General features: G+C 37.8%; 3 protein-coding genes across 3 annotated transcripts in view; 2 read left to right on the top strand and 1 right to left on the bottom strand.

The window, feature by feature from the left end:
• The first annotated feature begins 297 nt into the window (after positions 1-297).
• Positions 298-26861, top strand: LOC140234073 (annexin A13-like). Its single transcript, XM_072314154.1, has 13 exons — positions 298-393; positions 8703-8747; positions 13158-13233; positions 15138-15232; positions 16696-16809; positions 17521-17577; positions 18054-18087; positions 20644-20723; positions 22358-22429; positions 23550-23651; positions 24969-25044; positions 25802-25914; positions 26667-26861. Exons 1-13 carry the CDS (start codon positions 373-375, stop codon positions 26802-26804), a joined length of 1023 nt encoding a protein of 340 aa, XP_072170255.1. The 5' UTR covers positions 298-372; the 3' UTR covers positions 26805-26861.
• Positions 26862-32289: 5428 nt separating this feature from the next.
• LOC140234438 (uncharacterized) lies at positions 32290-57118 on the top strand. The gene is made up of 26 exons (XM_072314484.1): positions 32290-32361; positions 34081-34123; positions 36163-36258; positions 36575-36745; positions 37768-37938; positions 38392-38553; positions 39739-39906; positions 40376-40546; positions 40969-41132; positions 42084-42140; positions 42706-42813; positions 43440-43709; positions 44256-44444; positions 45200-45332; positions 46090-46140; positions 46567-46859; positions 47355-47982; positions 48626-48762; positions 50157-50325; positions 50912-51022; positions 51556-51719; positions 52628-52735; positions 53375-53486; positions 54185-54281; positions 56262-56344; positions 56913-57118. Exons 1-26 carry the CDS (start codon positions 32290-32292, stop codon positions 57011-57013), a joined length of 4029 nt encoding a protein of 1342 aa, XP_072170585.1. The 3' UTR covers positions 57014-57118.
• Positions 57119-60442: 3324 nt separating this feature from the next.
• The window catches only part of LOC140233689 (monocarboxylate transporter 7-like), a 10986-nt gene continuing 10480 nt past the window's right edge, over positions 60443-60948 (bottom strand). The window contains exon 6 of the mRNA XM_072313789.1: positions 60443-60948. This exon is cut by the window's right edge and continues 1954 nt beyond it. The gene's annotated coding sequence lies outside the window, so the exon portion shown is untranslated.

Raw genomic sequence — 60948 nt, 5'->3', positions numbered from 1 at the left:
TTCTGTATATAGTTCCAGATGGAAAATATGACTTCCTATATCTCTACCCTCCCCCCCCCCCACACAAAGGCTCTTTATACCACCATGCTATTTGAAGTAGTTCCAAAGTTCATCATCTTCAGACGATGACGTCATCGAAGGACCTCTACCACAAGGTGGATATAGCCGCCCGCCATTCGATGAGCACGATCTTAGCGGGTTAATCATAAACGAAACTCCGTGATAAGTTTCTGCAGGGCGTGGAACTCGCGAAGGGACTCTCCTCTACTCGGCCTATTTGCCTCCTGAACTCCCCCTCGGCAAGTCGCTCGGATCACTCCGTCCAGTACCGTCGTTCTCCCGCTCCGAAAGAAAGCTAAAAATCAATCCAAAATGGCCGAAGAAGTCGCTGAGGTAAGCGTAAAGTAATATCTGTTTTCGCATTCTTGCATGTAAAACATAAGGAGTGATATCATACATTGTGTCCTTATAATTGTCGTGTGATCGAGAACGAGTTATTTAGTTTAAACGGAAGTGATTAACTGTTTGTACCACTGGATTCCCATCGATGTGGAATACTTACAGGCTACACTAAAAGTGAAAAACAAACAAAAACAAGAATTCGCTTCTCGATATAACACATGGTATCCTAAAAAAAAAGAGAGAAAATCTCACAAAAGGCAACAGACGTGGTAACATCGTGTGTGTCGCATTTGTACCATAGTGTTGCCGTTGCACCTGTTATGTATGTGAGGATGAAAACGTGAAACTGAGTTTCGTTTCATCTTTCCTGTGTGTTGAAGACGATCATTTCGTCTTTTACTTCCAGGAGATAAAGGTAGCAATCATGACCACAGTCATTAAAAAAGTTTTGTCCTCCATACCACAGTGAAGTCGACGCTATCTAGAACGACCACTATAGCTCATCTCAGATCTAGATCTCCCATCATACATTGCAACAACCTGGCTTCTTTCTTTCACATTCTTCACTTCGATAGCGGGAGATAGGGGACACAAACTTGTTACGTCAGGTCCATTTGCTTAATTGATTATTATTTTGTGTGGTTGATTCTGGTACATTAAATCTGGCTATCGCTTAACTTCGAACTGGCAACCAAGTCTCAACTCTCCCGCGGTCAAATTCACAGATACATTTTTCCGAAAATTTGCTCGTAAAATAGAATTGTAACTTTCCAATCAGAGAGAAGTAACCTCACATGGTTTATATGGGGTATTGTCCACTGCGTGTTTGCCAAAGTAAAAAGCATAACAGTTGTTTAACGTCCGAGGACACCCTTTGGAACACTATAACTAGTAGATATTTTATTTTAGTCCTCGGTTGTTTGGCATGTAAAGACAGTCACTAAAACAGCAGCAGAAGATACAGTTGGCTTTGTCGCTACTTGCATGAGGCGCCAGTATCGGGAACATATTATTCGACCCTCGAAGATGAGGTCATGCATGGTTTTACATTGCATATTATCGTATTAACTTTAGAAACCAATGCAGCCCCCCCCCCCCATTACTGCTCCTATTACTTGCTGTCTTTGGATCCACCCTCCTCCACATACTTAAAGAGTAAATCCACCCCAAAAATGAATAAACTTCAAAAGAGAGACCCCCCCCCAAAAAAAAAAAATCCCCTACAGAACGATAAAAAATGAAAAAAAAAAATCGACTCAGAAATATTAAAAGGAATATGACTTTTTCAAATTTCAAATTTCTTCGGAAAACATTTCTTGACCAATCCTTATGAATATTAAAATGAGCAAGTTGACGATGTTATGCGTTCTCTCACAATTTCCTATTCATTTCATATGCAGAAAGGAGAAAAATTTTATATTTCAGCTATATAAACAAATGAATATAAAACTTGCCTCAGGACAACCCAAAGTATAAAAGAATCGTGACATATCTTCGTTTTGAGAACATACTTTTACTCTTATTAGCTAGAAATAACATTTTTCCGAATTTCATAATAGCATACATGAAAAATTATGAGGGTATGACATCCTCAAGGAATTCAAAGTTAATTTGATGAAAATCAGTTTTGAAATGACCGAGATATCCATGAAGAAAGTAAAACAAAGTGATCGTAATAAAAGTTGGGCCTCAACTTTTATTAGAATCGCTTTGTGTAGGGTATCTCAACCATTTCAAAACCAATTTTCATCAAATAAACTTTGAGTTTCTCTTAGAACTGTATGTTGTTGTTTTTTGTATTTCATAAGAGGTTTCTCATTATCTAAAAAAAAATATTACCAAAAGAAGTTGGAACCCTGATCGAAACCCCATCTCAACCAAAACTGTACCATCCCTTTAGCCACAACGCCAGTTTTACTAAAGCTTCACTATTGTGTAGTATTTCCTCATTCACTGAACTGCATATGTGTATGCGGGAGAGATGGTTCTTAAAAGGGGGAATCCAGTCCAAATATACGTTAGTCTGATAAGAAAGAGTAATGTATAACGAGTTCAACGGTATACTTTTGATCGAAATCGGATGAAAAATAGGGAAGTTACGACATTTTGAAGTTTCGCTATTTTAAGGGAAAACAGTTCTTGAACAGTCAATATGAATGTGCAAATGGCAAAGTGAGCATGTCATTCCCTCATAACTTACCATTCATTACAATTTAGTTTGTACATAAATCTTATGCCCGATTATGCCCGAGGCTCAAATCCTCGCAAATGTCTAACTGATCACTATTCTGAAGTTATTCAACCAGAAAAAAACACAACAACATCATGTTACAGACTTCAATGACAGAAACATTAATTTTTCGTCATTTTTTTTTTTTTTTGTACGCGATCAATGGAATATCGTGAGGGTATGACATGGTAAGCTCGCTCATTTACATATTGATATCCTCTGTACAAGAACTGTTTTGCAGAAATAAGCAAAACTTCAAATTGTCATAACTTCCTTATTCTTCATTCGATTTCAGTCAATTTTTTACCATTGAATTTATACTTTTTTTTTTTTATCAGACTAACTTATATTTGGACTGAATGTCCTCTTTAAGTATATATATACAAAAAGGACACTAACAAAATTCATTTTATTTCCTGAAGGGGGTGGTCTGGCTGGGGCGGTATGATTTTGTGCAAAGCGTTTACAAGACCAACAATACATGCGTGGGAGTTGAATTGCTATCCAGGTATGAGGAGATCGTGCCAAATTTTATCACTCAGTCACTGAACATTTTGTGGCCGGACGTCTGTCAACTTATAGGGAAAACATTTTGATGTCTTTCAATAATTTATTCGTGATTTATTAATCACCTCAATGACATAATGTTTTCTCACTCACGGTCCAGCATCTACAATAATGACGCAAATATCCTTCCCATAGTCCTTCTTGCTCTGTTCCTTATGTCAATTAATCATTTAGTATCACTTTCTCTTCAAGATATATAGCTCTTTTGTGGTAGCACCCAACCCATATATCATCAAAAAGTTTGCCTGCAAGGACGCATTGGCTGATGACAAAATAATTCTAAAGTGATCTAATGCCCTGTATTCTTTCCAGAAGCTAAATTAGTGTGAGAAAAAAACACTTCTGGCTGCATTAGTTTCTATTCCATTTATATCCATCACCTCATCAGGTAAGAATAATCTATAGTGGACATAAAAACTTTGAGCGAAAAGAGAATTCATAATCGATTCTGATTGGTCAATGAAGGCAAAACGAGATCACGTGAGGGGGAGGGGGGCGGAGTTCAGTTACAGTCAGTGCAGAGATTTGAATATAGTTTTAATCTATGTATTTCTGTGACATTTCATCTGTCGGTTGAGGTTGCGCTGACGTGAGGGCGAACACTCACAATCTCGTGAAAATCACACGGAAACGGGGAAGCATGACTTTCCGAATAAGCGTCTGTCGACAGCCGAGATTGGAAATATCCTTGATTTTCTGCACCAGTGTGAGTTAAAGTGAAAATGCGACCTTACGTTAAAGCTCCCTTTAATGAATGATAATCAAGGAAAAGGACAAAAAAGAAAAACAAACAAGCAAAAACGTTTCTTCAATGTCGGGTATGAAATAAGAAAGCAATTGAATGATATTTTCACATGTTTTCATACTACAGTGACACTTGATTTCTTACTTAAGTAGTGATGATTTAGACGAGATTGCAATGTCAATTATCCCTTACCCACTAGTTTGCGATAAGAAAGTTTTATGTGCAGGGCAGTTGCCGACTTTAGATTTATAACGTCATCTCCGAATTGGAATATCCATGTTTAATTGTGACAGTGTAAAATCTTCTTAATCCTGCTTTCAAGTTTGCTGAAAATTCTAGTCTTCCGCTTGCTTGATTTTGCTGTTTTAACCATTACGTGGATCTTGAAGTAGCGATACACTTTTGACATTTCAGAATTTCTTAACTGCTATGAGTGCAGGATCAGATGATGACGTCATTTAGAGCATGCTCATTACAGCTAGTAACCGGTAACGGAGAGTAAGATCTTGTTATCAGGGTGTATCGCCATTAGATCACAGGTATTAACAATTAATACTACACCACACCATCAGTTCCCCATGTGGACTACCAAACATCTGCGCTCAAAAGAGATATGGAATACACTAAACTTGTGTGAGTGTGCCGTTCACTTTTAACCAGGAGCAGCTGCATGTATGTTTGGATTGATATAAACAGTTTATGACTATATATTAAAGCATTAGTTAACATTTTGATTTGTTTCTGATTTCTGCCTATATATATATATATATATATATATATATATATATATATATATATATATATATATATATATATATATATATATATAAATATATATATATATATATACATATATGTATATATATACATATATATATATATATATATATATATATATACATAATATATAAAGATGTAAATTGACGTGACAGATACGCGCACATCGTGTGGATTTCATTCCAATAAAACATAAAAACTGATAAACATGTGTCATCGTCTCATCTTTTTCTAAGAAGTGGTAAGGACTGATTTCTCAATGACAATTGAGATCCCATAAACTTTTCATTTCATGTGAAGTTTGCTGAAACTTCTTCCATTCAGATCCCTTTATTCGATTGCACTTCTTGTATAAACGCCTCTATAAAAAGTAGTTTAGAGAATGGCGAGTGCTCCCGTTGAGTTTACCATTAATGATCAACTGAAACTTTCGTTGTCTCTCAGGATTCCAATTAATTATTCGCCAGACGTAGAAAATGTCAACCGGGTCTGTGCTCCAAATTTAGTACCACTCGGTCACTGACGATCCTTTCTCAGTGGATATAAGAAGGGAAATGATTTTAAGGATCAAGCAACTCATTGTTTGCCTTCCGCGTTGCCATGAAAACGGTGTCAAGACGGGGCTGGGGGGGGGGGGTATTAAGTCGAGAATGATGCTTGTGGAAAAGTAAAAGTCCTTAAAGACGCTATCAGAAACAAGATAGTACTTTGGGTGGATTTCATACTACGCTCATATCGGAACGATAACAAACACATTTCTAGCAGACAACATTTTCCCGTCTGACAGTTATTGCCACGTCGCACCCAGTAACAGTTTAAACAATCGCTCACTAATTAGCGCTACAAATTGCACGTTCTCAAATAGCGCCGTCCTTGGTATTAACGTATGTTTTCGGAATGCACAAATACTAGCAGATAAGGCCCGTCTTTCCCGTACAGTTACTCATTGTCTTAATTGAGCATGACATCATAAACCTCCCTTACTTGTTATCTGCAAAAGAGTATTTGGTGCGACACGCCTGTTTTTGAAGACAGAAATTTCCCGCGCTTATTGAAAAAGGCTTGTCGTGGGCATATACATGTTTCTTCTTTAGAGCAAATTCCCCTCGGTTTGCAAACATTCAAGCTTTTCATTTCAAGTACAGTCTCGTCTGTAAGGTGATAGAGCTTATCCTTCTTTGCCGCTATTTCTCTTCCCATTCTGTTATCTTCCTCCCCCTTCACTTCTTTTAAGGTCTTGTTTCTCTTGTAAATGCACTTTTTATAGGTAAATAGAGGATGCAAAGTTTATGACTCACAACTTTTAGCGGTCGTCAAAAAAATAGAAACAAGATAGGCCGATAAACGCTCTGTATTCAACTGGAGATTATCACATAGTATATGCGAAGAATTCTTTTATTCGAGTCGTTGTAGCTCAGTGGATTATGACAAGGGGTTCTCAATGTTGAGACCTCCGGTTCATGTCCCCGTAGTTGTCAGTTTAAGTGCTCTTGACCAACACAAGGGGCATTTTATGCTTATGCGTAATCTTTCGGAGGGGACTTTAAATAATACCATGCTGTCGGTTTAGACGCTCAAGACGCAGGTCTAGACGCTCAAGACGCAGGTCTAGAAACTCAGTTGCCTTCTTCCTTGTGTTTCCGCGAATGGGATGCAAACTGAAACTGTATTTATTTTCGCAGCAGTGCAATTAAATTCCTTTTTTCCTTTTTCATGGCAAGGAATGTGGTTCCGATGAATGACGTGAGATCAGAGATACTACCCTGCTCTCAATTCTTTTCAACTTTAGTTTATAGAGTCGGAAAGAGTTATGTCATCTAAACAACTTTAGCAGTCCATTATATTCCCTGATATCCATTTATATTATACCACCGTCTATACCTTGACTATTGGAACTACCAACACAAAGAATGTAAAAAGAACAGCACACATGAATACAAAAAAGAAGCAATACAAATCTTACACGGCATTCCAAATTCTTAAGCGAGCTTCATTATACATACACTATAATCTGTAAATCTTAAACACAGGTATGTACGGGGACCACCGAAGGAGGTAAAGCACGCTAATGAAAGAAGTAACTACCACCTTGATGCCGTTATTGTGATAACCCCCGGGTTAATGAGTAACCACACAGCACACAAATGATTAACCCTCGGTAATGAGGTTGTGATAAGACACACACGATCGGAACTATAGGGATGACGTGACAATTAAGATGCTGTGGTTATCCGCATGACTCGTGCGTGAGAGTCGCGGGTTCGAATCCCATCAACATACGTCTCTACGGCAAAACATCTACTCTATAATATGAGGTGACTTTAATGATAGTTTGAAACAAGTCAAACAGAACGATAAAAGCTTCATTGGAGTCACCTTTAAAATGATGATGATGGATAATTGATATTTGTCACAATGGCATAGGACACTAGGGGAGATTAGTTTAAAAAAATGGAACCTGCTTATATACGATACACAAGCGACCCTTATACTGCTTCTTCTGTTACCGATACTACACCTAAGTTTGATCTATTATGCATTGCAATACATTTATTCATCACACTAGTAATGGCTATTCTTCGATTATTACCACAGCAGATATGATGATTCTAATTTAATGATAAATAAATGCTATAGAATAGCAATCGTTATGATAATAATAGTAAGAATAATAATTACAATAATACATTATAGTTATTATCGTTTTGTAGTGTTATCTATAGTTGAAGTAGTAGCAGGAGAAAATGATTCTTTTGTTGTAATTAAGATAACAATGGTCATCATATTACCATTATCATTTTTATCAACATGATTATCATTATCCTATTATATTATCATTATTATCGTTATCATTATGGTGAGCATGGTAAGTATACCAACTTGGTAACTTGATTATGAAATTTATGAAAACTTCCCAGACATGATTCTTTTGTAATTAATTGTATTGTCTCAGTGATGACGTACGTAGACATAGAACAGAGTATCAGAGGATATACAGTGTACGCTCTTGTTATATATTTTGTACCGGTTCTTACTCGACGGTTCTGGAATAGACTGTTCTGAATTATTTCTTTATTTATTTTGTCTTAAAATATTTGCACTGCATAGAATCGCGTGCATGCATACGCTTCAATTTCCCGTCACTTGAAGGTTTAGAGCACTCAGTTTTATATAGACTGGTTTAGACAATAATCATCCTTTACTGTTTCGAACAAAATATAAATGTCTAAAAAAGGATCGCTGTAGATGAGTGTTTTAAGATATTTATCTAACTGTTCCATTCTCATACAATGACATAACAAGAGTCTCTTTTCTACTCTACCAACGACATGCATGATATCTTTAGTCTTGTGTATTGTATTTATGTCTAGGGTATTTCAAATCACAGACAATTAATCATTGCATGATATTTAAAGTATATATTATCATTATCAGGAATAATTTGGTATCTATCATAACAAACTATTTTGGCTTTCTACGCACATGCCTTTTTGAACTTCGCACACAGAATAATGATATTGAGCTTGCGTTCTTTATGTACCTGTGCTATCTGTTTTCCCATGCATTTTTTTTTTCATTTTCTCATCTTGTTTTCATCGATGTTTTCATTGGTTTACATCTACATGCATACTTTTGTATATAACCTGTTCATATTCACATATATGTTTATATCTGTATATTGAATCGGAATGAAGACTGAATCGAATGGAATTACTCATCTATAAATTGTAGTAATATTGACTCGAAGGTTGAGTGCATACTTTGCCTTTGATTCAAATGTATTTTCATATTTATATATTGAAGAAAATAGAGATTGAATTGAATTGAACTACTCACTTATAGATTCACAGTAGTAATATTGACTCGAAAGTTGAGTGTATACTGCACCTTTATACATAATGTGTTTGACACAGAAAATGTCAATCAAGAAAAGCGAATCTAATGGTATAATGTCGTGTGTTTTGTCTTCTATACCTTCAGTACGTCATCAAGTACCGTCTTGCCCGTGAGGGAATGGAGCTACTGGTGAGTATCTAACATAGTGGCAAATACAATATTGCATAATAAAGTTTATTGTATACCCTTATGATCCTTATAACTATTATACATTCTTACAAAATGATACAACAATAGTTGTGTAATGTATGATTTGTATTATTTTGAAGAGTTTTTATCGCAAAACGAACTCCATTCTTGTTAAGCTGAGAGATTTGTGATTAAAGCTGCTAAAACACAGAGAAAAAAATACAGAATGTTTTTAATCGTAACTTCTGGAATATTCCTTGTTATGTCACAAGTGAGGTGTTACTAGGTTCAATTTTGCTCTATTTGATGATGGACTTACAATTCTCAGTCTTAAACATGTTAAAACTGGGTCTTAGGTCATTTTGCAATAAAACTCTTCATTTTGTTTAAATTATTGAGGGAATGATGGAAATAAATATTAATTAGACTGAACTGAACTGAATTACATGATGGATTCCACTTTATGAGAAGCAGGAGGGAAGACAGGGCAAAGACGGGGGGGGGGGGGGAGAAGAGAGGAGAATGGGGAGAAGAAAAGACAAGGATAGAAGAATCAGGTGCTGTTCGTTATTCCGAAGTTTCGTTATTCCAAAGGTTCGTTAATCCGAAACACACAAATTCCCTATATAACTAGAGGTTCGTTTATCCGAAAATGAAAAAGGGTTCGTTAATCCGAACAGTTGTGGCGTTATTCCGAAGGTTCGTTATTCCGAAGGTTCGTTGATCCGAAAATGAAATAGGGTCCGCAACCATTGGTAACGAACCTTCGGAATAACGAGCTTTGTTTCATTTTCGGAGCTGTTTTAAACAAAACTTCGGAATAACGAACCTTATCTCATTTTCGGATTAATGAACCTTCGGAATAACGAATCTTAGGAATAACAAACCTTCAGAATAACGAACCTTCGTACTAAAGAACCTTCGGAATAACGAACCTTTGGAATAACGAACTGTAACCAGAAGAATCAGAGGAGAGTGGATCGAGAAGGAAGGAAAAGAGAAGAAAGAAGAACGGAGAAAGAAGAAGATGAGAGGAGGGGAGTAGGGAAGAGGACCAATGAGAGACGGAGAAAAGATGAGGAAAAAAAAAACAGGAAAGAAGCGAAACAGACAGACAGACAAAAAACAAAATAGTTGAAAAGAAATACACTCTAAAAATGAAATGGGAAATCAACATTTTCACGTACTCCTCCAACCTATTGTTGAATATTTAAGTTAACACAAAAGGGGTAGATTTTAACGTACTCCTCCAACCTATTGCTGAATGTTTAAGTTAACACAAAAGGGGTACATTTAACACTCAAAATGCTGAATTGCCGTTTCAGAAATGATAAATCCAACATTTTGAGTGTTAACTCTAACATTTACACAAAGGTTGGAGGAGTAACAGCACTTTAAACACTGATATACCATTTTAGTATTAAGAGTGAATATAGACAGATAGGCAGACAGACAGATTGACTGAAAGAATGAGAGCAAAGATGAGAGAAGTAGACAGCTACTATACTTCATAGTGCGGGTACGTTCACATCTGTAGAGTAATAAATCAATGTCTCCTTGTCCACCAGTCCAGATCAGATGCTTCGCCAAGCTATATGAAAAAAAAAAAAAATAACGGAAAGCAAATACAGTTGTACTCTCATAATAAGGATCCAGTCGATGGAGCTATGTACACAGAGCGATATACGCATTTATGAATCATTTGCAATATAGAAAACCAAGGTCCCGTTGCATAAAACTTTTTTAGCAACCTTAAAAAATTCAGGTTGGGATTTGCCCAACCTGAATTTTTTAAGGTTGCTAATCTAAGAATGTAAAATCCGTTGCATAAAAACTCTGGTTGGGAGCTTCCAACCGGAATTTTGTGATTCCAACCGGAAAAAAGTCCGGTTGGAGTTTTATGCAACGGGCCCCAAGAAAAAAAAAAAGTATGAAACGAATTTATGTCTGATGATGAGACGGACTGTTATACAGAGTTCTCAATTTAGAATCGCGATCCGAGTAAAGTTCGATTCTGCCTATAGAGTTTGAGCAAGGAGGTGAAAATAAAGCTTCGTGATTCGAGACTGTCACACGCTCAATTTGAGCGGAAACGTTCCACCCTGTCAATCATTTCTGGTTCAACTTGACCAACCAGGGCTATTATAGTCACCAACATCTATCGCTGACCTACTTGGGGATATTTTGGGGTTCGTGCTGAGAGATGAATATTGGGAAAATTGACTTTCTGATTCACGTTGCCCAGACAATGGTTTAATTCGTAACCAAGTTAAAAAGGGAGGAAGGGGGGGGGGGGGGAGGTATAATTGGGGAAGAGAGTGAGGGAAGGGAAGAGGTTTGAAGGAGTGGTATTAATGTTATTGCGTGGGGTTGCATTGTTTTAGCTACATTGAAACAGTCCCTTGCAATTCTTGGAGAATCTACCGACCGGGGGAACAAAGCGATTATCGAAAGACAGTGGACAAACAAACAAACAAAGAACCTAAGTATAATAACCAATAATAAAAGGATCGGATTTAGCAAAAATTCATATCGGCAATAAAATGAACTATTTTGGTACCATCCACAAAGAAAGTGTTGGAAAAGTACAATGGGCTCTTTAGAAGCCGTTTTATCTTTGAGGCACCTCTTCCCTATAAAGGTTATACCTTTTGACTCGAAGCCTGAGTTATTATGACTGATCTATTTTTATCTTTTATCCACGACTAAATTGATTTTCTCAAGACTAAGCTGGCTTATATTAACGAACGATGAAAAAAGTACTACAAATGCACGTATCGAAAATTGTGTCTAACATTATGCTTTGTGCGCATCGATAATAATTATTATCTTGACGAATGTTTGACACATGCTACTAATCATTAACCATAAAGTCTCAGCAATTATCGTCTTTAGAGGCGAAGTTGAAGTAGCAGAACGTGAACGTCTGGTTTTGTTAAAGTCGCGAACGGTTTTTATGTTAGCAATCAACATTACATACAGGTTCATTTCAGAATTGAATACAACTTTGCCGAACTCAACATCCCTATACATAATTATACCGGTGTTTCATCCATGTGAGAGTCCTTTAGCGTATATAGGCAATATGGCAGATTTTGTTTCAAGTTTGCTCTTCCACAAGAACAAAATGGAGTAAAGATTTGTGCCACATGATGGCGACTGAATGTTTCCAATACCGGGGCCATTTGTCGCTGATCCCCCTTTTACAAGAGGGGAACATTATCTTTATGCCTCCTCAGACGCCCACCTGGTATTCTGTATCTGAAGTGGCTACGGTATAATCGGTAATATCAAGATTATTTACACGGACAAAGATGAGGTTATTGACATAATGTATCTTCAGATATCAGCTGAAGTTGGCCATTGACACATTAACGAGGAAGTGATCTAAAATAACTTTTATGTAGTACCCATGCACTCAGAAGTAACTATCTAAAATTTGAAGAAGACCTTTCGTGAAATTCTCTCTAAAAATATTTGCCACATCAATGTGCAGACAAAAAAAAAAAAGGAAAAAATTCTCCAAGAGAGGTTACTGTGATACAACCTTCTGGAATAAGGGAATTACGATAATCCTTACCCGAAGTAGTCAGTTTGTTGATCTGAGGACACCGGCCGTCGCCGCCTATAGCAAAGCAACGCTGTCATTAATTTTGACATCCTCCCTGTAACCAATGCCATACAAGAAAAGAAAAAAATGTTTCCAGTCACGTCTGACAACATTTTGATCTGGTCGATTAGGCACGAATATCTCAAACATCATGCCCGGTAATACTGCAAAACAAAAACTTTATGATACGTACAAATAATGGCATATCACGAACTTTATAATACTGTGACAAAAATTTTTGCCTCCCCCCCCCCTAAAATTGAAAATTGCAGCCCTAATTTTTCCAAGACCCGTAATGTTTCTACGTTCTGATATTAAGCAGTGCAAGAGCACATCTGTCGACTTCTTTAACATGTTGGCTTCTGTACAGAGTTTACGGGAATGTCATCATAAACGAGTAAGCAAATGAATCTCCCTAGCCTCCCCCACTCTCTTCCAGTGCTGGAGAATAGACCATGATTAAGAATTATTATCAATAATTCTTAATTAATGAACTGTGATGTATTTGCAACTTTCACTGGTCTCCATCTTGACTTAATAAATCAAATAGGAAATAATAGTCACGATCAGTTGTCTACAACTACCGCCACAGGTCCTACATCACTACTGTTACTGATGTTACTATTTAATGAACTATAACTATTTACCGCGACAGCCATTTTTGCCACCCCTACTACGCAGTTTCTTAGAGCCTTTCAAGACAACAGTGAAAGCAACACCAATACGATGTTCTACCATCAATACTGACACTCGTTATATGATAATGATATTAATAACTATAATCGCGTTTCGTCTCCCAGGGCACGATTCTTGCACTGGACGACTTTGACCCTGAGGCCGATGCTGTTGCCCTGCAGGACGCCATCTCTGGCATAGGTGAGACAGGATTTTGTCTGGGCCTCGTGCAAAGTAACTGGTCCGACACAATTTTATAATACATATTTTTATTTTATTTCCCATTTACAGAGATGCATGTTAAATTTTGAATAAAAGGCAATAACACAACAGCAAACAAACAAACAAACAAACAAAAACTATGACAAAAAAAGGTGCACAAATTTAGAACGAGTGAGTCACTCGGACTACATGTAATTGCTATTATTGTTATCATTCTTCCCCTGAAAATGAATGATTATGTTGTTACATTGGTGCACATTGGTGTTAATGACATCTATCATCTATTGCTAAAAGAAGATTTGTATAAGGCTGAAAATCCATACAACATATAATTGGTTTTATTTGCAAGGACTTCACAAATCCTTGTTCTTTGTTTGTCACAATAATTATGATCATGCTGGAACCAAGCCAGTATTTGCCGTTGTCAAGCGCAGGTTTTGTGGGTTTTTTTTTTTCCTCTGTATACTACTAACAGATAATGAACTGCAGATCCCCAATCTTGAATGATAATGATTTTCATGCTTTATGCACCAACTTCCCTGTGTCACGTTGCGGAATATTGACACTTATAATTTTCATACTCCTAATTATTTCTGGCCCATGACTTTCCATATGCTCATGGCTATTTAACCAAGCATCAATGAAAACTGCAAACCATTATTATCTTCTTTTCTTTTTTTTTAAGAGGGAGGGGGTATTTGAATATAATGTATACTCCATGCTTCCACTATTCCACGTCATACCCCAAGTGCATTCACTGGCGAACTGCCAACAATTCCATGCCATATATTCACAAATGTCTGATAATGTGAGATACATTTGTAACAATGTTAGCAGACTCTCAGTTTTATTTATAATTCCCAAGATCAAATCTGAGACAAAAAAAAAAAAGTCAGACACTCCTATGTTGAATGTAATATACCAACACATGCATGTCGTTAATGAATCATGGAAACTGATAACATGGGGATATAATTAACCGATCAAACACGTGGTGGTTAATGAAGTTAGAATTTAGCTCAATGTCTAGGGACTTAAAGTGCATTCGTGTCTCCCCCCATTAAAGGTATTGTTTATCATTTGGAGCTGCAGTAATTAAAAAAAAAATTCGAGTCATCACATTTGATGCACATAGTTATTGTGTAGGCCAGTTGTATGGCAAAATACCCTTGGCTACCATATAAAAATTTCGCAATAAAAACCTAAAACATAAGAACATATCAATATTTTTCTCACTGAACCACAGCTGTATAGGCGGTTTATTCTACAAACAAGGTTGTATCATAACCATTGTTGTTATTTTTTTAATATTTAACAATACTTAACATTGATTATATTGATTATCGTTTTTACACTGGTTGTTGCTGTCCCTAATTCACATTTTAGAATTATTTTGAAGTACTAACGCTAGGTTTCTGTTTCCTCTGCAAATGGTAAATAATGCCTTTAAAGGTTTGTATAGTTTTGGTTGAGAACCTAATTTCAGATTTCTAACATTTTTTTTTTATGATAATGAGAAACCTGAAATGAAATGTGAAAGAGCATATAATTCCAAGAGGAATTCAACGTTTATGTGATGAGAATTGGTTTTGAAATGGCTGAGATATCCAAAGCAGGGCAATCTTAACAAAAGGTGGGACCCACCTTTCATTACGATCTCTTTGTTTTGTTTTGTTTGTGTGTGTGTGTGTGTGTGTGTGTGTGGGAAATCTCAGCCATTCCAAACCCGATTTTCATCAAATAAACTTTGAATTCCTCTTAAAATGCTATGCTTTGTACCATTTCACATGTCGTTTCTTGGTATTTAGCAAAAAGTTAAAAGGCCCAAATGAATCCCCATCTCCACCAATACTATGATTATACCATCCCTTTAATCTATACAGGAACCGACGAGGACAAAATCATTGAGATTTTGGCCAACCGCACAAATGAACAGAGGCAGCAAATCAAATTCAAATACCTGGCATCTTTTGGCAGGGTAAGTATCATCCTTATCTCCCTTCTTATATAAAACATTAGTCTACTGTTGTAACAATACTTCCTCTTCCTGCTTGGATTACGGAATTGCCTTTTTTTTTTACATTACTCGTATCTTCTCTTTATTTTTAACATGATGGTGAAATTCGGTTGCTACTCTAATAGACATTGGTATAAACAACTACAAGGATTAGAGAAGAGAAAAAAGAAAAGCTTTCGTCAAATGTATTTTTTTTTCTTAAAAAGGGAGAATAAAACCCAGCCCATTTTGTTCATCCCCATATGACTAGCAAATTTTAGCAACCAGTATCAACCTGAAATGTAGCATCCACGCAAAAGTGAATGAGCTTTCATGAACCAAGCCTTTTAAACAAGCTTGATTTCATAGCATAATTATTTACGTTTCAAAAACGCAATGGTGAGAATTAACTGAAGATTGACTTATTTACATAACAATAAAAGTGAACAGGAAATTTGGTGTTTTTTAGGAAAAAAAATATGGATGGTAACCACAATAAAGACGGCATATTCAATGGCTCAAATAGAATAGTACCAATATGATATACGAGGAAAATGGAAAGAATGAGAATGAATGAATGAATGAATGAATGAATGGATGAATGAATGAATGAATGAATGAATGAATGAATGAATGAATGAATAATGAGGGAGTCGGTGCAATATAGTGCTAACCCACACTTTTGTAAAAATTGAGTTACATGTTTTTTCATAATCCTTATCCCTCACTCTAACCTCCGTAAAAATATCATATTTGAATTCGACCAATAGGATGGTAAAAAATGCATGCATTCATGTTTTTCTAATGTACAATGTATGGACTTTCCAAACATTCAAACAGCAATTATCTCAAAATGACTATTGTGTGGGTTAGCAGGGGGCGGATCCAGGAACTCTGTAAAGGGGGGGGGGGGGCGTGACCAATATTTTTGGTGCCACTTCCGGGTTTCATTTCATTTTTTTCTTTTTATTTCTTTTGCTTTTAACAAAAATTAAAGGGGGGGGGGCGTGCGCCGGTTGCGCCCCCTCTGGATCCGCCACTGGTTAGCACTATATTTCACCGACCCCCTCGATTGTTAAAACTCAACATGTCATAATTCTGCAATATAAAACTTGACTAGGATAGTCCATTTATCAATGAATGGCATACATATCGAACACTTGTTCATCAACGAACCTGTATGATTGGCCATTTTACTCCGCTGTGTGTTTGATACGTTATTACAACGATGATAAAAAAATCAAACAAAAGCAATGTCGGGCAAGTGGTTGGCGAGCTTCCTGAATTCCTTATGGACCACTTTTGCCGTACACATTTGGAGTAAGCATAATATTATGACACTGTTCTCGAAGTTCTCGTTCCAAGCTCAAAGTTTGTTGAATGACGAGTTCTGTGATATATGTAGGTCATGAATCCCGTTCGTTATTCCCCTTGTTTGATCGTAGAAACTGCAGGAGGAACTCCGCGACGAGGTCAGGGGAAGTCTGGAGAAGACCGTCGATGCCATGCTCGACCCGCCCGCCGTCTACGACGCCAGGACGCTGCGAGAAGCCATGAAGGTTTGTCAGGGGGCTTTCTTGGGGATAGGAGGACGGGAATGGGTGGTTGGAAAGGGGGGGGGGGGGGAGGGGGGACGGGACCGGTGGAGAAATAACAGCGAATACATGAAAAGAGAACAAACACTCGTTTTGAAGATGACGCTGTGAGGAAAAAATGGGAAAAATGATAATATTGATGATGTTTGCTAATGTCGATGAGATCAATTTTTTTTCGGTTTTCACTTCGATTTTGTTGTCGTTGGCAGTAATAATCGAGGCCATGAGTGCTACGTTTAAGTCTTCAATAAGCAGATTTAATAATGTAAGTACCGATAATGAAGACCAGCTAAAAATAGATATGTAAGTATAGCGAAATAATGTAGGGGTTCAAGTTTCTCCATGATTTCATTACAAATAATTGTACCGTGAAATAACTATTATTATGCCTGGCCTGTCTAATTCATCTCCCTCTTTCTGCTAGAGTATGATTCCGAAATATTACCTTAGGGGGGACAAAATAAATAAATCAATGCTTTTAACCCGTTACCTGCGAGATTCTGTAATTCCTATCAGTCTGTTATTGCACGGTATACCCGGTTCCCGTACGCAACGGGTTAATACACGCCTAAATATCTCCCGAATCCATGTCACTGCCGCAAACATATGGCATGAATTCATAATATTTCACTGAATATATGTAAATTATGTTCACATCCATCTCTTATTCCACAGGGTTTGGGAACAGATGAGAACACCATCATAGAGATCATGTGCACGAGATTAAACGCGGTAAGTATTCAGATAAAACCAAAATATTGTCAATAGTTTTTAATCTTTATCCATAATAGAATACGGTACACGCCGTATAGATACTGATGAATTTCTGCCCACTGATAACTCTCTGATTATCCACTAATTTCTAAACTTTTTCTCTTTTGCCTTTCCTTCCGTCCATATTGTATTTGTTTGCTTTTTCTTATAGAATTTACACACGGCAGCCGATTTTAGGGGATTTTTGCTCTTTTGTTTCTGTTGCTGTATATCCTTCTGCCTGTCAGTCTTTATGTCTCTCTGTCCGTTTGTCTGTCCCTCCCCCTCTCTATCTTGACTTACTCTGTAGATTTTCCCTACTCTTTTAGCCCGCGCTCATCGCTGTACTCTTGTATTTCAAATATAGCCTAGCTTCAATTCGTTTCCATGTAAAGTCAGATTGTCATTGTTGCATACTTCGAGTTCAATCTCCCTTCTCTGTTTTCTCCCATTAGGAAATCGAGGCGATCAAGATGGCATACAGCGCAAGTAAGTTATCAATTCATCACTCATAATTATGGGAAGAAGCTACCTCTAACAAAATATTAGTACCAAGTCTGATTTCTCAGATATCTTGCTTTAACCTGTTCCATATTGAATACCCATAGAATTAATACGCAGGTCACAGGTTCCCGCACGGAATGGCTTAAGTAGGAAACTTTTTGAGACCCACATTATTTTTATACTTCTTTTCGCAGACAAAAAATGAAGATCTGAGCCAAATTTAGTTTGACATGGGAAATTGTAGCTTATGCATGGACTCATCCTGTGTGTAAATGATAAATCCTAATTTCCCCCGGAAGTGCCTGAAATGAATGAGTTAAATCTTATATGAATGTAAGAATGAAGGACTTGGGTCATTCTTACATTCATATTATAGCGCCCTCTCTCGTCCTCTCATCTCTATAGCAGAATATCATGTATATGATTCAAAGAACGACCCAAGTCCATCACTCAAAATGGCCTCTTCACAATTAATGTAAATGTTAATTGTCATATATGTTCTGATTTGTATATACCATGTTGCCTTCCCCTCACAGTTAAATAGAATATCATTGGACAAATAAAAAAGATGTGAAGTTTTTTTTTAAGTTTACTCGAAATGGTCTTCCATGGACTTGGGTCGATCTTATATTCAGATACTCAAATCAATAAATCGCTATATTCCTCCTGGTGGAATTCATTGGTTTATGTATATCTTCGGAAATCTAGAATTTCTGTCGTTGTGAAGCATGTAAGTCGGGTGTTTGAGTTGTCACGGTGGTAGAAGGCTTCACGGTGCACCACGTATTCTTTCTGGAGTATGTGAGTGGCCCTGAAAAGGGCCTACCCAATCCCGACGTTTCGGCAAGCATGTTCTCTCCGTTCTCAAGGGAAGAGCGAGTGAGATGAAAATCCGGCTTAGATACCCTCAGGAAGGATCAAAGGGACTTTGGCTTCCTGGAGGGAAAGTCTTTGATTGGCTGAATGGGTCACAGTAGGTAGGCAGGTCAAGGTTGAGTGCACACAGTCACTTCCGGCGTGTGGGGTTGTCACGGTTGGCTGCACACATTGTGGTGGTTGTCTATACTGTAAGTATCAATATTAGTGCCACTATCGTGTGGGGGGGATAATGGGTGTTAATTAGCCTGCTTGTCAAGTAGAGTTAGCCAGATATTGCTCAGGTGGAGGCCATTATCCTGTGGGACAGTGTTATGCACCTCGATTTCCAGAGCTTCTCTGACTCGTCGTTGATACCAGTTGGGGACTTGCGTGATGAGTCTGCTTACATCCCATAGGATCCTGTGTTCACAGGTGTGGGCATGGTGGATTATAGCAGACTTGTCCCGTTCGTCCCGTCGGCCATGGCCCTGATGTTCCTTTAGCCGGGTGGAAAAGGATTGGCCTGTCTCTCCGATGTAGACCATACCGCATTCACAAGGAATGCGGTAGACTCCAGGAAGGTTCTTGGAGTGTCGTTTGTCCTTGTGTGTGTGTGAGGAGAGATTGAAGTTTAGTTAAAGAACTGTGACGAACTTCAATGTCGGCTTCTCTCAGAATCCTCTGGATCTTGTGAGAGGCTGCTCCCATGTAATTTACTATGGGAGGATCACTCTCGACTTCGGTTGAGTTCCACTATCATTCCGCACAGGTGGGAGCTGTGTGGAAATCTTGTGTGGGAGGTAGCTGTTGCGTTTCAACACCTGCTTGATGTGCTTCAGTTCCCCGGGTAGGTGGTCTTGGTCGCTGACCTCGTAGGCTCGCTTAACCAAGGTCTTGTTGATGGATCTCAAGACGGATGGACGGTGATATAATGAACGGTAGTTCAGATATCGGTCCGTGTGAGTAGCTAGGTTAAAGGTAAACTTGGTGGGAAAGGGATCCCTGTGCCGTCCGCGTGATCTTGGTGTCCAGAAAGGGGATAGCCCCTTGGTTCTCCATTTCCATGGTGAACTTGATGGATGGGTGTTGAGAGTTTAGGTGCTGAAGGAAGTTGTTGATTTCCTCGGCAACATGTTGCCAGACCACAAAGGTGTCATCCACGGATGACGTATCTAAGCCACACTTTGGGTCGGAGCGTCGCTGTCTGTAGTGCTGAGAACGGCGAGAACATGCTTGCCGAAACGTCGGGATTGGGTAGGCCCTTTTCAGGGCCACTCACATGCTCCAGAAAGAATACGTGGTGCACCGTGAAGCCTTCCGTAATCTACCACCAAACGTTCTTCCACCACGGAAGCCTTCAAAGATTTCATCGTGTTTGACATGATTGGTGTCAAGCATTTATATCATAAACAGATGAATAAATCCATACTTCCTGGAGCCAATCTTTTCAAAAATGTTTTTCACCATGTGGGCGGGTTTGTCTTTTGTGTCCGTGGCACAGTGTAGTTTTATTTGTTGTTTGCTGGTTTGCTGGTCGATTTCTTTGAGATTAAATGAGTGTGTATTAGATAAATTTGTATTGGCATTTCACCAATAACTGGTTGGTTTCTTTGAGATTTGAGTGCGTATTAGACAGATTTTTGTTGGCATTTCACCAATAAAAGATATTTTGTTTTCTCACAGTTTACGAAAGAGACTTGGCGGAGGACTTAGAGAATGAGACGTCTGGCAACTTCAAGTATCTCATGCTCGCCATCTGCGCGGTGAGTTAAACATTACTGGTCATGATCACTGACACAATTATGTTGCCGTGATGAACTTAAAGAGCGCCCTCTTTTGTTCTTGTTCAAAAAAGAGAGCGTTCGTCAATAGATATCATATAAAGATAGTATATATAGTATGGCAGTTGGCTCTTTGTTTTAATTTTAGTAGCACTTCTTGTTAGCAAATTCATACGCTGTAAAAGCCTGTCCAATATCGAAATAACTGATCTATAGAATATGATATTTGCAAGTGGTTTAATTGAAATCTCATGAAATTTATAGGTTTTCCCGGCTAATTTCGCACTTTTGTCAGTCCATTTGATAAAAGGTTCATTCAATTTAGCGAAAATCCTCATCACTGCACATTCTGTCATTCAAAATTGCAACTTGTTCGTTCAATTTAGCATTTCGGTCAATGAAATTCGCACATGTGCCTTTCGAATTCGTAAAACGGGCATTCAAATTGGCACGTGCTCTTCAGTCATTTAAATTCGCCAGCACTGGCGGGAAATGGTATTTCAGTCATTCAATTTCGCGTATGGGCAGTCAAATTCCAAACATGTTCATTCAAATTGGCGTAATGTTATTTCTATTTTGAAAAGGTGAGAACTGTGATTTATACGTATTTGCGTATCTCTCGAGAAAACAGGGAAAGAATCATAGAAGCATTTGAGGGTAATAACCTTGACAAATTGATGGCTAGAGCTGATCCAAGAACTTTTATTTATTCCTAATGATAATTAACGCAATCTAGCACCCACCAAATGAAAATAATGAAACATGCAGATGAAAGAAATAATCATGTAAATTGAAACCTCCTTCTCCCAATTATTGACAAAACAAACTTAAGATCAATGTAACTGTGAATGAAATAATGCTATCGAACATTATAAACACATACTCTTATTTTGAAAGTACTGTTGCAAAGGTGATATCAGAATAAAAGCACAAACGTGTCTGCTAAATTGACTGCAGTAAATGCGAAATTGGATGCCCAAGAATGAATTCGAATGAACGAGCGCAGCGTTTACGTGATCACGTGACTATATCGTGCTAAATTGAATGAACGATTTGCAAAATGGTGCTTGTCTTACGAATTTGAACTGAAAAAGTGCTGATTCGAATGATGTAAAAGGTAATTTGAATGCTCCAAAATGAATTTGAATGAAAAGATTATAAAAATTGAAATACCGAACATGCCGTCTAGGCTAAATTGTGCTAAATTGAATGCAGCAATTAGGAATTGGACTGAAAAAAGTGCGAAATTGGCCGGGAAAACCTATATTATTTTTGCCAGGATTCACAGTCGTGCGATATAACTGTTTAGGGAACTGGTGTTTGATGTTTTGACTCTATCCACTTTGCATGTCAACTGTGATCTAAAGAGCTTTCGTTATTTAAGATTAGACGTTGTGAAGTTAATCACCTTAAATCTATCCTTCTGTTGGTGGAGTACTGCACGTGCTTTTGTGCATTTGGCGTTACTGGTAGTTTAGTGTAAGACAGTGTGGTGCATTCGATATTCTACACTAACCCATTCTTGTGTAGTATGAATTTTGTAAGCATGTATCAAATCTTATTGTCGACGTTCCACAATGTTTGCTATTGATTTCATTTCTCCCGTTGTCGATCAGGGAGGTCGTGACGAGAGCGGCGAGGAAATCGATGAGGAGAAAGCCGCCGCCGACGCTCAGGAGCTCTTTGACGTAAGTGCGTGCGTTGTGCGTAGTAACCCTTTCTTCACCGGGGACTGTGGACAGTGTGCACAAAGTTAAGGGGTTTTCTGTACCCATCGGCACTCAAAACGCACAAAGAGCTAAACTGGATGTAACATCGAATGCTCTGCCCCCACGGCTGACCCTCTCTCTACTTAAACTTTCTCCATTTCTCAGTCTGTGAACCTTCTATAAGTCAATGTACGCAAGTGTATATATTGGGACCACTTTTGCTTTTGGTATACGTGAATGACATCATCAATGCATCAAATCTACATCGTTTTGTACTGCATGCGGACGACGTAAACATTTTGGCTTCTCATTCTGACAAAACAATATTGAACAAAATGACGAACGATGAACTGCGAAAAGTTTGTGATTGGTTAAAAGCTGACAGATTACAAATGAATGCAAGTAAAACAAAATATATGATATTTCAGTCCTCTGGAATGAAGCTGTCACATGATGATATGATGATATACGCAGATGGAAATGTTATTTCCAGAGTTGATTCAATTAATTTTCTTGGGGTTATTATAGATGAGAGATTATCCTAGAAAAATCACATCAATCACATTCATGGGAAGATCAGCGTATCCATTGGGATGATTTATAAGCTTCGCGTGATATTACCGAGGAAAACCATATTAATGTTACACAACGTCCTTGCCTTGTCTTACCTAGGTTACTGTAATTTGGTTTGATCTGGAGCCACAGTGACTGAGCGTGACTTAAATCGTCTTACTGTTCTTCAGAAAAAAAGCTATTCGATTGTGTGCAAACTCTCATTATCTCGCTCACACTCCTCTTTTCAAAGACGTAGGCTGTTTATCCCTCAAAGATAGGGTTTTCTATAGGACGAGTATTTTTATGTTTAAATATGTACATTCGATATTGCCGTGTATTTTTTATGATTATTTTAAAACGGATTCTATGAGTCATAATGACATTATGACTCATATTATTACATTACATTATTATTATACATTATTACATTGAAAATGACAAGTTACAAAGATCACCATGTATGGACACAATGCAAGCATATCAAAATGTCGTCACTCTTCCTTACATCGCTCACCATGCCTCACATCTACCTCTCTCCACACAGGCCGGTGAGGACCGATGGGGTACTGATGAGAACGTCTTCACTCGTATTCTAGCAACGAGGAGCTTCCCACAGCTTCGCGCTACATTCCTTGCCTACAACGCAGTGAGTATGATTATGACGGACTCAATCATAATAAGGTTATCAACGATCCCTCTTCATCTGTATTGTTCTCTTACTTTTCACGATTAATACAATATTTCTGTCAGTGACTTTTCTCTGAATGTTTCTTCGTTTTAAAGAAAGATTTACTTGCCACTTGCGCAGCATTTGATATTTTGTTAAAGGCATAATTTACTATTTGCAGATGAAACAAAAACCCAACAGTAGTGCTTTAAAATAGTTCTTAAATGTGAGTTAGGTATAGAAACAACCACTGTAAAAATTTGAATCCGTATAATCGATGTTAAATATTGTTAAATACACAAAATGTGAACAATAGTTATAATAAGAATGCTTCCAGACTAAACCGTATACAGTTATGGTTTATTGAGAAAAATGCTGATATCTCCTCATATTTTAGGCTTTATTGCAAAAATTTTATATGGTAGGATGTTTTGTGATACAACAGACCTACACATATGCATCAAATGTGATATCTTGAACATTTTTGAAATCACTGCTCCCAAAGGTAAACAGGGCCTTTAATGCTGACGGTCACTTGAATGCAAAACGCAGTGACGAATAAAATATAATCAAACAGACAAAAAAGTACACCTGCATGTAATTGTGTATACATAATTTATCTTTGCATTCATCATTTCTTGGTTGGCGTTGTCCGTTGGCAAAAAGGATAACATGAGTCTTATTTCAAAACCAGCAACACTCTTGACATCAGAATTATTAAGAATACAAATTACATAAGATACGTTTACTTAATTGATATCTTGTACAAGTATAAATTTGTTTACCAGTCAACCAGTCAAGCCGCCTCTTTCTCTCCTGTATTTATGCATACACATGTATTCAAAATTTCACTTTTTGTCGATCCACGAGTATGATAATGATAAAGGTAATATACTGATGATGATGTTAATAGAATATATATTGATTTTAATGATAATAGATAATGTAATAATGATGATCATAACAGAAATGAAAAAAAAACCCACACACACGAGGATATCAATGCTAATAACAATACTAATGATAATGATACCATAACCACTACTACTACTACTACTACTACTACTACTACTACTACTACTTCTACTACTACTACTTCTTCTTCCTCTACTACTTCTACTACTGATAATAATGATAATACATAACACTGATGATGGCAATAACATTATTTTTCTTATTACTATTATTACGTTTATTATGTACAATGATGACAATGATAAAACTGAAGCAGGAGAATTAATATCATTACTATTACTATTATTCTCACAAATATAATTTTCTCTAAATCTGCCTCAGGTCGCTGGTTGTGACATCGAGGATTCGATCCGTGATGAGTGTATGGGTGATCTTCAGGACGGCTACCTGGCCATCGGTGAGAAATTGACTTTGATCCTTTCGTTTCGTATCGTTTCGTTTCGTTTTATTTCACTTCCAACACATATGATTACAACATTTGAATATATTTCTTTAATCTAAAGGTAAAGGTATTCAAACGTAAATTTATATATATATATATATATATATATATATATATATATATATATATATATATATTACCATCAAGAGAATTCCAAAGTTTCAGACCGGAAAAAGAGAATACATATTTTTAGCAAAAATAGTTCTGGTTAAAGGCAAATTAAATCCATTGGATTGCCGGGTAGGATATGAATGGACAGTTTCACTTTTAATGAACATAATAGCCAAATACAGATGGGAGAGAATTATTTTCAAACTTGCACATAGCGATCATTCACACACATTTGATTTCTACGTAAAAATCAGCGCTCGTGCTTTGTTAACCTTCGTCGCAATACATGAGCTATGTATACTTATCATTGTAGGCATGAAAGGCTTATAAGAAAAAAAAAACACAGAAAACAAATATCAGATTCTCTTGATCTTCTGACCAGAGCATAATCGGTCTTGTCAATCATTAGATATCCAACTTTTAATGTATATCAAGATACTTCCTAAAATGATATGACCCGAACAGAGTTTGCTAGGCTTTGCTGATGCCTTTGTAATTTTGTTTTTCTTTCTTTTCTTAACAAATGGCGGAAGTTTTGAACTATTATTCGCTTGTTTCTATTTGCTTATTCATTTGTTGCTATGTGTGTTTTCTCTACCAGTGAGCCGCTCCCGTGAGGTCGGCCAGTACTTCGCCGATATCCTCCACGACTCGATGAGAGGAGTCGGCACTGACGAGGAGAAACTCATCAGGGTGATCATTTCACGCTCGGAGGTGACTAGTAGTTTGTATGACATCTCTTGGTATAGAAACGGTTACCATGGGGACAAGTTACTAATGATGATGTTTATTTTTCTCCCGAGAATCATATCTTGTCCCTTCAAACACGCTTGTTGCCATGATGGAAGCTGTTATCACCATGTGATCTTTAATGGTCACCAAAACTCGTCCACACAGTTGTCATTATCATAATTACCATCTCCATTAACGTTCTGTTTAATTTGATCATCATTATCATCGTATGTAAGTTGTCATCGTCATGATCAAGATTACCATTAACTGCTGTTTCCCTGCGTTTGGGTGGTTGTCAGTCTCAAAGGTCGCATTTTTGTTTAGATTCTTCGGCTTTTAGGTATCTGTTATCATTATTATTGCACTGGTTCTCGGTGTGGACACTGTAATTAATAATCGATCTGTTGTAAATGGTTAATAGAGGAAAACATGGATTCTGTCTCAGAAAAAAAAAGTAAGAATCAGGGCCCCATTCATAAAAAGTTTATATGACAGCAACTCTTGCTGGAATGGCAATTGTCATGGTAACGACAAGAATCCAGCTTCCTGATTGGCTGTTGCTATGGGAAGTTGCCATTCCAGCAAGAGGCGCTATCCTAACATTTTTTTTAATGAAATACCAAGGGCCCAATCAGTCATTCTCATTGCAAGTGAGAGTAAGATTCCAGTTGTCGCCATGACTACACTTGATGCTTTCTTGTCATTGGCTGTTTGTCTTCTCATTCGCTCACCAGATCGACCTGAAGAGGATTAAGATCGCGTTTTTCGCAAAGTACGGGGAGACCCTCCACTCCTTCGTCGACGGCGACTGCAGCGGCGACTTCAAGAAGATGCTGCTGGCCATCCTCCACGGGGAGAATGACGAGGAATAGATCGGATGCGTCCGACGCGCTGCGCGTCCCAACCGCGCAACGTCACGCATGCGCATGAACCGATTGAATAGGTTACGTGTAATGTCGAAAAATAAGGTTAACGGTGAGAGTCCTTATCAAACATCTCTAGTACAGGGTTTGAATTTCATGAGAAGAGTAATCTTGCGTGTTATCACCTATAGTTTAGAAAGTCATAAAAGCCTTAACTGCACCGGTGTTTCGTAGTCAAAGATGGTCGGTAGAATATCGTAACGTGTTCATCATACAGTCGAGATTTTGCGTATTTGCTTTTCATCGCAGCTTGTTTAGCATTTGAAAATGAATTTCAACGAGGTTATCCTACGGTAATAATCAAAGTGACAATTAACACCTGGAAAAATAATATGTACTACTGAAAAACAAACACTTATGGATACAACACTAAAGGTATCATTCTTTTCCATTTAATTCGGCCATAATGCTTGACAGATGGGGGAGGGGAGGGGGAGATAAACAGTCCCCCGCCCCCGAAATCCTTACCAATGGTTCAAACGGAGTGGTTAAGTCGGTATTAAGCGGTATACCCGGTACTTTGTCGCATTCTGTTCTTTTTGAATTACATTGTTGCAAAGCTTGTTCACTTTCTTTAATACGGCGGCTATTTGCAAGTGATGCGGTATACGTAAAGTTTTTTTTTTTTAATGCTATGTGCTTATTTGTGTCACATATATACAAGAAGTACCAAAGGCGATATTTTAAACGTGGTAGCTAGACTGTTTGACGTTACAATAGTAATGTTTAAATTAATCTGAAACGATATTAAATTATAATATTTTGGCATAACAAAAATTTCGATGCGTGACTGACATCTAAGGTGGCATTAACCAAGACGTATCAATGATGTATCTTGACGTTTATAGGTATATAGCGAGCCTAATAATTAATCTGGTATAAGAACAAAAATTGAAACATTTATACTGAATAATTGATACCATGCACTTGACAGAATAATATTCCTGATTACTTAAAATTGCATGACTTTAACGTTACCTTCCCAAAACTTGCCACCAAAATTGTCTCTCTGACCTTATCAAAAAATCGGGATTAACAACCCTGGCATAAAGCCAATGACCAAAAACAATAATAGATTCGTCTTTCATATTATTTTCTTAATAGTCGTATGAAACAGATGTATGCGATGAAATGTTATGTTCTGTGTTCAGTTTTGTTGAAAAAGAAGAATGAAATAAAAGAATTGAAGCACTTGAATAAGACACGAAAGCCGAATAGATGAAGTCGTTTATCATAAATCGAAGCGCCCTCTGGTGTCAATGATACATGTTCAGGTCCAGAGATATCAGGAAAGACGATCGTATTGTAGTTGTAGATCTTGAAATGAACTTGAAAGGCTACCGAGAAAAGTGAAAAGCATATGAGCAAGGGATATATATATATATATATATATATATATATATGTATATATATATATATATATATATATATATATATATATATATATATATATATATATTTGTGTGTGTGTGTGATAAAAACAATGGCATTAAAATGACATTAAAATGCTTTGATATATAAACATGTACATAAACTCCTCAAAAAAGGGGAGGGGGGAGATAAACAGTCCCCACTCCCCCGAAATCCTTACCAATGGTTCAAACGGAGTGGTTAAGTCGGTATTAAGCGGTATACCCGGTACTTTGTCGCATTTTGTTCTTTTTGAATTACACTGTTGCAAAGCTTGTTCACTTTCTTTAATACGGCGGCTGTTTGCAAGTGATGCGGTATACGTAAAGTTTTTTTTTTTTTATGCTATGTGCTTGTTTGTGTCACATAATACAAGAAGTACCAAAGGCGATATTTTGAACGTTTAGCTAGACTGTTTGACGTTGTAATTGTAATGTTTAAACTAATCTGAAACGATGTTAAATTATAATATTTTGGCATAACAAAAATTTCGATGCGTGACTGACATCTAAGGTGGCATTAACCAAGACGTATCAATGATGTATCGTGACGTTTATAGGTATATAGCGAGCCTAATAATTAATCTGGTATAAGAACAAAAATTGAAACATTTACACTGAATAATTGATACCATGCACTTGACAGAATAATATTCCTGATTACTTAAAATTGCTTGACTTTAACGTTACCTTCCCAAAACTTGCCACCAAAATTGTCTCTCTGACATTATCAAAAAATCGGGATTAACAACCCTGGCATAAAGCCAACGACCAGAACAATAATAGATTCGTCTTTCATATTATTTTCTCAATAGTCATATGAAACAGATATATGCAATGAAATGTTTTGTTCTGTGTTCAGTTTTGTTGGAAAAAGAAGAATGAAATAAAAGAATTGAAGCACTTGAATAAGACACGAAAGCCGAATAGATGAAGTCGTTTTAAATATCATAAATCGAAGCGCCCTCTGGTGTCGATGATACATGTTCAGGTCCAGAGATCTCAGGAAAGACGATCATTGTAGTTGTAGATCTTGAAATGAGCTTGAAAGGCTACCGATATATATATATATATATATATATATATATATATATATATATATATATATATATATGAAGGGTTTGTTTGAAAAAACCGATAAGTCCATTTTTGAAGATTTTGAAGTACGATCTCTGTCATAAAGTCATAAAGTGCAAAATAATACCTTTTAAATGATATATTGGTCACTACATGAAAATTTATATTTTTGAAGTTATGGTCAAAAGAAGCAAAAATTTTCTTATTATTCTCTATATTTTTCTTGACCTTTAATCGCAAATATCTCCATTTGGCAAATATGGACTTATCGGTTTTTGCAAACAAACTCTTCATGTATACAATGGCATTAAAATGCTTTAATATAATACATGTACATAAACTCCTTAAAAAAGTCCTGCAATTCCAATTTGATGTATCATATTTCTCTTAAAACTACATCATTTCATTCAAATGTGGCATCATAAGAAAGCCTGATTAATTTTCTTTACAACGACAACTCACTTGTTTACATTATGCATTCCTGGAATGCACAGTACGACTGAGTATGAGGAAAGGTCAAATGTGAAACGTTGCAAAATAGAGCAAACGTGTTATGTCAAACAGTATGATTCCCATTTGCTTTGTCGTTTCAGGGAAAGAATGTGCTTGAAAAAAATGTATTGTGAGATTATCATAAGATTTCAGGCTTCATCCATGAATTAAAATCTGCAGTAATATTTGCAGATTAAGATTAAACATAGAAGTTGACCAAACAGTCATTTGATGTCTAGGAAATGGGAGTTTTTGAAAGTGCTCTCATTTCAGCATTGATTATTCCAGCGGCTTTTTTTTTTCATCAAAACTATACATTATCAATAGCAGAATTATTGCGACTTTCCACTTTTGATCTGTCCCCGTACTCAATTGTTTTGCACATTCCAAGAACACCCAATAATAGCAAGTGAGGTGTCATTTTTAAAGATAATTAATCAGACTTTCTTATGATGTCACATTTAATGAAGATAATGCGGATATAAGAGAAATATGATATATCAAACTTTAATTGCAGAACTTATTTTGAGGAGTTTTCTTATATATATATATATATATATATATATATATATAGATATCTATATATATATACAGGTTATATCTATATATATATATACATATATATATATATATACATATATATATATATATATATATATATATATATATATATATATATATATATATATATTGGCAGTGCAAAACATGCACAGAAACGTGGCTGGTGGTGTTAGGGAGCGAACCGCCCCGCCGTGTTCTGGTTAAGTCCATTGCTTGCACTACAAATATATATATATATATATATATATATATATATATATATATATATATATATACAGTATAATACAGATTTAGAGAGATGGAGAGACAGACACAAATATATTGCAAGACAGATTGGTAGATAACCAGATAGATATGTAGATGGATAGAAAGAAAATAAGAAAGAAAAAAAAAAACTACTGGGATGGCTGTAATAGAGGTCATGCTGAAAGCGTGGGATTGCTATATAGATGATATCTGTCTGTGTATGTATGCGTGTGCATAACTTAGAGAATAGCATTATTTTGTTGTTTTATCCGATACAGGTTATGAAAAGAGAAAGAGAGAGAAAGAAAAAACAAAACAAAACCTGAACACTGACAATGATCAAACCTGATATTGGTTTATCACATGAAAGTAATGACAGTATAAACATATTTGACATTGTATCTGATCTTGTTGCCACAATCTTTCTATTTCATTTAACCAATTCATGGAAAACAAAAACAACACAACACAAAAACAAATACACAATATCGAATAGACTCGAATTTTCGTCTAGGTTGTGACCGCAGTCCCTATAAGTACAGATCATTAAACATATCGAAAGAACATGAACAGTCTTTCACACGAGTAGGCTGGGCCTACTAGGTAAAACGCAACGATACAAGCAGTTACAAAGCAAGCAAGGCAAATTCGATAACTGCTGTACAGTCATATTGAATGCCGGTATAAAAATCATTATGAAGTTAGGTGACTAAGGAAACTGAGAATTCATAGCAATAGTATATGGTAATGTAAAGGAAAATTATTTGAGAGACAGAGAGAGATGAGAGACACGTGAACGCGGACAAAAGGACATTATCATTGTATTATTATTATTATTATTATTATTATTATTATTATTATTATTATTATTATTATTATTATTATTATTATTATTATCATTATTATTATTATTATATCTTGAAAACTTACATTTATACAATAATGGGTTATATTCGTTCTTCCAAATGTTCGTTAATCCGAGAATGAAACATAGCTCGTAAATCCGAAACACACGAATTCGTTAATAGGCTCTACCTAGATGTTCCTTAATAAAAACAAAAACAAAACAAACAAACAAATAAAAATGAAAAGGAGTTCATTAATCCGAACATTTGTTGCTTTATTCCAAAGGTTTGCAATTCCGAAGGTTCGTAATTCCGAAAATGAATTGATATTCGTTATTCCAAAGGTTCCGAAAATGAAAAAAAAAAGGTGCGTACTAATTAATCTTCCGATTTACCAAACTTATCTCGTTTCTGACTAACGAGCCTTCGGAAAATATACTTTCGGAATAACGAACTGTAACCATAATAACATCAAGCATTCATTGATTACAAATGAAATAAGAGAGAAAATGCGCAGATTCGTTCATCGTCTACAAATATAATATGATATAAAGGGAGAATGGAGTGATGTTAATTACTGAAAGAATACCATACAATATTATTCAGTCGTTATATAATTATGTTAATTGGTGGTGATTACGCCAGCCGAAGTTTGTCTTTATTTGGTCTTCCAAAAATAAAAAAAAAAATTGATAGAAAAGAAAACCTTGAACTGAATGATTGAAACCTCACACATAACTATGCGCTGATTTTCATTTTGCAGCAACTGCTTTCTCTACTGACATAAAACATCGTATGACAAAGATGAATACGGTCTGGTCAGGACCGGCACATCAGGACCGACGTGGTCTCCAGACTGCAGCTATACGCCAAAAGGTTACTAAATCCCTCTTCACCATCAATCAATAACTTCACAAGACGATCGATAGATTTGCATATAACCGAACTGGGAACGTAGAAGAAGACGACGATGCGAATCTATAACAGACTCTTGTGACGTCGATAAGCGAAGATCGATTAAGAGGATTATACATAACATTGGAGCGAAAGGGGGTGAGTCTTTTGAGAGAAAAGGAAGAGGTTTACAGACGATACGCACAAGCAGAGTAAGCAGGTACAGCGCGAGGTCCGGGACATCTCCATAGTTGGCTGATGTTTCGTGTGAGACTCGCCATGCTCGATTAAAGATATCCCCTTCTACTGGAAAGGGTTTTTATCGTTAGCTAGTACCAAACTCTTCCGCTAAACTCCAAAGGAGAGGGGACCTCTTGTTGGACATCACCATCGCTTGGAAAATTAAGCTTTCGGGAGTATTTCACGACACGAAAGCCGAGTGTCGCGGTGTGATGTAAACGGAATATCAGTGACAGTGCGTAGAATGCTACTAGGGATGACAAGATGGCGTCCTTACGGTTTTCTTTGTTTATTTTGGTAAGCAAAACGAGATGTTCGTGAATCTTTTATCTATTTTTCCTGGTGTAATCAAGGATTAAAGGGACTGTACAGTACTGGTTGAGGTGGGGATTCATGTTTTGAACATTCCTAAGTGAGATGATGAGAAACCTCTTATGAAATATGAAAGAACATGTAATTTTAAGAAGAATTCAACGTTTATTTGATGAAAATTGGTTTTCAAATGGCTGAGATATCCAAAAAAGTGATAATAATAAAAGACGACAGGCCACACTTTTATTAGGATTTCTTTGTTTCACCTTGTTTTTAGATATCTCAGCCATTTCAAAACCGATTTTCATCAAATAAACTTTTGATACCCCTTAGAATTGCATGCTCTTTGACATCTTATAGAGTGGTTTCTGAATATCTCGCAAAACGTTAAATGCTAAATCCTCACCTCAACCAGAACTGTACGCACCCTTTAATCTATGACCATCATGAATTTTTAAGTACATTTCTGAACATTGTTACTGACTTTTAAAAATAAACAACGAAAAATAAGCAAAACTCATATATTATGTCTGCGGACCCATTAGAATAATCATATGACATGCATTGAGTTATCTCTTGGACTGTCTGTATTACTAACCATTGATTTAACGAGAGACAAGAACAAATTCAGCTCCTTGACTTTGAAACCATGGTAATTCCCTTTGGTATCATAACGGGCGTGTTTTCGTGGTTTGTTGTTTGTTGTTTTAAAGAAAAGAAGAGAGAGAAAATGGGACTATATCAAGCAACTTGCCTGGTTCTTTGTAAGCAATATGTTACCTTGTTAACTAAGGTTTAAACCAGCTACAAGGGGAAGTGTGGAAGAAGGTATATTATGATGCTGAATATTCGACGTGTTTTTCAGTTTTAACAAACAACCATGACAACTGCACTAAAGGATTGAATTCCTGAATAAAGAAAAAGAAAGTGTAATGAAATAAACTTTGTTAGCATTTACAACTTAGTTATTCAACATTATCATTTTGCAAGGTAAATTCCCAACGTGAAACTGGATTCAATATACATGGAAAGTTCACAATGATAACCATAGTCAACCAATTTTTTTATACCGATGAATGGAAACTAGTTTGTTCTCGTGGTCGTCGAACTTATGTGAGTTTGTTTCAACTTTTCTCTCCTCACCTATAGATTTTGGCCTTCATCGCATGTTTTCAGTCCAACTGTGTGAGAGGTGAGTTAAAACCTGCCAACTTTGGGTGAATTGCCGAGTTTAGCAGTACTTTATAGCAGTTAGTTCATCAAAAGACGTAAAGGTGTATAAAGTGGTTCATGCTGCAACATCAGTCATATCAGTGTAATTTCTATGACAGTTAAAACACTCCCTTATTTAGATTATGAACGTAAATCCGCTTGCTGTGATATACCTTAATACTACGCTTTGGTCTGTATTCCAATGTGCATTTTGTTCCATGTGTCATGTGTGTTGCACATTATTTTCTTGTTTGTTTGTTTGTTTGTTTGTTTTTAGTATTTGTGTCAAAACTACGTCATTTTTACCGGTAAATCCCGGGATCTGGTTTAGAAAAGCCAGTGATACATTTTGATTTCTCCCTTTTGAAAATAATAATTGTCGATGTGTTGTTGGCGTCTTACGTGAAAGTCATACGCTTTCTTCAGAATTGCTTTCATGTTTTTAATTTACTCCAACCCGTTTGCTTTATTTTGTACGTTTCAAATAAAGAAGTGTGAATTTAAATGAATGAAAAGAAACAACATGAAACTGAGAATGAGACCGAAAGTGTCCGTTAGTATCGTTTCATGATGATATTTTGATATGATATACCCCGCATATGTCTGGCGTACATGAATTTAATATTGAGAATATTATTTAGTGTAATGTAGATAGGGCGTCTCTATGAATCGTAATTCCGTCTCCTGATTCATTGATAGTGATAGTCAATTAATGGCAGAAACATTATATGCAACACTGATGTACTCATCACGAACAAAGATTGATGATTCCAACCCTTGGCCGGGCTAGGGTGTCAGAACAATTGGGAGACTGTAAAAACCATAAAACCGTTGTGAACCCGCAGTTACACAGTCACTGTGGTAGCTATATAGGCATTTACGTGCATTCCATCACGAACACATTTTCCTTAATATTTGCCAGTGTAATCAATCGTACTTCTTGCATGGCTTCCGTACAAAAGTGAGAGGAAAAAGGGGTGCAAATTTCGAAAATTCGAGATACATTTCACGCTTCCAAAATGGCAGCCGTGGTCTATACTTAGTTGACACATGCGAAATCAATAATGCCTTTCATTGGCACGTTGGGCGAGAGGTCCCTGACAGGGCTTGTCAACAAAAGTCTCACTCTAGAAGGACAATAGAATTGATCGATCGGGACGTGCAGAAAACATTTGGGGAATAAAATCATCAATAAGTGACGACAACTTGCGAAATGCCTTCAGTCAGCGCCATTTTGAAAGGGTCCCTGGTGTGGCCTGTTCTACTTTTCACGTCATGAAATATTCTATGCATTTTCTTATCATTCTTTCGTGTCTTATCATTACATTTTTTTTTCTTTTGTCTTCAAAATCTCTCAGAAGCATAAGACATTTTGAAGAATGAGAAATACACGCCTTTGAAGAAATTAGTTTATTTAGTAGAGAAAGTAAAAACAGTATCGTCGAAGCACAAATTTTGTCACGTCTTACGGTTAGATACGTGACCAATGAAACTGATTTGTGAACATGTGATCATGGTCAATATTAGTTTCAAAGCAAACAAGCAAAAACATTGATATCGAAGATTTGCTATTCAAAGAACGATCTTTGCCCGGTTTGAAAGTAGGGCAAATGTAACAATTGAGACAAACTTGTGTCGTAATTATGTCACTCATTGCCTTCGTCACCATAAAATAGCTTTACCATGGGGAAAATTCCTTGATTTGTTGTATAAAACCATCACATCAAAGCAACAACAACAACAACAACAACAACAACAACAACAACAACAACAACAACAACAACAACAGGAATAGGAAGCTACATATTTGCAATACGCCATGGTTTCCTCTATCACCAATATTCCTTATGATGCGAGAGTAACGCTTCGCATTCGATTCTTGGAGTACCGGCGTACTGCTTTAGTATTGTTCCATTATCGTTCGCCTTTACTAGCTGCCAAAGTTGTCTAAATTCGAGGTTTAAACCATAATTGAAATCATTTCTATATTTTGTTTGTGTGTTCTGATTCTTATTTCAGGGGAAACCACTATTTCCGTCACCCTACCGAGTCAGTACACTACCGAGGAGTTCACCCAACAGACGACGACACTATCCGATGGCAACTCATCAGCAGGTATGGTTTGATGACTACATCCATCTTTGTAAGATTTAAAGCTTTGAAATGAATAATAACAATAGTAATACTGATTGCAATTGTAACCCACTACGTGCAAATGCTACTAAGACAGAAAATTTCCAGCTGTATCAGTAAAGAAACTCTTGCTTGCACTCGTATGGTTTAAGATTGCATTTTTAGCGGCAGGATGAGATTTCATTTGTGGATTCTGGTAATTAGTCTCTCATACTTTGGTTATTGTCTTATATTCCATAAATAACTGGAAGTCATCATATCCATTCACTAACCTTCGTTAATCTTTGTCTATTGCTAGTTGACGGTGGATGGGGAGACTGGGGCGAATGGCACACCTGTACGCACACGTGTGCCGGGGGACTGACGGTCCGATTTAGACGATGTAACAACCCGCCACCCTCCAATGGTGGCGCCAACTGCACCGGTTTCGAGATGGAACAGGGATCGTGTAACAACGACCCGTGTCCAGGTAACAGCAGTACATGTGACTAGTTTTCCTGACCACGCCAACAATGATTAGAACTTAACACTACAAATTCCTGAAAGTTGTATGCGAAATGAATCAATCAAGGAATTGATTAATACATTTCTCATATAACAACAAGAAGAACTGTTTTAGCAGACGGTTTATACAATTATGAATACACAGATGTCTTTGTTTTAGCTTTCGAATAGATTCTGTAAAAATGCGTCATGAAGCAAAGTGGAAAAAAGGAATCGGTATGGAATTTTCAGCGGCACAAGCAACTCAAGTAAAGCCTCTTTAGTCCTGTAGCAGTGACATGAAGAAATGAAAACAGGTACCCAAATCAGCCACTCTTCCCTTCTCTGCTTTAATCTTGTAAAGATTGATAATTCCCAAAGTGCAAGGAAGACATATTATTGCATAGATGATTATTGCATTACAAAAAAAAAGGATCATCTTTGATTTATCACAAAATAACAAGGGGCAAACCAAACAAATTTATGCTGAAACAGAAAGTAGTCGGTTTTTATACAGATTTGTTTGCATATCATCATATCTAATTCCTTCCCACTTTCTTTTTTATTTCATGACAATTTTTTTTTTGGTTTATCTTGTACGTGCATGGTTGGAGATGAACATTGACACAAAAGATACTGACGGACGGCCTGTCAGTATAAGACAGATCTTTTGAAGAAACAAAACGACCCATTTCACTGTACGTCGGTTCTTGTCAGAAAACAACTGTGACCATGATATTCAGGATGATATCGTGTTCTGTCATTTCTCTTCACTTCAGATCTTACATCATCACCAATATCAGTGCCAAGCGTCCAAATCTTAGATCTACGCGTAATCAGTGGTAACAAGGGCATTTGAAAATAAATCAAGGCCCTAATATATGAACTGTGAATGAAAGCATAATGATAATGAAAACCCTAATTTTCATGACTTTGTAGCTTCTTGGCGATAAGCCAGAAAGGGTCTAACAAAGCGTCTGTTTCTTGCTTTCCTCCGCCTTGGATCAGTTGATGGGGCTTGGTCTAACTACTCCGACTGGAGCGCCTGTTCCGTGACGTGCGGTGGAGGGATGCAGACTAGGACCAGGTCCTGTTCCGACCCAGCCCCGGCCTACGGTGGGGCAAACTGTACCGGAGAGACCGAACAGACGCAGAGCTGCGGAGACGTGATATGTCCAAGTGAGTTTAGGGTCACTTTCTGAACATTCAGTGGTCATCGGATAAGTCAGTGCCACTGATAGGGGTTTATTAATATTAAAGCTTGGATCCTTTGAATTTGTCTAGTGCGAAAGACTAATACCTTTCTTTTCCTTTCCGTGAAACAAGCTTTTTGTTGGGAAAATAATTTTGGTCAAACCATCGTTACATGGTAGAATAAATTATTTTTCTTTCATCGAACTGTGAAAAACATGACATTATCAGATGCTTGATACCGCTGTACTACATGTATATAAAGTTAGTATACGGCATGAAAAAGTGTTAAAACAATTTATTTACAAATTTTGGTTTGGCGCAGTCTGAGCGATATAATTACTTGCCCAAATGTATTCTATGTTCAAAGGAAAGCAATGTCCTATTCAATTCAACGTGATAATTTTGCTCAACCTTTTTTTCGCATTTGTTTTTTCATAGTCCATGGAAATTGGGGTCCTTGGGGAGCCTACACGGCGTGTAACACTGCCTGTGAGAAGTACCGGTATCGGTCGTGCAACAACCCAGCCCCGCAGTTCGGCGGGAATGACTGTGTCGGTGACGATATCTACGTGTCAGGATGCAGCATCTTAGATTGTCCTGGTAAGTCAATAAAACTTGGTGCTTGTTGAGCCTGAGAACAACTGAGAACCAATATACATTCTTTAACAGAACCCGTCTTTAATGTGGGAAAATCTTAAGAATAGTAGATAAGATACCAAAGAGAAAGATTAAGAAGGTGCAGAGAGTTTAACGACGTTACTGGTCACAGGTTAAGAACAAGAGGAAACATTTATAACCGTTTTTTAGATGACTTGTCCCTCTTTCCAAAATTAATCGTTTGAAACAAGAATACTACCAAGTTCCTGCCTTTCTCGATAATACTTGTATAAATTACTATTCTCTAGGCTCCTTTAACAAGGTTTCAAGTCAAACTGAAGGTAAAGATCGTGGTCAAGTTGACAGTTCAAAACAGGGAGACATAAAAATGTAGTTGGATCAGATTACTTATTCGCTTCTGTCTTTGTCAGTAGCACTTTATTGAACAAGTAACATACGAATATAATGTTGAAACTTTTAATGTGCATACCGGAAAAAAAAAGTATATGATTGACATCAAGTTTGATAATCATGATAGTGACAGTAGTCCGTCCTGAAAGTAATAATGTTTTCATGGTATAAACGTTCTGGCCTATGACCAACGAAGCTTTTTTGTTCGTTATATCGATTTCCCGCATCAGCGCCAATCAATACAAAGTGCGCTGCTACAGTGTTTAGATCGTATCATTTCATCAGCACAACTATGTTGCCTTCTGTACTCGCGTTTTGATGAATGCTATATTTTTCAAAATTTAACTATTTCGATCTCTTGATATGCATACATTTTTAATCTACTTTGAGAACATGTTCTAGGAAAGCGACAATTTTTGAAATGTTTGATTACATAGTATCTTCTTGAGCCAGAGGCATATCTTTCAGTCTTTTCAATAATAACCTCGCCCTTTCTTTTAATTTCATGACTTTACAAGATATGAAGGGAAAAAAAAAATCGCCATAACGTTCTATGCTGTATCTGCGATATCACTCACAAGCGCTGATAAAGGTAAGAACATTTGCAAATAATGTGTTTTGTGTGGGGTTTTTTAATGAAATTCCATTACAATCATGATGGTTGGGTTCACTTGCTATACTGCAGGTCAAAACTGATTATCACTCTTATCATGCCCCTGGTATATTTAAGAAGTTATTTCCACTCATCCCAATTCCCTCCTTTTCTAAACTATGCAGTTGATGGCCAGTGGAGTGAGTGGAATATTATTTCTTGCGATGAAACATGCCGCGGGGAGAAGACACGGACGTGCGACAACCCGCCTCCCTTGCGCGGCGGGGCCGACTGCCCGGGCTCTGACTACGAATCCTACGGGGATTGTACGGGATTCAAGTGTGTACAGAACGGTGAGTGTGAAATCAGCTCGAATGTTATTTAACCCTTTCTGTGGGACAAACTTAGACCATGTGTATAGTGTCTGCACCGACAATCGGCAATCAACATTCTCAAAGTGCAAAATAGGGTTAATGATAATGTTTCCTGCACGAAGTCCCCCTCTGTCTGTCTGTCTGCCTGTCCGTCTCTATCTCTGTCTTAATTATTTTTGTTCGTATTATTATCTATTTGATTGATCTTACATAATGATGTTCCTAGATGATTTTGAATAATTCATTTAATTGAAGATAATTACTATGATAATCATTATCATTATTATCATCATTATCATTATTATTATTATTACCCTTTTCATTTCTATTAATATCTTCAGCATCATTACTGTTATCGTTCAATGTGTATTTTATAAAAATAGCACGGTTTTAATATGTTAACATGCTTATTGGCCATGTCCATGTAATCTCTGCTTGGCGTCTATAGGGGCGTGGTCTGACTGGACCGAGTGGTCGTCGTGCAGCAAAACGTGTGGGCGCGGCGTGGAAACCCGCGTGAGGACGTGCACCAATCCTCGGCCGAAGAACGGTGGGAAGGAGTGTCCTGTAGAAGACCACTCCTCCGAAGAGAAGCAGTGTTTCTCGCACACGTGTCCAGGTATACGATTACTATCATTTGTAGATTTAAATCGCTCATTGATTAAGAGTTGATTGATAATTACCAGAACAGATGCTTTGGCAAAATATCTATTCTTTATGATAGATAGCAAATAGCATGCTATTTCGGAGTACTGCATGAACAGTATTGTATTTCTGTTGGATTTTCTTTTTGTCTTAACATTGGAGCGGATAATACATCCTATACCTTAGTCATCATTGTGAGTTAGGCGTGAAAAGCTCTCTCTCTCTCTCTCTCTCACACACACACACACACCCACACCCACACCCACCCACACACACACACACACACACACACACACACACTCACACACACAAATACAGCTGTACATCAATCAACGCAGACAATGTCAATAATCTGTTATATTGATTCGCTGGTACCATTGTTCGTCCCGCCCGCAGTGCCTCCCGATTACGTGCGTCACGTGACGAGGAAGCAGCGAAACGTCGACTACGCCCTCATCCTGTCCATCATCTTCGGCATCCTGGGCGTGTTCACCATCATCCTCATCATTGGGCTCCTCATCAGGAAGTACCAGCTGAACCGGAAGAAGAAGAAGCTCTTGGTAAGCAGGGTCACAGCACTCACGGCAAAAAAAAAAAAAAAAAAAAAAAAAAAAACCGAAAGAATTTGTTGGAGGTCTACCCGAATCTTCCCCACAAATGTTTTATCCTCTGAGAGATATAAGATTTTGTCTTTTTTTTTTTAAATCTAGCGCTGAAAGAGGTGAGGCAAAGGATCGTCTGAGTTTTTCTTCTGTCATATTCAACGGTTCGGCTCTTGAAAGGAGAAAGTATTGTGGAGAAATGAGCTCCCTCGTGGAGACGTAATGAGCTCCTTTATGGAGACAATATGAGCTCCCTCGTGGAGACTTTATGAGCTCCTTTGTGGAGACAATATGAGCTCCCTCGTGGAGACGATATGAGCTCCCTCGAGGAGACTTGGTATGCATTTAATATTCTTGTTTATATCTCTTTAAGATCTATAATGTTTGTTTTATGTTATAAGTGCTGTCTGGGGCAAATTATTTGTATAGGGCCCCATTTCTCTCTCTCTCTTCTTTCGATCTTTAAAATAACAACAACAACAAATGGGGAAGAGTCTAGCACTGTGTATGGGGTGACATAGAAAAACACAAACAAACAAACAAACAAACAAACAAACAAACAAACAAACAAACAAACAAACAAATGAATTTAACCGGATGTCAATTTTACCGATGTATCGCATTTGCTGAAGACATTATCATGATTGTAGTGTATAGAAGATATATATGAAATGCACTGCTATCCAAGTTTCTATTACGAAATGAAAAACGTGAAATAAAAAGATGTGCCGTTCATAAGTTCCCAAGCATTGTCTGGCTCTTGACTTTGAAGAAAAAAAAAATATTGCCAGTTTTAAAAGAAGACTTTCTGTATTTCATCCTGTTAACTTAGCACACAAAGAATAACCATTTAACACGTATAGAACTGTAACCAACTCCCTGTCTGCACTTCTCGTTTGCGTTGTACAGGAGGAACGAGAAAAGGATAAACTGTACAAGGAGGCAGCAGAGATGAGCATTATACCGGTAAGACACGCGACCCCTCTTCCTGCCCTGCTGAAAAGAACACAGTGTCCCAAAGTGTGTGTTCACACTGTGTTCACATAATCAACTGTGTGATGTGATGTGGTTTTTCAAAGAGATTTCACGTCGTAATGTTCTGTTCAACACTGTGAATTGATGATTTACGATGTTTTCACAATGTTAAAACGCTCGATTTCACACTGTGTTCAAATGGTGTCCACACTGTGTTTCATAACGTGTTTCACACTGTGGGAAACTGTGTTCTCTTCGGCAGGGCATGCTTGCAGCAAGATCATGTTTGATGAGATAGAGAGTGTTGAAAGTTTCCCTGAATTATACAAGAGTTTATTCTTATTCTATGATACAAACATAAAATCGATAAATGCAAAATAATAATAGTGTTTGCATGTGTGAAAATTCGTACTAGTCAAAATGGACGCATACATCCGTCACGTGGTCTATAAGATAATATGACGATTGCAAAGAACATTTTCGAACACACAACATCTGTATGAAAACCAAAGAGAGTCATTCATGGTCATAATTTTCCACTCTGTGCTTCTGATAGGAGGGCAAGAGGAGTGCCGCCGAGAAACAGCGCCGCCAACAGTTGAAGGCGAAACTGAAGAAGAATGGGCGTGTCGACGAGGATTATCCGCTCCTTGGAGAGTTCGGCGTAAGTTTCGTCATCATGGCAACAACTTACATTTCTTTTTTTACGTACTCTCCTTTTAATTTCAAAGCTTAATGACATGGTGACTTTAGTCTAGAGAACATTACAGATGAAATAATGTGACAATATCATGACATATCAATTATGAAATATTAAAGCATTAACAAGTAGCATGCACATTATATGGAATAAGAGAATCATCAAAAAAAAAAAAAATAGGTGGCTCCCAGTGGGTCTCTTTACATAGTCATTAGCACAATAACAAGCCCTCACAACCGTCATCTCGCAGAGTTTGTTAGCAGATATTCCCCAATATTTTGTGAGCGCTGTAGTTCTTGTAACTTTGTGTAATAAAGACTCCTATTGTGGTTGTTGAATAAGAAAGCCCTATCGATAGCGACCCTACTGGGTTTTGACGTCATGAGCGACGCTGTGTTACGTAATCAACCATAACTCTGAACTCAAGACAGATCTTGAAACTATTCATGATGTAGGCCTATTTACCGAAACATTGTACTCAATTTACTCATGGGTTGTTGTTTTTATACTTTTTTTCTTTTTTCTTTTTGGTCAAAATGAACACGGAAAATCAAAACAAAATTTCCGCTCACGTACACCTCTTTTAACAGCTTGACGACTTGCTGAACAGTAGGCCAGGAACCGCCGACTCCAGACCAGGATCATCTTTGTCACGTCCTGGTACTGCGAGACCGCGTAGTGCTAGACCAGGCACTGCGGCATCGAGACCTGGAACGGCTGCATCGAGACCAGGCACTGCTATAGACAGACCAGGTACTGCTAGAGCCAGACCAGGTTCGTCAACCTCGAGACCGCGCACTCCCAGCTCGCCTCCGCCGCCGGCCTCCGGGGAAAGTTCAGCGACCGTACCGCTGGTGAAGGTGAGAATGGTTCTTAAATCTCGAGTACCAAGATATGAGTTATTTTTCCGTATGAAAGACACGTAAATCTTCAGATGTCAACTTCCAGTACTCGTGTTTCTTTTTGTTCTTCATGCAACATCTCCAACACTTTACGTTCAAAAGTCAGAGGAAACTGTTTTTTTTTTATATTTTTTTTAATGCACAGTGCATGATTTCTGAAGAAAATCATCAGTCATTAACAATAATTCAAATGATTACAGCAATGGTAACTGCGGGAATACTGAATCATAAGCAAAAGAAATCATACTGATGACGATAATGATAATGATAAAAATGACAGTAATAATGATAACAATAACACTGATAATGATACATGTAGGCCTAATGATAGCAAGGGAAGAAGAGAGGAGAAGAAAGAAGAAGAACAAAATGAAGGAGAAGAAAAATTAAAACAACGATAGGCCTACAATAACGCCCACTACGCCCTGTTGCTCAGGATGCAGTATCTACCCAGACTCCCTTGTAAATGATTTTTGACTTTGACTTTATTTTCCCATGTCATAGATCGAGGAGCCGGCGGGGCAGCCCGGCGCGCCGAAGAAAGCCGGAAATCGTCGCCCGAAACCCCAGAAGAATGTTCGGCTGGTTACGGCCAGCATCGAGCGGGAGGACTCGGGCTCCTTCGGACTTCGGGCCGAACCGACAGACGAAGAGCGCGTTGCCACGCCGGTCATGATGCAGCACCTGATGCAGGTATCGATCAGGGAAATTCGATCCAGTTGTCCATTATCGATTCACTGATATCGATGGATGCATGAAATAACTCATCTAGATAACAGTTTTAATGCCATAATTATTTTTGGCGTAACGACATCGTTATGCAGGATGTGTACAAAATGAATCCTCCTTGTGTTAGCTTCATGTAGCGTGCGGCAAATTCCCGGACCGCTTTTTGTGATATAATGCAGACATTGTTTCTATTTTTAATTGCTTTCTTTTTATTCCGGAAAGAAACAGGCAGATAGACTCTTAGATGGAAATGGTCAAATGGTAGGCAGACAGATATACAAAGATATGTAGAATTTAGACGGATAGATACATAAGTATTTTCGATTATGGTAGAAGTGGTATAGCGAGGAGGCAATGGACAACATTGGGGACCGCGGATGGTTTTAAGTCTGTGTTCGTTTTGTGGAAAGATTTTAAAGACGAAACCCTCGGAAAGTCATGAAATTTGTTTTTGTTTTTTCTAATGGACTAACAAACTTATGGAAGGATAGACTTTAGAAATGACGCAACAGATAGAGATTACTTCCATTACATTGATAAATTCAGTGGATTGACATACTCCGAAATAGATTAGGAGAGAAAAAGTATGGATAAAGAATAATTATGATAATGACATTTTGAACAAGAAGACCCAAAGGAGCTATAATCATTCAGTTTACACTTCAGATAAAGAATATCTTCAGAATAATGTCGATTGGGTGTTTTATCTCTTTCTATAGCTTGACGCACAGCTAAAGGAGATGGCTGGACACCAGGCGTCACAGAACACCGGGGGAACAACGGGAGGGCCAGCACCAGCATTCGCTGGGCTGACTGATATCCTCGGGGAACCCATTACTGCTGTTATGCAAGGTATAGCTGTTTTCATTGCTATATTATACGTAACACTTATAAAAATAGGAGCTCTTCCTGAATTTGCTTACTCTTTATATTCTACTCAAAACAAAAGTTGGTTGTTTTTTTTTCCTCCTGACTCTCAGAAGATTTGCTGAGACCCGTTTGACATACTGTAACGACAACTTGATGCTTAAAGAAGAGATTTCTGGCAAGTGTATAATGTACGCATAGCAGTTATATTCGACAAGTGATTGCAGTAGTTTGTAACAAGGTCGTCGGGGAAGAAATAATCATACCACATTGAAAAAATGATACACGTTTTACACAAGAGTGTTATGTTCATGTGTAAATGATTTACTACATCGTAGTGTGATGACTGATATTATATTATCCATTTTTCAAGAGGTTAGAGAGATAGAGAGATAGATAATCAGGTAAACAGATATATAAATAAATAGACTGGTAGCTACAGACACATGACAGAGAGGGTGTGGCTAGAGAAGTAAATAAAGTATGAACGTTATGTCTGGTGAATCTTAGTCAGCAAATCATTTGCATCACTTGACCGGCAAATCAAGAAGAAAAAAAAAAGTTTATCACCAAACTCATCTTTTGCTCAGTGACGCTTCTAAATATGACGTTTTTAGATATTAAGATGCTTCTCAATATGAAGATGAATACATAGTGTAATGATTATAATCCTCATAATCTCTTCCGTAGCTGATGTATCGTCGAAAATGTAATGTCATGTTTTTTACCATATGCAATCCAGGTAAAGCAGCCGACGCTAAGGCGAAACCACAGATGCCTGCTCGACAAGGAAGTAAGTAATATTGAAACATTTTTTTAAATACATTTTCAAATATATTTTTAGGCTTTTTTCTCTATTTGCTTATGAGCTTTATATCGTGTGAGTGTGACTACCAAAAATTACATGCCATTAAAGTGAGACAATACCAGCAATAACAACTGAGTAGACCTGCCTCCAAAGCTAATCAAGAAACCGCATATTAATTTCAAGGTTTATCAAGCATTATTCTTTGGAGTGAAACGCCACTAATATTGATAAGTGATAATTTGGCCTGATAAACTTCACTATGACCCCTAAGGAAAACGGACAAAAAAAGAATGAATAATCAAACCTCGAAGTGGTTAGCAGTAATAAATTTAGTTAAGTGCACAAAACGCCTTTATAAGCTGTGATGACTCAGAAACATGCAACTGTTCATGTTTATTTTTTGCTGAGCAGAAAGCGTTGAAGCCAAGAATGCCAAGGCGCCAGCTCAACAACCCGCAGCTAAAGCCGGAGGCATCACGATGTCTCAGGCCACAGCGGGCAAGAAACCTGCCCAGGGACAAGCCCAAGCGCAACAAAAACCGCCTCAACAAGGTGCGGCGACAGCAACAGGTGCGGCGGGTGGCATGAACTTGCAGCAAGCTTTGGGCGGGAAAGGAGCCAAACCTGCCGTGCAACAAAGCCAGCAGCAGAAGGCGCCAAATGCAACGGGAGGAATGACTCTTCAACAAGCAACAGCTGGAAAGGTACATTAACATTTTTGCTGAAAAATTGTGGCAACATCAATTAAATCAATTAAGACAGAATCTCCAATACCATCAGATCATAAATCAAAAAAAGTCTTCCTCTTTCTACCCTTTATATTGACAGGTAATTTCTTCAGTTCTATTTAGTTTAGTTCAGTTTATTTTGTTTAATCACGGCAATTTGCTTCAGCAAAGCTGTTTTTCGGCAAATCCTTGAACAACACACACACACACACACACACACACACACATACACCCCAAAATCCATACAAACTGCATACAATGATAGAGTAAACGACACAACTGAAATAACGAAAACAAACATAAGCAATAAAAAGTACAATCAAACAAAAAAAAAAAAGAAAAATGTATAGGCTACCATTGAACAAGATAAAAAAAAATGATAATTCAGGAGCAGTTTTAAACTGGCAGAGAAATATCAAGAATTTGGTTATTGCATTAATGAAGCTATTTTTTTTTCTTACCGATTTACAGGGTGGTGCCAAAGCAGCCAGCGGACAACTAACCGGAGGCATGACTCTACAGCAAGCGGTAGCAGGGAAGACGGCAGGCAAGCCGCAAGGGGCACAACAACCCAACCAAGCACCTCAACAAGCCGCTGCAAAACTGCAAGGCCAACCTCAACCGCCAAAGGGTGGTGGTATGACCATGGCACAAGCTACTGGTGGTAAGAAAGCGGTTCAACCGCAGCCTCCGCAGAAGGGCGGAATAACCATGGAGCAGGCGACAGCGGGTAAAAAGCCGGTTCAACCGCAGCTACCAGCCCGCGGTGGAATGACCATGGAGCAGGCAACTGGTGGTAAAAAAGCGGTCCAACCGCAACCACCTCCGACTGGTGGGATGACATTGGAGCAAGCGACAGGAGGTAAGAAAGCAGCGGTACCCCAGCAACCTCAAGCTCCCCAGCGTGGCGGCGGCATGACGATGGCGCAAGCGACCGGCGGGAAAACCGCGGCACAGCCGCAACCCCCGCAACGTGGGGGTATGACATTGGAGCAGGCAACTGGTGGGAAACTCGCAGTCACCAAGCAGGCACCTCCGCGACAGCAAGGTGGCGTAACCATGCAACAAGCGATGAACGGAAAGTCAGGACCAAAACCAGGTGAGCATATTCGTCAATTGCACCACCATGTTTCCTATCAGTATTTGTATTAGCCCATTATTTCGTCATGGAGGTGTACTTAATAATAGGGTATATAAAAATGACGTTCTTTGCATAATTAGCGGAGATTATTATTACATTGGATCTTTCACTGTGCTAATGTGTCGAAAGGTGAACCAAATACACTCACATGGTTTGATGGCACATAGGATTAACTTCTTCTTGTTTTTCAAAATTTTTCAGTTGATATCTCTTTTGAGTTTCGCGAATAATCCGATCGAGCGGTAATTTAACCAACTCTTATGATGAGAGGATTCATTAAAGTTTCAAAGTGAGATCAAAATAAGTACGCACAAGAGTAATATTTTATCGTAAGAATTGAGACATTGTGAGATGCGCATAAATTCACAAAGCGGACGTGCTCTGGCAAATATCGGCTAATGCATCACGAAATCCTGTTTAACATCGCACACGGATTTTAGCATAAATATTATAACCCAGTTCTAATGTTATTTTGTGCGGAATTAAACAGGAGAGAAAACAAACAAATGTGTCGTTCATAATCGTAACAATGCCGACAGGGGAAGGAAATATTGCCTTTAATAAGTCGTTGGTGACAAACCCACTACTTCCCACACCACAGCCGCTGCCGTTGCACCTACAGCTCAGCAAGCTCCAGCGGTAAATCAGCGGAGAGAGTCGGAGCCAGAATCGGGTGCCAAGCCCCCTGCGAGCGCTCTTGCTGCCAAGAGACAGTCTGTAGCAGCTTTGCCAAGACAGGTACGGAAATTATGGGTTGATAACATAGTGACATATTAACATACATGTAGTGATGGCTGAACTGAAGGAGAAAATTAACGAGACAGAATTTAAATTCTCCACCATGAACACATGATTCGCGACACCACACAGTCTGTCTATGCACAGGAGAAAAAAAAAGAAAAAAAAAAGATTAAGAACCAAACAGCAGCGACAACAACAACAAACATACAAAAAGCAACAGTCATAAAAGGTAAGGGTTATGCCACTTAATTGGAATAAAGACGTCGAAAGATTAGATTCGTGAATTCATACATTACCTCCAGTGAGTGCTGTCAGATTTGGCGTACATTCACTGACATTAGTAACGAGAGCTGCATACGGAGAGAAGTATTAAGATGCCTTGATATTAACGATGATGGTACAGTGGACTCCCGTTATAACGAAGTCCTAGGGACCGGCAGTTTTCTTTCGTTACATCGAAATTTCCTTTATAACCGAACCAATAAACAATAAAATGAACATAGAGCGGATAATGTTGCGGTCTGAATTTCTACTTCGTTGTAACCGGAATTTCGATATAACCATGTTCGTTATAACGGGAGTGCACTGTATTGCTGATGATACAATGACGAAGGAGATGGTGATGACGATAATAGTGGTGACATCGACAATGATGATGATAGTAGTGGTGATGGCGATGTTGATGGCGACGATGTGATGATAGTGGAAACGATGATAACGGTGATGGTCATGATGGTGACAATGACAAAGACGATAATGGTCATGATGAAGAAGAGGGTGATGATGTTGTTGTCGTTGTTGAAGTTCTGGTTTGTTTGTTTTTTATTCAAAAAAACCCCCAGATATTCCATTGCTTGTCTCTTTTGGTGCAGTTGTGGATGTTGTATGATACTTTATAGTGAGTGTACAGACGATTACAGACTCAACGCAGGGGACAGCAATGAGAATGAAGATGCTGGTAGGTGGTGGTGATGATGATATAGATGGTGATGATGATGGGGATGAAGATGACGATGATGATGATGATGATGATGATGATGAAGAAGAAGAAGATCATGATCATGATCATGATCATGACCATGACCAGATGATGATGATGAGGAGGAGGAGGAGGAGGAGGAGGTGGAGGAGGAGGAGGAGGAGGAGGGGGAGGAGGATAACAGTGATGATGAGTCGGATTCAAACCTTTCTTAACAAAAAGACGATATGTTTTACGGAATGGTGGGGTGGTGATGGTAGAGGTATAGTAATGATGTTGGTGATGATGATGATGATGATGATGATGATGATGATGATGATGATGATGCTTAGCCATGATTATGATGACAACCAACATCATGTCTGCCATCGTTGTCAATGAAAGTCATCCCCCGTTTTATTCTCCATCACAGAAAAGCGACCTGGATGAATTCAACGAGAACTTCTACGAGCTGCCTCGAGAAAGTATTCAACTGGCCAACGAGATTGCCCAAGGGACGTACGGCTCTGTCCATCGGGCCAGGGCTTCTTCAGTGCCGGGCAAAGATGGACCGATGGCAGCCGTGGTCAAAGTTCTCAATCGTAAGAACTCCTCCCTGTCTTTCCTCCCTCTTTTTAACCTCCATTTAAACCAGTATTGTTCACCGAAAATAAAATCATGGGATCTATTCTCCTCCCTTTCAGACTTACACCTCTTAATGACTTTGGTTTTTCACGCCTTTCATCTTTGGGTGATGGCACATACAATCAGGGAGGTGGCCGACAACCCAGCACAGTCTAAAGCTAATATGACACTGCACACAGAGAGTTGGACTGAATTATGAAGACAAAGAAGATGATGATGGAGGAAGAACAGAAGGAATAGCGGAATAAAAGAAGAAAAGAGAGAAAGAAAGAAAGATGAGAATATCCTTACATTCTAAATTCACAGATTCCAGTATTAATTTGTTGTTGATGTTGTTGTTGTTGTTATACTTGGATGACGCAATATGGGATTTTTGTTTGATTTGAGGTTATTTCTTTCAATGTTTTTATTTTGTAAGTTGATAGATGAAGCACAATGTTCAATTTGTGCAAGAAATAACTTGCACATTTTTTTTTCATCTTTTGCCTTGCATTCATATCATTCTCTCTCTCTTTTGAATATCCTTTTCCTTTGGTGAATCAGGTAACGTGACAGCTATGAGTAAGGCAGCCTTCCTAAAAGAATTAGAAGCCATGAAGAGACTTCGCGCTCACCCGAACGTCGTGTCCTTCCTCGGCTGCTGCACTTCCTCAGGTATTACTTCCGGGTCATGAAATAAAGGACGCTCGCTACGTTTGCGTTCTCGACATTGCTTTTCCTTTCCATGTAGAAGATTGGAGTCGTTTATACAGTCACTTTCGTTGAGAGCTGATTGTCATTGATTACCTTATACTGGATCTGCTAAAAAGTCAGAATGAATCAGTTGCTTCTTCTACAAGCGGAACATCTTAATCATTATCATATTCATTTTGGAAATGTGAAATATAGGTGCTTTACTTAAGTTATTTGTCATATAACACCGACTCTTATTAGACGAAAAACTTCTTGACAAAATCCTTCATAAATAAATCGCATTGCATCTTCATTTTCTTGGAATGTCTCTTCTTAATTAGTCAAATTTGTTGACTTTTTGACACTGCCTCAACAGAGAATCTTATGTACGTTTGTTCTTATCATCATCTGAGACCTACATGTATAGGTAACACTTTGAATCCCAGGCATATGCTATGACGAGGTCTGTACTTATCTTTTTATTTCGCATCATTGGTACTTTTTTTCTATTGTAGATCCATACTATATGGTTCTAGAGTACGCTGCCAAGGGTCCACTCCAAGTCTTCCTACGCCGGAACCGACCGGGCGTCGCCGGGGCTAAGCCGCCCCCTCCTGTGATCTTCCTGCGGTTCGCAGTGCACGTGGCCAAAGGAATGGCCTTCCTCGCCTCTGAGCGGGTACGGATTGAGATGACTCGAGAGTTGCCATTTTAGAAATTGCTTCAGAACTAATCTTTTCAGACTTGAAATTTTAAACCACCTCTCACAAACCATGAAAGAGTATCCCAGCCCTTGTGTTACATAAAAAAAAAAATCACTCAAAACGACTGGCCATAATTGCAAGGGTAAATTATTATTTTTACACTTAATTGGGTAATGATTTTATGACTTCCCTATAGCTATAGAGGGAGTAAGCACTAAACCGTTGAGGCACAGTGGCATAGTGAATGCGACTCTTCAGTGATTTTCAATTTCGAATTCTTAGGTTCGATTCCCGCCCAGTGCTATACGTCCTCGGACAAGACGGTTTTTATCCGTCATGTCCTTTTCGACCCAGGGGTATAAATGGGTACCTATAGCAATGCTAGGATAATAATAATGGTAGGGCCCTCTGGTAGAACAGGGGTAACACTAAAGAGGCCACCCTGGATAATTATTATTATTACTATTATTTACCCTAAATCGGCAACTTATATCGAAGCAAGCGTTGACAGAATTGTTAGCTGCCCAAATTGTTTCAAACCGTTCCGTGTTTGCATATACATCTTTGAACAGCGTTTCCCAAGGAAATACAAACACACCAAAGCGAATTCTCCTCAAATTCAAATTTGAATTTGAATCAATCAAAATGATTCGATCATCGGTACCACAACCATTGTACACATCTTCCCTTCATGTCTTTTGTTTTGCTTGTTACATGAATGTCATAGACATCATCTAAACTGAAGAGATTGTGACGAAAATGAAATCGTTCGTGGTTTAGCTATACTGTCTCCCAAGGATTCACTTGTTGTAACCATGGTAACACCATCCACATGATAGCATCACTCCATCGCTCCATCATTTTTGCATCATTCCTGATCCAGGTCATCCATGGCGACTTGACAACGCGCAACATCCTCCTCAACGAGCGACTGATCGCCAAGGTGTCGAACGTCAGTCGCGTTCGCAACGTTGTGGAGAACATCGCCGAGGTACTAATCATTGACTTTATGACCTTTGAACCTATCCAACTTGGAGGGATGATATAGTTTTGGTTGAGATGGAGATTCAGGTTTAAACATTTTACAAGATAATAAGAAACTACTTAAATGAGATATATGAAAGAATAAACAATATCTTCACCATATTTTATATACATCATTGGATAATAAGTATTTCGGGTGGGTGATATTTAACATTGGAGGATTACCCTACCATGCCCATGCTGTCGACTATTTGCTCCCTGCATATCATGGAAATTGTCACAATCGTAGTTAAAACTTCTTATTTGACCGCGGCTATGTTACAATGTCAGGAAAAGTGAAAGAAGCATTGAGGCCTTTCCACTGCTTCATGTGGAGAGTGAAACGCAAAACAACCCCTCCCCCCCCCCCCAAAAAAAAAAAAAAAAAAAAATGCGCATTTTTTTTTTCTTCTGCGATCGGCCTTCGTACCGGCATTTGCAAGTCGGTCGACGTCTTCGTTTTGTTTTGTTTTGTTTTGTTTTGTTGTTTCATCTGACAAGATGGCTGGATAGCCAATATATGTAATTACTGTGTACTTCCAAAGATAGTTTTCTCAGGATATAAAGATAACATTCAATCGTTTCATCTGGTGTGCAACCTTTTCAGGGTCGACTCGGAGTAAGATGGATGAGTCCTGAGTCGATCTGCGCTAGTGTCTACACTCCAATGAGCGACGTCTGGTCCTTTGGCGTTCTACTCTGGGAACTGGTCTGCTTCGGTGCGTATCATTTCATCTGTAGTGTATGGGAGCAAGGCTATTTGTCTTTTTTTTTTTCATGTAAAGGATATGCAAATGTCTACTGACCCCAGCAAGTCAGAAAGTAAATTGTATGTAGACTGATGGTGTATATTGACTGAGGATCCACGGGACTTTTCGGCAACGGATAAGAGTAGTAAGAAATGTTATTATTATGAACCAGGAATGGGCCTACCTGCGGTGATTTTGTCCTTGAATTGATCAGAAATGCCCCAATCATGACATAATACACATAGTGCTGTGTGAGTGGACAATTTTGCAATAACTCCTACACATACCGTGCTGGGAAGAACACAGTATCCCACAGTGTTTTCACAATGTGTTGACATAGTCGGCTATGTGAAAACTCTATGTGAAGATGATTTCACACTATGATGTGTTTTTCACAGTGCCCACGTTATGATATTCTGTTTCACACTCTGAATTCATGATTCACAACACAATGTTAAAACACTTGAATCCTAAGAATGTGAAGAGATTTTTCAATGTGTTAGCAATGTGTTCACACTGTGTTTCACGATATGTTTCACATTGTGGGACACTCTGTTCTTTCCAGCAGGGTTATATTCACATACTCATACAATTAATCATAATTTTGAATTTTGATTTAGGTCCAATTAATTATCAATGACATGTTCATTATTTGTTTGATACAACAGGAGCCACGCCTTATCCCGGGCTGACGTCACGGGAGATAAAATCCAAAATCCAAGTTGGCTATCGCATGGACAAGCCTCCCCAGTGTTCGGATGAGCTGTGAGTTTATGATTTTTTTTTTTCCCGTCAGGTATTCTTAAGCGGTGATCTATCACTTGGTCTACTCCCACTACGTCTAATAGTCACTTAGTCTCAAACATAGGTTATGGTCTACTCCCGTTTCGTCTACAACCAGTTCTTCTAATGACCATAATATACAGTATGTCCCAAAAAAATTACAACGGGGCCCTCCGCAATGATATCTTTAAAAACAGTGAATCAATCTAAATACAAATTCAGGGTATGAAACTATAACTCATTGCCCACATCTTACAGAAAACCCCATTCGATTTGCTTCAGAGGTCAAAGAGAAACACGGAATTTTGTAGAGGATGTCGGGAATCTCTTCTGTCCAAGTTCTGTCTATTGTTCACACACAAGATCATCGAAATGCTAAACTCGGAAGAATATGATTCATGACATGCTTTACAACAATCCACATTTCTCTGTGACCGCTTAACCAAATCGAATGGGGATTTCTGCAAAATAGAGCTAAAATGTTATATTTCAAGACCCTGAAGTAGCATTTGAAAAATTTAATCATATTGGGCATTATCAATGCGAAAATCTTATTGTAATTTTTTGGGGGACATACTGCAGTAAGTCGCCCCAAAAATTACAATCAGATTTTCGAATTGATAACACCTATTATGATCAACCTGTGTACGTGCTACTTCAGACTCTTAAGGTATAACATCTTAGCTCTATTTTGCAGAAAACCCCATTCAATTTGGTTAAGCGGTCACAGAGAAATGTGGATTGTTGTAAAGCATGTCATGAATCGGATTCTTCCGAGTTTAGCATTTCGATGATCTTGTGTGTGAACAATAGACAGAACTTGGACAGAAGAGATTCCCGATATCCTCTACAAAATTCCGTATTTCTCTTTGACCACTGAAGCAAATCGAATGGGGTTTTCTGTAAGATGTTGGCAGTGAGTTATAGTCTCATACCCTGAATTTTTATTAAGATTCATTCACTATTTTTAAAGATATCATTGCGGAAGGCCGCGTTGTAATTTTTTTCGGGACATACTGTAGTCCAATTGCCACTTAGCCTCATTACCAGTTGGTCTACTTCAAGACCGGCTATGACCACTTTGTCTAAATACTCACATTTTATTAGGCAAAATGAAATAAAAAGACAACAAACAAACAAATAGACAGAATTGCATTTAGACCACCTGGTCATTATAGACGAAAGGATAATTAGCCAAACTGGGCATTAGACCAAATGAGGATTAGACCAAACGGACGTTAGATGAAATTGATAATAGGCCAAATAAGTTTAGCCGTTATGGTGTTAGACGGAATGGGAAGTAGACCATCCGATATTAGACAAAGTGGTAATAAACCTTATGTAGTTATTCTACTTCTATAAGGAGTTAAAATCGACTGTATATACCATAGCAGATACACTTGGCTTTGTTTGTCCGGTAAGCACTTGTATTTTGACGTCAACTTCACAATCATAAACAAGTAGAAAGCATTGCTAAGCTTGCCAGGGTGGAAAGGCATACCACCAATGCATGCATGTATGATGAAGTGCCCTTTTCATTGGCGCAAAAAGAGTTGAATCAGTTTGCTATCTCAGCAAGAAGCGCAGCCCTCCTTTTTTGACGATTTCTTTGCTTTCCATCATACATTTTGACCAGCACATGGAAGCCTTGCCGTAGTGAACCATGGCTCTAGTGACTGCAAGTCAGTAACATTTTGAAATACTAACCTCTTTTTTTATTTATTTATTTGAATTGTAATGAAGAAAAAAAAGCAGCAACGAAAGAAAAGCCGACGAAAATTGCATTGAACTCCATGGGTACTAAGACACGCGTAAGACAACCGGAAGCGACAATGTCATCGAGGAATCCCACAGTGCATCTGTGACAGAGCTTTTATAGCGTGCGCAGAAGTTTTCTGCGCGTTGGCAATACCGAGAATCAGAATTCAACCGCTGTCTGTCTTGTCTTGTCTTTCTGTCCAGATATTCCATCATGAGGAGCTGCTGGCACGAGGAACCGAGAAAGAGACCCTCATTCAAGACTCTTGTCCTCCTTCTGGAAAAAATCGCCGCAGAAAAGAAGGTAAAAACCTCTGAACATATTATAGATTCAAACATTTTAAACGCTTCTTACACCAACATATCAGCAAGCAGCAATAAACTAAAACAGAAAAGGACTGCCACGTTATTTGCCTCAAGTTTCTCTCTTGTATATTCAATTAAATTAAAACTTTATTTTTCTCTTTTCTTTTTTTCAACAGAATGTACATAGAAATGTGTAAAATTTGACATGCATTTTTTCTAATGATACAAAGGCAGCAAAGAAAGCAAAGAATAAAGATATGTTCATGTCTATGATCAGTACAAGAAGAGGTATCATCTCTCCTTCTCTTCTTAATTTATCTTCTCTTTATCCATCTTTCTTTCTTTCTTTCTTCTTTCTCACAAATTCCACATATTCTTAATTGAAAACCTGATTAAAATGTGTCGCATTATTGACCAAGTTCTGCTTTGCAAAATAAAATGTAAATCTGTGGTGATAGCAATAAAATAGATTCATAAGAGCTATGAGATCTAGAACAAGGATTGTTTGAAGAGCTAAGATATTTACGCATTGCATTTTTTTCCTTCGTTTTTCGCCTCAGGAAATAATTGACGTGAGCCAGTACGACAACAAGAAATATGAAGATCTGAACGACAGACGCCCTCACACGCCCGGTTCGGTGTCAGGCTAAACCAAGTACAAATCGCGATACTGTGTACCAAGTAGATGAAACCAACGTAAAACTTGACCACCAACTTACACATCCTTGGAACATCTTTGGCGAATTATAGGAAAATAAAACTAACATAACCCTTCAAAACTTCATTTCTGGAAGGAATAGTTTGAAAATACAAACAGCCCTTAGCGGCTCTTGTACAATCCATTGGTCCCATGGGGTGGGGCGGAGGAGGGAGTATTAAAGTCACCCTAAGGCATTTGAACTGTTCAAGGTTAGCAGACATCTTCATTTTTCCTTTGCTTGAATGAATAATGTGCTACACGTAGGAAATGACGTCACAAGACAAGAACCACAAACAGGAACAGTCAGATTTCGTGGTCAGATATTGTAGTCTGTAGTTTGATCAATTTGGTGTAGAATACAATCTATTCAAAATATAGTCAGCAGGTTGGTCAGCATAGCATATATACATGTAGGCTAATAATCACAACCTGCAAGTTCTTCATCACATTTAAAGTTTTGACATTGCATTAAAAACTGCTGACCTTGCCAAATACAGCATTAAAAGTAATCATGCATACTGTTTGTCATTACCTCAATCTGGTTTCTTTACTCGATACTTCCAGCAATAACATACCCCTTCTGTTGACACTGTTGATCTGGTTCTTTAAAAGCATCGTTAGCGATCGCGAGTTGATCTTTATCCCCCAATTATCTGTAGTTTGAGACCTAAAACAAACACATTAAGTGGGCGTTGTGTCAGGCGAGCTGTCTTAAAATGCATTCAGCTGGGAACAAAATGACAAGTTGTAATTGTTTAAGAGTGATATTACGATGAATCTATGTGAAAAAAAAAGTAATGCGAAAGATTCTAATTTGCCAAGTGTGACGTTAATGTATTTATAGCTGTACAGTGTGCTTAGCAACACGTAGTGTAAATAAAGTCGATATATTTTATGAGAACCCGTTAAACGACAGTGAGGTAAGCCACTGGATAATGTACTATGTAAATATAACTGTGCCAATAGTTGAAAAACCAAGAATGCTGTAAAAAGTCTATCAAAGTAGGTTATATAAGGTGTACTTTAATCGGATTACAGATGACAGGTTTACAATGTAGCCAAGATTCGATGACATACAAGAATTGTACGTACGCCAGTGTTTCTTGTAATACTTTTACATTATGACTCCGTAAAATATAACAATGTCATATCATAACACGTCATGTAAATATAATATATTTTATTGGTAGGCTCCGAATGTGCTGTAGAATATCTAGATCAACAAAACGCTATTAACTAAGTCTATTGAAAAGATGTATGTACAACAATAAAATCATGTTAGCTTGATTGATCTTGGAATGTGACGACCAGAATTTGTTTTGTGACTTTTACTGTCTTGTTATTCATACACTGTAGATTATCTTACGTGTATTGATGTTGACAGACCTGACATGTGATATTGAAATTTGAGCGTTTTGCCTGTTCCTTCCAGTCTACATAAATGATTTATATGAATATAATTAGATTTCTTAATTGAGCAACTTTTCCTTCGGTGATATCTATGGACATACCATGTCAATTGCCCTGCATGTGGAAAATAAGTTATTTGTATTTTGACATTTCTTTTTTGAATAACAATAATGCCGATGAATTTAACAAAATTGTAATAGTAGAATTTTACAGTAAAGTGTCTGTACCTCTCTAAAACGACAGCATAAGAATCGTCGTTCCCTAGGATAAAGTCAATTATTCCCTTTTCAGAAGCATTCACTTTATACTAAAGCAGCTTCTAAATTTCCGAACAGTTTCAAAAAGTATTGCAAATAAATATATCAGAACGTGGCTACGTTGATGATGAAATCGAATTTCTGTTGTTCTTGCTGGAAAACCTTGTGCAGAATTGCATTGGTTTCTTTTTTTCATATATTAAAGTTGCTTAAAGACCACTCTGAACAACTGAATTTATCCAATTGTTGTTTACAAAATAGTATAAGTTGATGAACAGAAAAGCACTGCAATACGTTGCCATTATGTTTTTGAGCCGACATATACACGAACTCGTGAAAGCACCCATGAACACACACACACAGACACACAGACACACACACACACACACACACACACACACACACACATCCACACACATACACACACACGCACACACACACACACACACACACACACACACACACACACACAATCACACGTTCAATTCATCGATAATGTGTGATATCAACCTTGCACAACGAGCGAAAATGGGAGAGGTTAACCGACATATTGTTTTCATCTCTTCACAAAGGCCGGATGTAATCAATCGCCTTGGCAACGTCGATGATGAGGCAATTTTTTGTGTCCTTTACTGAGATATGACAATGCACGTGTCCAAGAAGGAGATTGGTTTCCCTTTGAAGATTAAAGGGATGGCGTGGTATTGGTTGCGGTGAAGATTCATCTTTTGAACTGTTTATATTTATAAAAAGATAATACTTAACAGACACTTTATGGAATGTTAAAGAGCATGCAATTCTAAGAGGAATTCAAAGTTTATTATTGATGAAAATCGGCTTTGAAATGGCTGAGATATCAAAAAACAAGGTAAAACAAAGCCATCTTAAGAGAAGGTGGGTCCCACTTTTTTTTTTTTTTTTATAATTGCTTTGTTTTGGATATCTCAGCCAAATCAAAAAATAACTTTTTATGAAATAAACTTTGAATTTCGCTTAGAGCTCTATGCTCTTTCATGTTTCCCAAGAGGTTTCTCATTATCTCAGCAAATTATCATGAAAAAAATTGGAGACCTGAAACCCCTTTTCTACCGAAACAGTACGATCCCTTTTCGTAAACTTCTAGCAGAGAGAGAGAGAAAAAAAAAAAGAGGGGGTGGGGGTGGGAAGGGACTGGGGGTGGGGGAGATAGTGAGAGAGCGAACAGAATATATATTATATACATGTGTGTGTGTGTGTGTGTGTGTGTGCGTGCGTGTGTGTGTGTGTGTGTGTGTGTATGTGTGTGTGCGTATTATATATACTCGGAAATTTGTATTAAAATTTGTGCTCTCTTTATGATAATATTAGATATATAATAAAGAAAGAACGAATACATTTTTCCGAGTAGATTACGGCATCACAGGTATACCGCTTAATTTTAGAATTGATATTGAACACACACACATACACACACACACACACACACACACACACACACACACACCCAAACACACAAAAACACATACATGTATATGCGTTTGCCATCATCACATGTTCGAGTATTAAGAGCGAAAGCCCGAGAGAAAAGTAAGAGAGAGAGAGAGAGAAAGAGAGAGGGAGAGGGAGGGGGGACAATGCATATCCATTTCTTTAAACTAATTAACAACATGATTTTCAATTGCTTAACTGTGAAGGCTTTTCGGTATACACAAGCACAAACCATTCTCGTCTAATTCTGTTAAATACTCTCATTTATTCCATGATATTATCGAAATGGCTCATACCCCAAAGGCACTTGTAGCCATAAGTTAACTGTAGCATATGAGTATATGTAATATAATTCGCTGACGTGAAATAAGTAGCCTGTTTGATGTGTAAACTCAAATAAAACCGAAGAAATTTTTTGAACATATCGAACAACATGTATAAATTTTTCATCTATCGGGAGTACGTAGAAGCTCGAAATAACATGGTATGACGGAAAGAAAGAAAAATTTATGTTAAAGTATTCTGACATTAACTGGCAAGAAATAAATGAAAAAGAACAAAGTCGAGTACGTCTCACTGTCTACGTGCATGTAGAAACTGAGTTTTTAGAACCAAATACATCAATGTCATTACATTAAGCAGCATTGTCTTACAAACACGCACATTTTCCGCTAACACAGCGAAAAATACATCAGAAATCTAGACATTTTGCGGTAGAAACAGGAGACTGTGTGTTAGTTTTATCTCCATC

Source organism: Diadema setosum, chromosome 10, assembly GCF_964275005.1.
Source record: "Diadema setosum chromosome 10, eeDiaSeto1, whole genome shotgun sequence".
In the NCBI taxonomy this organism is placed as follows: domain Eukaryota; kingdom Metazoa; phylum Echinodermata; class Echinoidea; order Diadematoida; family Diadematidae; genus Diadema; species Diadema setosum.
This window is presented reverse-complemented; position numbering and strand designations above follow the sequence as displayed.

Coding starts and splice junctions, on each gene's coding strand:
- LOC140234073 (XM_072314154.1), top strand. CDS start 373: ATGGCCGAAGAAGTCGCTGAG. Junction 15,233..16,695: donor ACCTGGCATCTTTTGGCAGG/GTAAGTATCATC, acceptor GTTTGATCGTAG/AAACTGCAGGAGGAACTCCG. Junction 16,810..17,520: donor CGCTGCGAGAAGCCATGAAG/GTTTGTCAGGGG, acceptor CTTATTCCACAG/GGTTTGGGAACAGATGAGAA.
- LOC140234438 (XM_072314484.1), top strand. CDS start 32,290: ATGAATACGGTCTGGTCAGGACCGGCACATCAGGACCGACGTGGTCTC. Junction 32,362..34,080: donor CTGCAGCTATACGCCAAAAG/GTTACTAAATCC, acceptor CCTCACCTATAG/ATTTTGGCCTTCATCGCATG. Junction 41,133..42,083: donor GGAAGAAGAAGAAGCTCTTG/GTAAGCAGGGTC, acceptor TGCGTTGTACAG/GAGGAACGAGAAAAGGATAA.